Below are 72,089 nucleotides of genomic sequence, written 5' to 3'. Positions count from 1 at the left end.
TTTGAAAAGGCAAATATCTCCCGATCTGTAGGAATCTGAGAGACAAAACTTATGTCACTTTGAGGGAACGTATGTGTCAACTTCATGTCAGAATCTCGTCAATGTATGTCCAAGGGTTTGGACGATAGAGACATTTTAATTTTTCGAGATTATTCGAAAGTCAATTTTTAAAAGGCAAATATCTCCCGATCTGTAGGCATCTGAGAGACAAAACGTATGTCACTTTGAGGGAACGTATATGTCAACCTCATGTCAGAATCTCGTCAATGTATGTCCAAGAGTTTCGACGATAGAAACATTTTAATTTTTCGAGATTATTCGAAAGTCAATTATTAAAAGGCAAATATCTCCCGATCTGTAGGCATCTGAGAGACAAAACTTATGTCACATTGAGGGAACGTATATGTCAACTTCATGTCAGAGTCACGTCAGTTTATGTGGAAGGGTTTGGAGGATAGAGACATCTAAATTTTTTGAGATTATTCGAAAATCAATTTTTTAAAGGCAAATATCTCCCGATCTGTAGAAATCTGAGAGACAAAACTTATGTCACTTTGAGGGAACGTATATGTAAACTTCCTGTCAGAGTCACGTCAATGTATGTCCAAGGGTTTGGAGGATAGAGACATTTTAATTTTTCGAGATTATTCGAAAGTCAATTTTTGAAAAGGCAAATATCTTCCGATCTGTAGGAATCTGAGAGACAAAACTTATGTCACATTGAGGGAACGTATATGTCAACTTTATGTCAGAATCTCGTCAATGTATGTGAAAGGGTTTGGACGATAGAGACATTTAAATTTTTCGAGATTATTCGAATGTCAATTATTAAAAGGCAAATATCTCCCGATCTGTAGGAATATGAAAGACAAAACTTATTTCACTTTGAGGGAACGTATATGTCAACTTCCTGTCAGAGTCACGTCAATGTATGTCCAAGGGTTTGGACGATAGAGACATTTTAATTTTTCGAGATTATTCGAGTGTCAATTTTTAAAAGGCAAATATCTCCCGATCTGTAGGCACCTGAGAGACAAAACTAATGTCACATTGAGGGAACGTATATGTCAACGTCATGGCAGAATCTCGTCATCGTCATGGCAGAATCTCGTCAATGTATGTCCAAGGGTTTGGACGATAGAGACATTTTAATTTTTCGAGATTATTCGAATGTCAATTCTTAAAAGGCAAATATCTCCCGATCTGTAGGAATCTGAGAGACAAAACTTATGTCACTTTGAGGGAACGTATATGTCAACTTCCTGTCAGAGTCACGTCAATGTATGTCCAAGGGTTTCGAGGATAGAGACATTAAAATTTTTCGAGATTATTCGAAAGTCAATTTTTGAAAAGGCAAATATCTCCCGATCTGTATTAATCTGAGAGACAAAACTTATGTCACTTTAAGGGAACGTATATGTCAACTTCATGTCAGAATATCGTCAATGTATGTCCAAGGGTTTGGACGATAGAAGCATTTAAATTTTTCGAGATTTTTCGAAAGTCAATTATTAAAAGGCAAATATCTCCCGATCTGTAGGCATCTGAGAGACAAAACTTATGACACTTTGAGGGAACGTATATGTCAACTTCATGTCAGAATCTCGTCAATGTATGTCCAAGGGTTTGGACGATAGAGACATTTTAATTTTTCGAGATTATTCGAAAGTCAATTTTTGAAAAAGCAAATTTCTCCCGATCTGTAGGAATCTGAGAGACAAACCTTATGTCACATTGAGGGAACGTATATGTCAACTTCCTGTCAGAGTCACGTCAATGTATGTCCAAGGGTTTGGACGATAGAGACATTTAAATTATTCGAGATTATTCGAAAGTCAATTCTTAAAAGGCAAATATCTCCCGATCTGTAGGAATCTGATAGACAAAACTTATGTCACTTTGAGGGAACGTATATGTCAACTTCCTGTCAGAGTCACGTTAATGTATGTCCAAGGGTTTGGAGGATAGAGACATTTAAAATTTTTCGAGATTATTCGAAAGTCAATTTTTGAAAAGGCAAATATCTTCCGATCTGTAGGAATCTGAAAGACAAAACTTATGTAACTTTGAGGGAACGTATATGTCAACTTCATGTCAGAATCTCGTCAATGTATGTGAAAGGGTTTGGACGATAGAGACATTTAAATTTTTCGAGATTATTCGAAAGTCAATATTTAAAAGGCAAATATCTCCCGATCTGTAGGAATCTGAGAGACAAACATTATGTCACTTTGAGGGAACGTATATGTCAACTTGCTGTCAGAGTCACGTCAATGTATGTCCAAGGGTTTGGACGATAGAGACATTTTAATTTTTCGAGATTATTCGAGAGTCAATTCTTTAAAGGCTAATATCTCCCGATCTGTAGGCATCTGACAGACAAAACTAATGTCACTTTGAGGGAACGTATATGTCAACTTCATGTCAGAATCTCGTCAATGTATGTCCAAGGGTTTGGACGATAGAGACATTTTAATTTTTCGAGATTATTCGAATGTCAATTCTTAAAAGGCAAATATCTCCCGATCTGTAGGAATCTGAGAGACAAAACTTATGTCACTTTGAGGGAACGTATATGTCAACTTCCTGTCAGAGTCACGTCAATGTTGTCCAAGGGTTTCGAGGATAGAGACATTTTAATTTTTCGAGATTATTCGAAAGTCAATTTTTGAAAAGGCAAATATCTCCCGATCTGTAGGAATCTGAGAGACAAAACTTATGTCACTTTGAGGGAACGTATATGTCAACTTCATGTCAGAATCTCGTCAATGTATGTCCAAGGGTTTGGACGATAGAGACATTTTAATTTTTCGAGATTATTCGAAAGTCAATTTTTAAAAGGCAAATATCTCCCGATCTGTAGGCATCTGAGAGACAAAACGTATGTCACTTTGAAGGAACGTATATGTCAACCTCATGTCAGAATCTCGTCAATGTATGTCCAAGGGTTTGGACGATAGAGACATTTTAATTTTTCGAGATTATTCGAAAGTCAATTATTAAAAGGCAAATATCTCCCGATCTGTAGGCACCTGAGAGACAAAACTTATGTCACATTGAGGGAACGTATATGTCAACTTCATGTCAGAGTCACGTCAGTGTATGTGCAAGGGTTTGGAGGATAGAGACATCTTAATTTTTTGAGATTATTCGAAAATCAATTTTTTAAAGGCAAATATCTCCCGATCTGTAGGCACCTGAGAGACAAAACTAATGTCACATTGAGGGAACGTATATGTCAACGTCATGGCAGAATCTCGTCAACGTCATGGCAGAATCTCGTCAATGTATGTCCAAGGGTTTGGACGATAGAGACATTTTAATTTTTCGAGATTATTCGAATGTCAATTCTTAAAAGGCAAATATCTCCCGATCTGTAGGAATCTGAGAGACAAAACTTATGTCACTTTGAGGGAACGTATATGTCAACTTCCTGTCAGAGTCACGTCAATGTATGTCCAAGGGTTTCGAGGATAGAGACATTAAAATTTTTCGAGATTATTCGAAAGTCAATTTTTGAAAAGGCAAATATCTCCCGATCTGTAGGAATCTGAGAGACAAAACTTATGTCACTTTGAGGGAACGTATATGTCAACTTCCTGTCAGAGTCACGTCAATGTATGTCCAAGGGTTTGGAGGATAGAGACATTTTAATTTTTCGAGATTATTCGAAAGTCAATTTTTGAAAAGGCAAATATCTCCCGATCTGTAGGAATCTGAGAGACAAAACTTATGTCACTTTGAGGGAACGTATGTGTCAACTTCATGTCAGAATCTCGTCAATGTATGTCCAAGGGTTTGGACGATAGAAGCATTTTAATTTTTCGAGATTTTTCGAAAGTCAATTATTAAAAGGCAAATATCTCCCGATCTGTAGGCATCTGAGAGACAAAACTTATGCCACTTTGAGGGAACGTATATGTCAACTTCATGTCAGAATCTCGTCAATGTATGTCCAAGGGTTTGGACGATAGAGACATTTTAATTTTTCGAGATTATTCGAAAGTCAATTTTTGAAAAAGCAAATATCTCCCGATCTGTAGGAATCTGAGAGACAAACCTTATGTCACATTGAGGGAACGTATATGTCAACTTCATGTCAGAGTCACGTCAATGTATGTGCAAGGGTTTGGAGGATAGAGACATCTTAATTTTTTGAGATTATTCGAAAATCAATATTTTAAAGGCAAATATCTCCCGATCTGTAGAAATCTGAGAGACAAAACTTATGTCACTTTGAGGGAACGTATATGTAAACTTCCTGTCAGAGTCACATCAATGTATGTCCAAGGGTTTGGAGGATAGAGACATTTAAATTTTTCGAGATTATTCGATAGTCAATTTTTAAAAGGCAAATATCTCCCGATCTGTAGGAATCTGAGAGACAAAACTTATGTCACTTTGAGGGAACGTATATGTCAACTTCATGTCAGAATCTCGTCAATGTATGTCCTAGGGTTTGGACGATAGAGACATTTTAATTTTTCGAGATTATTCGAAAGTCAATTCTTAAAAGGCAAATATCTCCCGATCTGTATGCATCTGAGAGACAAATCTTATGTCACTTTGAGGGAACACATATGTCAACTACATGTCAGAATCTCGTCAATATATGTCTAAGGGTTTGGACGATAGAGACATTTAAATTTTTCGAGATTATTCGAAAGTCAATTCTTAAAAGGCAAATATCTCCCGATCTGTAGGAATCTGATAGACAAAACTTATGTCACTTTGAGGAAACGTATATGTCAACTTCCTGTCAGAGTCACGTTAATGTATGTCCAAGGGTTTGGAGGATAGAGACATTTTAATTTTTCGAGATTATTCGAAAGTCAATTTTTAAAAGGCAAATATCTTCCGATCTGTAGGAATCTGAAAGACAAAACTTATGTAACTTTGAGGGAACGTATATGTCAACTTCATGTCAGAATCTCGTCAATGTATGTGAAAGGGTTTGGACGATAGAGACATTTAAATATTTCGAGATTATTCGAAAGTCAATATTTAAAAGGCAAATATCTCCCGATCTGTAGGAATCTGAGAGACAAACATTATGTCACTTTGAGGGAACGTATATGTCAACTTGCTGTCAGAGTCACGTCAATGTATGTCCAAGGGTTTGGACGATAGAGACATTTTAATTTTTCGAGATTATTCGAGTGTCAATTTTTAAAAGGCAAATATCTCCCGATCTGTAGGCATCTGACAGACAAAACTAATGTCACTTTGAGGGAACGTATATGTCAACTTCATGTCATAATCTCGTCAATGTATGTCAAAGGGTTTGGACGATAGAGACATTTTAATTTATCGAGATTATTCGAATGTCAATTCTTAAAAGGCAAATATCTCCCGATCTGTAGGAATCTGAGAGACAAAACTTATGTCACTTTGAGGGAACGCATATGTCAACTTCCTGTCAGAGTCACGTCAATGTATGTCCAAGGGTTTCGAGGATAGAGACATTTTAATTTTTCGAGATTATTCGAAAGTCAATTTTTGAAAAGGCAAATATCTCCCGATCTGTAGGAATCTGAGAGACAATACTTATGTCACTTTGATGGAACGTATATGTCAACTTCATGTCAGAATCACGTCAATGTATGTCCAAGGGTTTTGGACGATAGAAGCATTTTAATTTTTCGAGATTATTCGAAAGTCAATTTTTGAAAAGGCAAATATCTTCCGATCTGTAGGAATCTGAGAGACAAAACTTATGTCACTTTGAGGGAACCTATATGTCAACTTCATGTCAGAATCTCGTCAATGTATGTGAAAGGGTTTGGACGATAGAGACATTTAAATTTTTCGAGATTATTCGAAAGTCAATTTTTAAAAGGCAAATATCTCCCGATCTGTAGGAATCTTGGAGACAAAACTTATGTCACTTTGAGGGAACGTATATGTCAACTTCATGTCAGAATCTCGTCAATGTATGTGAAAGGGTTTGGACGATAGAGACATTTAAATTTTTCGAGATTATTCGAAAGTCAATTTTTAAAAGGCAAATATCTCCCGATCTGTAGGAATCTGAGAGACAAAACTTATGTCACTTTGAGGGAACGTATATGTCAACTTCATGTCAGAATCTCGTCAATGTATGTCCTAGGGTTTGGACGATAGAGACATTTTAATTTTTCGAGATTATTCGAAAGTCAATTCTTAAAAGGAAACTATCTCCCGATCTGTAGGCATCTGAGAGACAAATCTTATGTCACTTTGAGGGAGCACATATGTCAACTTCATGTCAGAATCTCGTCAATATATGTCCAAGGGTTTGGACGATAGAGACATTTTAATTTTTCGAGATTATTCGAAAGTCAATTTTTAAAAGGCAAATATATCCCGATCTGTAGGCATCTGAGAGACAAAACGTATGCCACTTTGAGGGAACGTATATGTCAACCTCATGTCAGAATCTCGTCAATGTATGTCCAAGGGTTTGGTCGATAGAGACATTTTAATTTTTCGAGATTATTCGAAAGTAAATTTTTAAAAGGCAAATATCTCCCGATCTGTAGGCATCTGAGAGACAAAACTTATGTCACTTTGAGGGAACGTATATGTCAACCTCATGTCAGAATCTCGTCAATATATGTCCAAGGGTTTGGACGATAGAGACATTTTAATTTTTCGAGATTATTCGAAAGTCAATTTTAAAAGGCAAATATATCCCGATCTGTAGGCATCTGAGAGACAAAACGTATGCCACTTTGAGGGAACGTATATGTCAACCTCATGTCAGAATCTCGTCAATGTATGTCCAAGGGTTTGGACGATAGAGACATTTAAATTTTTCGAGATTATTCGAAAGTCAATTTTTAAAAGGCAAATATCTCCCGATCTGTAGGCATCTGAGAGACAAAACGTATGTCACTTTGAGGGAACGTATATGTCAAACTCATCAGAATCTCGTCAATGTATGTCCAAGAGTTTCGACGATAGAAACATTTTAATTTTTCGAGATTATTCGAAAGTCAATTATTAAAAGACAAATATCTCCCGATCTGTAGGCATCTGAGAGACAAAACTTATGCCACTTTGAGGGAACGTATATGTAAACTTCATGTCAGAATCTCGTCAATGTATGTCCAAGGGTTTGGACGATAGAGACATTTTAATTTTTCGAGATTATTCGAAAGTCAATTTTTGAAAAAGCAAATATCTCCCGATCTGCAGGAATCTGAGAGACAAACCTTATGTCACATTGAGGGAACGTATATGTAAACTTCCTGTCAGAGTCACGTCAATGTATGTCCAAGGGTTTGGACGATAGAGACATTTTAATTTTTCGAGATTATTCGAAATTCAATTTTTAAAAGGCAAATATCTCCCGATCTGTAAGCATCTGAGAGACAAAACTAATGTCACTTTGAGGGAACGTATATGTCAACTTCATGTCAGAATCTCGTCAATGTATGTCCAAGGGTTTGGACGAGAGAGACATTTTAATTTTTCGAGATTATTCGAATGTAAATTATTAAAAGGCAAATATCTCCCGATCAGTTGGAATCTGAGAGACAAAACTTATGTCACTTTGAGGGAACGTATATGTCAACTTCCTGACAGAGTCACGTCAATGTATGTCTAATCGTTTGGAGGATAGAGACATTTTAATTTTTCGAGATTATTCGAAAGTGAATTTTTGAAAAGCCAAATATCTCCCGATCTGTAGGAATCTGAGAGACAAACCTTATGTCACTTTGAGGGAACGTATATGTCAACTTCATGTCAGAATCTCGTCAATGTATGTCCAAGGGTTTGGACGATAGAGACATTTTAATTTTTCGAGATTATTCGAAAGTCAATTATTAAAAGCCAAATATCTCCCGATCTGTAGGAATTTGAGAGGCAAAACTTATGTCACTTTGAGGGAACGTATATGTCAACTTCCTGTCAGAGTCACGTCAATGTATGTCCAAGGGTTTGGAGGATAGAGACATTTTAATTTTTCGAGATTATTCGAAAGTCAATTTTTGAAAAGGCAAATATCTCCCGATCTGTAGGAATCTGAGAGACAAAACTTATGTCACTTTGAGGGAACGTTTATGTCAACTTCATACCAGAATCTCGTCAATGTATGTCCAAGGGTTTGGACGATAGAGACATTTTAATATTTCGACATTATTCGAAAGTCAATTTTTAAAAGGCAAATATCTTCCGATCTGTAGGCATCTGAGAGACAAAACGTATGTCACTTTGAGGGAACGTATATGTCAACCTCATGTCAGAATCTCGTCAATGTATGTCCAAGGGTTTGGACGATAGAGACATTTTAATTTTTCGAGATTATTCGAAAGTCAATTATTGAAAAAGCAAATATCTCCCGATCTGTAGGAATCTGAGAGACAAACCTTATGTCACATTGAGGGAACGTATATGTAAACCTCCTGTCAGAGTCACGTCAATGTATGTCCAAGGGTTTGGACGATAGAGACATTTTAATTTTTCGAGATTATTCGAAAGTCAATTTTTAAAAGGCAAATATCTCCCGATCTGTAGGCATCTGAGAGACAAAACGTATGTCTCTTTGAGGGAACGTATATGTCAACCTCATGTCAGAATCTCGTCAATGTATGTAAAAGGGTTTGGACGATAGAGACATTTTAATTTTTCGAGATTATTCGAAAGTCAATTTTTAAAAGGCAAATATCTCCCGATCTGTAGGCATCTGAGAGACAAAAAGTATGTCACTTTGAGGGAACGTATATGTCAACTTCATGTCAGAATCTCGTCAATGTATGTCCAAGAGTTTGGACGATAGAAACATTTTAATTTTTCGAGATTATTCGAAAGTCAATTATTAAAAGGCAAATATCTCCCGATCTGTAGGCATCTGAGAGACAAAACTTATGCCACTTTGAGGGAACGTATATGTCAACTTCATGTCAGAATCTCGTCAATGTATGTCCAAGGGTTTGGACGATAGAGACATTTTAATTTTTCGAGATTATTCGAAAGTCAATTTTTAAAAGGCAAATATCTGCCGATCTGTAGGCATCTGAGAGACAAAAAGTATGTCACTTTGAGGGAACGTATATGTCAACCTCATGTCAGAATCTCGTCAATGTATGTCCAAGAGTTTGGACGATAGAAACATTTTAATTTTTCGAGATTATTCGAAAGTCAATTATTAAAAGGCAAATATCTCCCGATCTGTAGGAATCTGAGAGACAAAACTTATGTCACTTTGAGGGAACGTATATGTCAACTTCCTGTCAGAGTCAAGTCAATGTATGTCCAAGGGTTTGGACGATAGAGACATTTTAATTTTTCGAGATTATTCGAAAGTCAATTAATGAAAAGGCAAATATCTCCCGATCTGTAGGAATCTGAGAGACAAAACTTATGTCACTTTGAGGGAACGTATATGTCAACTTCATGTCAGAATCTCGTCAATGTATGTCCAAGGGTTTGGACGATAGAGACATTTTAATTTTTCGAGATTATTCGAAAGTCAATTTTTAAAAGGCAAATATCTCCCGATCTGTAGGCATCTGAGAGACAAAAAGTATGTCACTTTGAGGGAACGTATATGTCAACCTCATGTCAGAATCTCGTCAATGTATGTCCAAGAGTTTGGACGATAGAAACATTTTAATTTTTCGAGATTATTCGAAAGTCAATTATTAAAAGGCAAATATCTCCCGATCTGTAGGCATCTGAGAGACAAAACTTATGCCACTTTGAGGGAACGTATATGTCAACTTCATGTCAGAATCTCGTCAATGTATGTCCAAGGGTTTGGACGATAGAGACATTTTAATTTTTCGAGATTATTCGAAAGTCAATTTTTAAAAGGCAAATATCTGCCGATCTGTAGGCATCTGAGAGACAAAAAGTATGTCACTTTGAGGGAACGTATATGTCAACCTCATGTCAGAATCTCGTCAATGTATGTCCAAGAGTTTGGACGATAGAAACATTTTAATTTTTCGAGATTATTCGAAAGTCAATTATTAAAAGGCAAATATCTCCCGATCTGTAGGAATCTGAGAGACAAAACTTATGTCACTTTGAGGGAACGTATATGTCAACTTCCTGTCAGAGTCAAGTCAATGTATGTCCAAGGGTTTGGACGATAGAGACATTTTAATTTTTCGAGATTATTCGAAAGTCAATTTTTGAAAAGGCAAATATCTTCCGATCTGTAGGAATCTGAGAGACAAAACTTATGTCACTTTGAGGGAACGTATATGTCAACTTCATGTCAGAATCACGTCAATGTATGTCCAAGGGTTTGGACGATAGAGACATTTTAATTTTTCGAGATTATTCGAAAGTCAATTTTTAAAAGGCAAATATCTCCCGATCTGTAGGCATCTGAGAGACAAAACGTATGTCACTTTGAGGGAACGTATATGTCAACCTCATGTCAGAATCTCGTCAATGTATGTCCAAGGGTTTGGACGATAGAGACATTTTAATTTTTCGAGATTATTCGAAAGTCAATTTTTGAAAAAGCAAATATCTCCCGATCTGTAGGAATCTGAGAGACAAACCTTATGTCACATTGATTGAACGTATATGTAAACTTCCTGTCCGAGTCACGTCAATGTATGTCCAAGGGTTTGGACGATAGAGACATTTTAATTTTTCGAGATTATTCGAAAGTCAATTTTTAAAAGGCAAATATCTCCCGATCTGTAGGCATCTGAGAGACAAAACTAATGTCACTTTGAGGGAACGTATATGTCAACTTCATGTCAGAATCTCGTCAATGTATGTCCAAGGGTTTGGACGAGAGAGACATTTTAATTTTTCGAGATTATTCGAAAGTCAATTTTTGAAAAAGCAAATATCTCCCGATCTGTAGGAATCTGAGAGACAAAACTTATGTCACTTTGAGGGAACGTATATGTCAACCTCATGTCAGAATCTCGTCAATGTATGTCCAAGGGTTTGGACGATACAGACATTTTAATTTTTCGAGATTATTCGAAAGTCAATTCTTAAAAGGCAAATATCTCCCGATCTGTAGGAATCTGAGAGACAAAACTTATGTCACTTTGAGGGAACGTATATGTCAACTTCCTGTCAGAGTCAAGTCAATGTATGTCCAAGGGTTTGGAGGATAGAGACATTTTAATTTTTCGAGATTATTCGAAAGTGAATTTTTGAAAAGGCAAATATCTTCCGATGTGTAGGAATCTGAGAGACAAAACTTGTGTCACTTTGAGGGAACGTATATGTCAACTTCATGTCAGAATCTCGTCAATGTATGTGAAAGGGTTTGGACGATAGAGACATTTAAATTTTGGAGATTATTCGAAAGTCAATTTTTTAAAGGCAAATATCTCCCGATCTGTAGGAATCTGAGAGACAAAAATTATGTCACTTTGAGGGAACGTATATGTCAACTTGCTGTCAGAGTCACGTCAATGTATGTCCAAGGGTTTGGACGATACAGACATTTTAATTTTTCGAGATTATTCGAAAGTCAATTTTTGAAAAAGCAAATATCTCCCGATCTGTAGGAATCTGAGAGACAAAACTCATGTTACTTTGAGGGAAGGCATATGTCAACTTCATGTCAGAGTCACGTCAATGTATGTCCAAGGGTTTGGAGGATAGAGACATTTAAATGTTTAGAGATTATTCGAAAGTCAATTTTTGAAAAGGCAAATATCTCCCGATCTGTAGGAATCTGAGAGACAAAACTTATGTCACTTTGAGGGAACGTATATGTCAACCTCATGTCAGAATCTCGTCAATGTATGTCCAAGGGTTTGGACGATAGAGACATTTAAATTTTTCGAGATTATTCGAAAGTCAATTTTAAAAGGCAAATATCTCCCGATCTGTAGGCATCTGAGAGACAAAACGTATGTCACTTTGAGGGAACGTATATGTCAACCTCATGTCAGAATCTCGTCAATGTATGTCCAAGGGTTTGGACGATAGAGACATTTTAATTTTTCGAGATTATTCGAAAGTCAATTATTAAAAGGCAAATATCTCCCGATCTGTATGCATCTGAGAGACAAAACTTATGTCACTTTGAGGGAACGTATATGTCAACTTGCTGTGAGAGTCACGTCAATGCATGTCTAAGGGTTTGGACGATAAAGACATTTTAATTTTTCGAGATTATTCGAAAGTCAATTATTAAAAGGCAAATATCTCCCGATCTGTAGGCATCTGAGAGACAAAACTTATGCCACTTTGAGGGAACGTATGTGTCAACTTCATGTCATAATCACGTCAATGTATGTCCAAGGGTTTGGACGATAGAGACATTTTAATTTTTCGAGATTATTCGAAAGTCAATTTTTAAAAGGCAAATATCTCCCGATCTGTAGGCATCTGAGAGATAAAACGTATGCCACTTTGAGGGAACGTATATGTCAACCTCATGTCAGAATCTCGTCAATGTATGTCCAAGGGTTTGGACGATAGAGACATTTTAATTTTTCGAGATTATTCGAAAGTCAATTATTAAAAGCCAAATATCTTCCGATCTGTAGGAATCTGAGAGACAAAAAGTATGTCACTTTGAGGGAACGTATATGTCAACTTCCTGTCAGAGTCACGTCAATGTATGTCCAAGGGTATGGACGATAGAGACATTTAAATTTTTCGAGATTATTCGAAAGTCAATTTTAAAAGGCAAATATCTCCCGATCTGTAGGCATCTGAGAGACAAAACTAATGTCACTTTGAGGGAACGTATATGTCAACTTCATGTCAGAATCTCGTCAATGTATGTGAAAGGGTTTGGACGATAGAGACATTTAAATATTTCGAGATTATTCGAAAGTCAATATTTAAAAGGCAAATATCTCCCGATCTGTAGGAATCTGAGAGACAAACATTATGTCACTTTGAGGGAACGTATATGTCAACTTGCTGTCAGAGTCACGTCAATGTATGTCCAAGGGTTTGGACGATAGAGACATTTTAATTTTTCGAGATTATTCGAGTGTCAATTTTTAAAAGGCAAATATCTCCCGATCTGTAGGCATCTGACAGACAAAACTAATGTCACTTTGAGGGAACGTATATGTCAACCTCATGTCATAATCTCGTCAATGTATGTCAAAGGGTTTGGACGATAGAGACATTTTAATTTTTCGAGATTATTCGAATGTCAATTCTTAAAAGGCAAATATCTCCCGATCTGTAGGAATCTGAGAGACAAAACTTATGTCACTTTGAGGGAACGCATATGTCAACTTCCTGTCAGAGTCACGTCAATGTATGTCCAAGGGTTTCGAGGATAGAGACATTTTAATTTTTCGAGATTATTCGAAAGTTAATTTTTGAAAAGGCAAATATCTCCCGATCTGTAGGAATCTGAGAGACAATACTTATGTCACTTTGATGGAACGTATATGTCAACTTCATGTCAGAATCTCGTCAATGTATGTCCAAGGGTTTTGGACGATAGAAGCATTTTAATTTTTCGAGATTATTCGAAAGTCAATTTTTGAAAAGGCAAATATCTTCCGATCTGTAGGAATCTGAGAGACAAAACTTATGTCACTTTGAGGGAACCTATATGTCAACTTCATGTCAGAATCTCGTCAATGTATGTGAAAGGGTTTGGACGATAGAGACATTTAAATTTTTCGAGATTATTCGAAAGTCAATTTTTAAAAGGCAAATATCTCCCGATCTGTAGGAATCTGAGAGACAAAACTTATGTCACTTTGAGGGAACGTATATGTCAACTTCATGTCAGAATCTCGTCAATGTATGTGAAAGGGTTTGGACGATAGAGACATTTAAATTTTTCGAGATTATTCGAAAGTCAATTTTTAAAAGGCAAATATCTCCCGATCTGTAGGAATCTGAGAGACAAAACTTATGTCACTTTGAGGGAACGTATATGTCAACTTCATGTCAGAATCTCGTCAATGTATGTCCTAGGGTTTGGACGATAGAGACATTTTAATTTTTCGAGATTATTCGAAAGTCAATTCTTAAAAGGAAACTATCTCCCGATCTGTAGGCATCTGAGAGACAAATCTTATGTCACTTTGAGGGAGCACATATGTCAACTTCATGTCAGAATCTCGTCAATATATGTCCAAGGGTTTGGACGATAGAGACATTTTAATTTTTCGAGATTATTCGAAAGTCAATTTTTAAAAGGCAAATATATCCCGATCTGTAGGCATCTGAGAGACAAAACGTATGCCACTTTGAGGGAACGTATATGTCAACCTCATGTCAGAATCTCGTCAATGTATGTCCAAGGGTTTGGTCGATAGAGACATTTTAATTTTTCGAGATTATTCGAAAGTAAATTTTTAAAAGGCAAATATCTCCCGATCTGTAGGCATCTGAGAGACAAAACTTATGTCACTTTGAGGGAACGTATATGTCAACCTCATGTCAGAATCTCGTCAATATATGTCCAAGGGTTTGGACGATAGAGACATTTTAATTTTTCGAGATTATTCAAAAGTCAATTTTTAAAAGGCAAATATATCCCGATCTGTAGGCATCTGAGAGACAAAACGTATGCCACTTTGAGGGAACGTATATGTCAACCTCATGTCAGAATCTCGTCAATGTATGTCCAAGGGTTTGGACGATAGAGACATTTTAATTTTTCGAGATTATTCGAAAGTCAATTTTTAAAAGGCAAATATCTCCCGATCTGTAGGCATCTGAGAGACAAAACGTATGTCACTTTGAGGGAACGTATATGTCAACCTCATCAGAATCTCGTCAATGTATGTCCAAGAGTTTCGACGATAGAAACATTTTAATTTTTCGAGATTATTCGAAAGTCAATTATTAAAAGCCAAATATCTCCCGATCTGTAGGCATCTGAGAGACAAAACTTATGCCACTTTGAGGGAACGTATATGTAAACTTCATGTCAGAATCTCGTCAATGTATGTCCAAGGGTTTGGACGATAGAGACATTTTAATTTTTCGAGATTATTCGAAAGTCAATTTTTGAAAAAGCAAATATCTCCCGATCTGCAGGAATCTGAGAGACAAACCTTATGTCACATTGAGGGAACGTATATGTAAACTTCCTGTCAGAGTCACGTCAATGTATGTCCAAGGGTTTGGACGATAGAGACATTTTAATTTTTCGAGATTATTCGAAATTCAATTTTTAAAAGGCAAATATCTCCCGATCTGTAAGCATCTGAGAGACAAAACTAATGTCACTTTGAGGGAACGTATATGTCAACTTCATGTCAGAATCTCGTCAATGTATGTCCAAGGGTTTGGACGAGAGAGACATTTTAATTTTTCGAGATTATTCGAATGTCAATTATTAAAAGGCAAATATCTCCCGATCTGTTGGAATCTGAGAGACAAAACTTATGTCACTTTGAGGGAACGTATATGTCAACTTCTTGACAGAGTCACGTCAATGTATGTCTAATCGTTTGGAGGATAGAGACATTTTAATTTTTCGAGATTATTCGAAAGTGAATTTTTGAAAAGCCAAATATCTCCCGATCTGTAGGAATCTGAGAGACAAACCTTATGTCACTTTGAGGGAACGTATATGTCAACTTCATGTCAGAATCTCGTCAATGTATGTCCAAGGGTTTGGACGATAGAGACATTTTAATTTTTCGAGATTATTCGAAAGTCAATTATTAAAAGCCAAATATCTCCCGATCTGTAGGAATTTGAGAGGCAAAACTTATGTCACTTTGAGGGAACGTATATGTCAACTTCCTGTCAGAGTCACGTCAATGTATGTCCAAGGGTTTGGAGGATAGAGACATTTTAATTTTTCGAGATTATTCGAAAGTCAATTTTTGAAAAGGCAAATATCTCCCGATCTGTAGGAATCTGAGAGACAAAACTTATGTCACTTTGAGGGAACGTTTATGTCAACTTCATACCAGAATCTCGTCAATGTATGTCCAAGGGTTTGGACGATAGAGACATTTTAATATTTCGACATTATTCGAAAGTCAATTTTTAAAAGGCAAATATCTCCCGATCTGTAGGCATCTGAGAGACAAAACGTATGTCACTTTGAGGGAACGTATATGTCAACCTCATGTCAGAATCTCGTCAATGTATGTCCAAGGGTTTGGACGATAGAGACATTTTAATTTTTCGAGATTATTCGAAAGTCAATTTTTGAAAAAGCAAATATCTCCCGATCTGTAGGAATCTGAGAGACAAACCTTATGTCACATTGAGGGAACGTATATGTAAACCTCCTGTCAGAGTCACGTCAATGTATGTCCAAGATTTGGACGATAGAGACATTTTAATTTTTCGAGATTATTCGAAAGTCAATTTTTAAAAGGCAAATATCTCCCGATCTGTAGGCATCTGAGAGACAAAACGTATGTCTCTTTGAGGGAACGTATATGTCAACCTCATGTCAGAATCTCGTCAATGTATGTAAAAGGGTTTGGACGATAGAGACATTTTAATTTTTCGAGATTATTCGAAAGTCAATTTTTAAAAGGCAAATATCTCCCGATCTGTAGGCATCTGAGAGACAAAAAGTATGTCACTTTGAGGGAACGTATATGTCAACTTCATGTCAGAATCTCGTCAATGTATGTCCAAGAGTTTGGACGATAGAAACATTTTAATTTTTCGAGATTATTCGAAAGTCAATTATTAAAAGGCAAATATCTCCCGATCTGTAGGCATCTGAGAGACAAAACTTATGCCACTTTGAGGGAACGTATATGTCAACTTCATGTCAGAATCTCGTCAATGTATGTCCAAGGGTTTGGACGATAGAGACATTTTAATTTTTCGAGATTATTCGAAAGTCAATTTTTAAAAGGCAAATATCTGCCGATCTGTAGGCATCTGAGAGACAAAAAGTATGTCCCTTTGAGGGAACGTATATGTCAACCTCATGTCAGAATCTCGTCAATGTATGTCCAAGAGTTTGGACGATAGAAACATTTTAATTTTTCGAGATTATTCGAAAGTCAATTATTAAAAGGCAAATATCTCCCGATCTGTAGGAATCTGAGAGACAAAACTTATGTCACTTTGAGGGAACGTATATGTCAACTTCCTGTCAGAGTCAAGTCAATGTATGTCCAAGGGTTTGGACGATAGAGACATTTTAATTTTTCGAGATTATTCGAAAGTCAATTATTGAAAAGGCAAATATCTCCCGATCTGTAGGAATCTGAGAGACAAAACTTATGTCACTTTGAGGGAACGTATATGTCAACTTCATGTCAGAATCTCGTCAATGTATGTCCAAGGGTTTGGACGATAGAGACATTTTAATTTTTCGAGATTATTCGAAAGTCAATTTTTAAAAGGCAAATATCTCCCGATCTGTAGGCATCTGAGAGACAAAAAGTATGTCACTTTGAGGGAACGTATATGTCAACCTCATGTCAGAATCTCGTCAATGTATGTCCAAGAGTTTGGACGATAGAAACATTTTAATTTTTCGAGATTATTCGAAAGTCAATTATTAAAAGGCAAATATCTCCCGATCTGTAGGCATCTGAGAGACAAAACTTATGCCACTTTGAGGGAACGTATATGTCAACTTCATGTCAGAATCTCGTCAATGTATGTCCAAGGGTTTGGACGATAGAGACATTTTAATTTTTCGAGATTATTCGAAAGTCAATTTTTAAAAGGCAAATATCTGCCGATCTGTAGGCATCTGAGAGACAAAAAGTATGTCACTTTGAGGGAACGTATATGTCAACCTCATGTCAGAATCTCGTCAATGTATGTCCAAGAGTTTGGACGATAGAAACATTTTAATTTTTCGAGATTATTCGAAAGTCAATTATTAAAAGGCAAATATCTCCCGATCTGTAGGAATCTGAGAGACAAAACTTATGTCACTTTGAGGGAACGTATATGTCAACTTCCTGTCAGAGTCAAGTCAATGTATGTCCAAGGGTTTGGACGATAGAGACATTTTAATTTTTCGAGATTATTCGAAAGTCAATTTTTGAAAAGGCAAATATCTTCCGATCTGTAGGAATCTGAGAGACAAAACTTATGTCACTTTGAGGGAACGTATATGTGAACTTCATGTCAGAATCACGTCAATGTATGTCCAAGGGTTTGGACGATAGAGACATTTTAATTTTTCGAGATTATTCGAAAGTCAATTTTTAAAAGGCAAATATCTCCCGATCTGTAGGCATCTGAGAGACGTCACTTTGAGGGAACGTATATGTCAACCTCATGTCAGAATCTCGTCAATGTATGTCCAAGGGTTTGGACGATAGAGACATTTTAATTTTTCGAGATTATTCGAAAGTCAATTTTTGAAAAAGCAAATACCTCCCGATCTGTAGGAATCTGAGAGACAAACCTTATGTCACATTGATTGAACGTATATGTAAACTTCCTGTCCGAGTCACGTCAATGTATGTCCAAGGGTTTGGACGATAGAGACATTTTAATTTTTCGAGATTATTCGAAAGTCAATTTTTAAAAGGCAAATATCTCCCGATCTGTAGGCATCTGAGAGACAAAACTAATGTCACTTTGAGGGAACGTATATGTCAACTTCATGTCAGAATCTCGTCAATGTATGTCCAAGGGTTTGGACGAGAGAGACATTTTAATTTTTCGAGATTATTCGAAAGCCAATTTTTGAAAAAGCAAATATCTCCCGATCTGTAGGAATCTGAGAGACAAAACTTATGTCACTTTGAGGGAACGTATATGTCAACCTCATGTCAGAATCTCGTCAATGTATGTCCAAGGGTTTGGACGATACAGACATTTTAATTTTTCGAAATTATTCGAAAGTCAATTCTTAAAAGGCAAATATCTCCCGATCTGTAGGAATCTGAGAGACAAAACTTATGTCACTTTGAGGGAACGTATATGTCAACTTCCTGTCAGAGTCAAGTCAATGTATGTCCAAGGGTTTGGAGGATAGAGACATTTTAATTTTTCGAGATTATTCGAAAGTCAATTTTTGAAAAGGCAAATATCTTCCGATGTGTAGGAATCTGAGAGACAAAACTTGTGTCCCTTTGAGGGAACGTATATGTCAACTTCATGTCAGAATCTCGTCAATGTATGTGAAAGGGTTTGGACGATAGAGACATTTAAATTTTGGAGATTATTCGAAAGTCAATTATTTAAAGGCAAATATCTCCCGATCTGTAGGAATCTGAGAGACAAAAATTATGTCACTTTGAGGGAACGTATATGTCAACTTGCTGTCAGAGTCACGTCAATGTATGTCCAAGGGTTTGGACGATACAGACATTTTAATTTTTCGAGATTATTCGAAAGTCAATTTTTGAAAAAGCAAATATCTCCCGATCTGTAGGAATCTGAGAGACAAAACTCATGTTACTTTGAGGGAAGGCATATGTCAACTTCATGTCAGAGTCACGTCAATGTATGTCCAAGGGTTTGGAGGATAGAGACATTTAAATGTTTAGAGATTATTCGAAAGTCAATTTTTGAAAAGGCAAATATCTCCCGATCTGTAGGAATCTGAGAGACAAGACTTATGTCACTTTGAGGGAATGTATATGTCAACCTCATGTCAGAATCTCGTCAATGTATGTCCAAGGGTTTGGACGATAGAGACATTTAAATTTTTCGAGATTATTCGAAAGTCAATTTTAAAAGGCAAATATCTCCCGATCTGTAGGCATCTGAGAGACAAAACGTATGTCACTTTGAGGGAACGTATATGTCAACCTCATGTCAGAATCTCGTCAATGTATGTCCAAGGGTTTGGACGATAGAGACATTTTAATTTTTCGAGATTATTCGAAAGTCAATTATTAAAAGGCAAATATCTCCCGATCTGTAGGCATCTGAGAGACAAAACTTATGTCACTTTGAGGGAACGTATATGTCAACTTGCTGTGAGAGTCACGTCAATGCATGTCCAAGGGTTTGGACGATAAAGACATTTTAATTTTTCGAGATTATTCGAAAGTCAATTATTAAAAGGCAAATATCTCCCGATCTGTAGGCATCTGAGAGACAAAACTTATGCCACTTTGAGGGAACGTATATGTCAACTTCATGTCATAATCACGTCAATGTATGTCCAAGGGTTTGGACGATAGAGACATTTTAATTTTTCGAGATTATTCGAAAGTCAATTTTTAAAAGGCAAATATCTCCCGATCTGTAGGCATCTGAGAGACAAAACGTATGCCACTTTGAGGGAACGTATATGTCAACCTCATGTCAGAATCTCGTCAATGTATGTCCAAGGGTTTGGACGATAGATACATTTTAATTTTTCGAGATTATTCGAAAGTCAATTATTAAAAGCCAAATATCTTCCGATCTGTAGGAATCTGAGAGACAAAAAGTATGTCACTTTGAGGGAACGTATATGTCAACTTCCTGTCAGAGTCACGTCAATGTATGTCCAAGAGTTTGGACGATAGAAACATTTTAATTTTTCGAGATTATTCGAAAGTCAATTATTAAAAGGCAAATATCTCCCGATCTGTAGGAATCTGAGAGACAAAACTTATGTCACTTTGAGGGAACGTATATGTCAACTTCCTGTCAGAGTCAAGTCAATGTATATCCAAGGGTTTGGACGATAGAGACATTTTAATTTTTCGAGATTATTCGAAAGTCAATTATTGAAAAGGCAAATATCTCCCGATCTGTAGGAATCTGAGAGACAAAACTTATGTCACTTTGAGGGAACGTATATGTCAACTTCATGTCAGAATCTCGTCAATGTATGTCCAAGGGTTTGGACGATAGAGACATTTTAATTTTTCGAGATTATTCGAAAGTCAATTTTTAAAAGGCAAATATCTCCCGATCTGTAGGCATCTGAGAGACAAAAAGTATGTCACTTTGAGGGAACGTATATGTCAACCTCATGTCAGAATCTCGTCAATGTATGTCCAAGAGTTTGGACGATAGAAACATTTTAATTTTTCGAGATTATTCGAAAGTCAATTATTAAAAGGCAAATATCTCCCGATCTGTAGGCATCTGAGAGACAAAACTTATGCCACTTTGAGGGAACGTATATGTCAACTTCATGTCAGAATCTCGTCAATGTATGTCCAAGGGTTTGGACGATAGAGACATTTTAATTTTTCGAGATTATTCGAAAGTCAATTTTTAAAAGAGCAAATATCTGCCGATCTGTAGGCATCTGAGAGACAAAAAGTATGTCACTTTGAGGGAACGTATATGTCAACCTCATGTCAGAATCTCGTCAATGTATGTCCAAGAGTTTGGACGATAGAAACATTTTAATTTTTCGAGATTATTCGAAAGTCAATTATTAAAAGGCAAATATCTCCCGATCTGTAGGAATCTGAGAGACAAAACTTATGTCACTTTGAGGGAACGTATATGTCAACTTCCTGTCAGAGTCAAGTCAATGTATGTCCAAGGGTTTGGACGATAGAGACATTTTAATTTTTCGAGATTATTCGAAAGTCAATTTTTGAAAAGGCAAATATCTTCCGATCTGTAGGAATCTGAGAGACAAAACTTATGTCACTTTGAGGGAACGTATATGTGAACTTCATGTCAGAATCACGTCAATGTATGTCCAAGGGTTTGGACGATAGAGACATTTTAATTTTTCGAGATTATTCGAAAGTCAATTTTTAAAAGGCAAATATCTCCCGATCTGTAGGCATCTGTGAGACAAAACGTATGTCACTTTGAGGGAACGTATATGTCAACCTCATGTCAGAATCTCGTCAATGTATGTCCAAGGGTTTGGACGATAGAGACATTTTAATTTTTCGAGATTATTCGAAAGTCAATTCTTGAAAAAGCAAATATCTCCCGATCTGTAGGAATCTGAGAGACAAACCTTATGTCACATTGATTGAACGTATATGTAAACTTCCTGTCCGAGTCACGTCAATGTATGTCCAAGGGTTTGGACGATAGAGACATTTTAATTTTTCGAGATTATTCGAAAGTCAATTTTTAAAAGGCAAATATCTCCCGATCTGTAGGCATCTGAGAGACAAAACTAATGTCACTTTGAGGGAACGTATATGTCAACTTCATGTCAGAATCTCGTCAATGTATGTCCAAGGGTTTGGACGAGAGAGACATTTTAATTTTTCGAGATTATTCGAAAGCCAATTTTTGAAAAAGCAAATATCTCCCGATCTGTAGGAATCTGAGAGACAAAACTTATGTCACTTTGAGGTAACGTATATGTCAACCTCATGTCAGAATCTCGTCAATGTATGTCCAAGGGTTTGGACGATACAGACATTTTAATTTTTCGAGATTATTCGAAAGTCAATTCTTAAAAGGCAAATATCTCCCGATCTGTAGGAATCTGAGAGACAAAACTTATGTCACTTTGAGGGAACGTATATGTCAACTTCCTGTCAGAGTCAAGTCAATGTATGTCCAAGGGTTTGGAGGATAGAGACATTTTAATTTTTCGAGATTATTCGAAAGTCAATTTTTGAAAAGGCAAATATCTTCCGATGTGTAGGAATCTGAGAGACAAAACTTGTGTCCCTTTGAGGGAACGTATATGTCAACTTCATGTCAGAATCTCGTCAATGTATGTGAAAGGGTTTGGACGATAGAGACATTTAAATTTTGGAGATTATTCGAAAGTCAATTTTTTAAAGGCAAATATCTCCCGATCTGTAGGAATCTGAGAGACAAAAATTATGTCACTTTGAGGGAACGTATATGTCAACATGCTGTCAGAGTCACGTCAATGTATGTCCAAGGGTTTGGACGATACAGACATTTTAATTTTTCGAGATTATTCGAAAGTCAATTTTTGAAAAAGCAAATATCTCCCGATCTGTAGGAATCTGAGAGACAAAACTCATGTTACTTTGAGGGAAGGCATATGTCAACTTCATGTCAGAGTCACGTCAATGTATGTCCAAGGGTTTGGAGGATAGAGACATTTAAATGTTTAGAGATTATTCGAAAGTCAATTTTTGAAAAGGCAAATATCTCCCGATCTGTAGGAATCTGAGAGACAAGACTTATGTCACTTTGAGGGAACGTATATGTCAACCTCATGTCAGAATCTCGTCAATGTATGTCCAAGGGTTTGGACGATAGAGACATTTAAATTTTTCGAGATTATTCGAAAGTCAATTTTAAAAGGCAAATATCTCCCGATCTGTAGGCATCTGAGAGACAAAACGTATGTCACTTTGAGGGAACGTATATGTCAACCTCATGTCAGAATCTCGTCAATGTATGTCCAAGGGTTTGGACGATAGAGACATTTTAATTTTTCGAGATTATTCGAAAGTCAATTATTAAAAGGCAAATATCTCCCGATCTGTAGGCATCTGAGAGACAAAACTTATGTCACTTTGAGGGAACGTATATGTCAACTTGCTGTGAGAGTCACGTCAATGCATGTCCAAGGGTTTGGACGATAAAGACATTTTAATTTTTCGAGATTATTCGAAAGTCAATTATTAAAAGGCAAATATCTCCCGATCTGTAGGCATCTGAGAGACAAAACTTATGCCACTTTGAGGGAACGTATATGTCAACTTCATGTCATAATCACGTCAATGTATGTCCAAGGGTTTGCACGATAGAGACATTTTAATTTTTCGAGATTATTCGAAAGTCAATTTTTAAAAGGCAAATATCTCCCGATCTGTAGGCATCTGAGAGACAAAACGTATGCCACTTTGAGGGAACGTATATGTCAACCTCATGTCAGAATCTCGTCAATGTATGTCCAAGGGTTTGGACGATAGATACATTTTAATTTTTCGAGATTATTCGAAAGTCAATTATTAAAAGCCAAATATCTTCCGATCTGTAGGAATCTGAGAGACAAAAAGTATGTCACTTTGAGGGAACGTATATGTCAACTTCCTGTCAGAGTCACGTCAATGTATGTCCAAGGGTATGGACGATAGAGACATTTAAAGTTTTCGAGATTATTCGAAAGTCAATTTTAAAAGGCAAATATCTCCCGATCTGTAGGAATCTGAGAGACAAACCTTATGTCGCATTGAGGGAACGTATATGTAAACTTCCTGTCCGAGTCACGTCAATGTATGTCCAAGGGTTTGGACGATAGAGACATTTTAATTTTTCGAGATTATTCGAAAGTCAATTTTTAAAAGGCAAATATTTCCCGATCTGTAGGCATCTGAGAGACAAAACTAATGTCACTTTGAGGGAACGTATATGTCAACTTCATGTCAGAATCTCGTCAATGTATGTCCAAGGGTTTGGACGAGAGAGACATTTTAATTTTTCGAGATTATTCGAATGTCAATTCTTAAAAGGCAAATATCTCCCGATCTGTAGGAATCTGAGAGACAAAACTTATGTCACTTTGAGGGAACGTATATGTCAACTTCCTGACAGAGTCACGTCAATGTATGTCTAATCGTTTGGACGATAGAGACATTTGAATTTTTCGAGATTATTCGAAAGTCAATTTTTGAAAAAGCAAATATCTCCCGATCTGTAGGAATCTGAGAGACAAAACTTATGTCACTTTGAGGGAACGTATATGTCAACCTCATGTCAGAATCTCGTCAATGTATGTCCAAGGGTTTGGACGATACAGACATTTTAATTTTTCGAGATTATTCGAAAGTCAATTCTTAAAAGGCAAATATCTCCCGATCTGTAGGAATCTGAGAAACAAAACTTATGTCACTTTGAGGGAACGTATATGTCAACTTCCTGTCAGAGTCAAGTCAATGTATGTAAAAGGGTTTGGAGGATAGAGACATTTTAATTTTTCGAAATTATTCGAAAGTCAATTTTTGAAAAAACAAATATCTTCCGATCTGTAGGAATCTGAGAGACAAAACTTATGTCACTTTGAGGGAATGTATATGTCAACTTCATGTCAGAATCTCGTCAATGTATGTGAAAGGGTTTGGACGATAGAGACATTTAAATTTTTCGAGATTATTCGAAAGTCAATTTTTAAATTTCAAATATCTCCCGATCTGTAGGAATCTGAGAGACAAAAATTATGTCACTTTGAGGGAACGTATATGTCAACTTGCTGTCAGAGTCACGTCAATGTATGTTCAAGGGTTTGGACGATAGAGACATTTTAATTTTTCGAGATTATTCGAAAGTCAATTTATGAAAAGGCAAATATCTCCCGATCTGTAGGAATCTGAGAGACAAAACTTATGACACTTTGAGGGAACGTATATGTCAACTTCCTGTCAGAGTCACGTCAATGTATGTCCAAGGGTATGGACGATAGAGACATTTAAAGTTTTCGAGATTATTCGAAAGTCAATTTTAAAAGGCAAATATCTCCCGATCTGTAGGCATCTGAGAGACAAAACGTATGTCACTTTGAGGGAACGTATATGTCAACCTCATGTCAGAATCTCGTCAATGTATGTCCAAGGGTTTGGACGATAGAGACATTTGAATTTTTCGAGATTATTCGAAAGTCAATTATTAAAAGGCAAATATCTCCCGATCTGTAGGCATCTGAGAGACAAAACTTATGCCACTTTGAGGGAACGTATAAGTCAACTTCATGTCAGAATCACGTCAATGTATGTCCAAGGGTTTGGACGATAGAGACATTTTAATTTTTCGAGATTATTCGAAAGTCAATTTTTGAAAAAGCAAATATCTCCCGATCTGTAGGAATCTGAGAGACAAACCTTATGTCACATTGAGGGAACGTATATGTCAACTTCATGTCAGAGTCACGTCAATGTATGTGCAAGGGTTTGGAGGATAGAGACATCTTAATTTTTTGAGATTATTCGAAAATCAATTTTTTAAAGGCAAATATCTCCCGATCTGTAGGAATCTGAGAGACAAAACTTATGTCACTTTGAGGGAACGTATATGTAAACTTCCTGTCAGAGTCACGTCAATGTATGTCCAAGGGTTTGGAGGATAGAGACATTTTAATTTTTCGAGATTATTCGAAAGTCAATTTTTGAAAAGGCAAATATCTTCCAATCTGTAGGAATCTGAGAGACAAAACTTATGTCACTTTGAGGGAACGTATATGTCAACTTCATGTCAGAATCTCGTCAATGTATGTCCAAGGGTTTGGACGATAGAGACATTTTAATTTATCGAGATTATTCGAAAGTCAATTTTTGAAAAAGCAAATATCTCCCGATCTGTAGGAATCTGAGAGACAAACCTTATGTCACATTGAGGGAAGGTATATGTAAACTTCCTGTCCGAGTCACGTCAATGTATGTCCAAGGGTTTGGAGGATAGAGACATTTTAATTTTTCGAGATTATTCGAAAGTCAATTTTTAAAGGCAAATATCTCCCGATCTGTACGAATCTGAGAGACAAAACTTATGTCACTTTGAGGGAACGTATATGTCAACTTCATGTCAGAATCTCGTCAATGTATGTGAAAGGGTTTGGACGATAGAGACATTTAAATTTTTCGAGATTATTCGAAAGTCAATTTTTAAAAGGCAAATATCTCCCGATCTGTAGGAATCTGAGAGACAAAAATTATGTCACTTTGAGGGAACGTATATGTCAACTTGCTGTGAGAGTCACGTCAATGCATGTCCTAGGGTTTGGACGATAGAGACATTTTAATTTTTCGAGATTATTCGAAAGTCAATTTTTAAAAGGCAAATATCTCCCGATCTGTAGGCATCTGAGAGACAAAACGTATGTCACTTTGAGGGAACGTATATGTCAACCTCATGTCAGAATCTCGTCAATGTATGTCCAAGGGTTTGGACGATAGAGACATTTTAATTTTTCGAGATTATTCGAAAGTCAATTATTAAAAGGCAAATATCTCCCGATCTGTAGGAATCTGAGAGACAAAACTTATGCCACTTTGAGGGAACGTATATGTTAACTTCATGTCAGAATCACGTCAATGTATGTCCAAGGGTTTGGACGTTAGAGACATTTTAATTTTTCGAGATTATTCGAAAGTCAATTTTTAAAAGGCAAATATCTCCCGATCTGTAGGCATCTGAGAGACAAAACGTATGTCACTTTGAGGGAACGTATATGTCAACCTCATGTCAGAATCTCGTCAATGTATGTCCAAGGGTTTGGACGATAGAGACATTTTAATTTTTCGAGATTATTCGAAAGTCAATTATTAAAAGCCAAATATCTTCCGATCTGTAGGAATCTGAGAGACAACACTTATGTCACTTTGAGGGAACGTATATGTTAACTTCCTGTCAGAGTCACGTCAATGTATGTCCAAGTGTTTGGAAGATAGAGACATTTTAATTTTTCGAGATTATTCGAAAGTCAATTATTGAAAAGGCAAATATCTCCCGATCTGTAGGAATCTGAGAGACAAAACTTATGTCACTTTGAGGGAACGTATATGTCAACTTCATGTCAGAATCTCGTCAATGTATGTCCAAGGGTTTGGACGATAGAGACATTTTAATTTTTCGAGATTATTCGAAAGTCAATTTTTAAAAGGCAAATATCTCCCGATCTGTAGGCATCTGAGAGACAAAACGTATGTCACTTTGAGGGAACGTATATGTCAACCTCATGTCAGAATCTCGTCAATGTATGTCCAAGAGTTTGGACGATAGAAACATTTAAATTTTTCGAGATTATTCGAAAGTCAATTATTAAAAGGCAAATATCTCCCGATCTGTAGGCATCTGAGAGACAAAACTTATGCCACTTTGAGGGAACGTATATGTCAACTTCATGTCAGAATCTCGTCAATGTATGTCCAAGGGTTTGAACGATAGAGACATTTTAATTTTTCGAGATTATTCGAAAGTCAATTTTTGAAAAAGCAAATATCTCCCGATCTCTAGGAATCTGAGAGACAAACCTTATGTCACATTGAGGGAACGTATATGTAAACTTCCCGTCCGAGTCACGTCAATGTATGTCCAAGGGTTTGGAGGATAGAGACATTTTAATTTTTCGAGATTATTCGAAAGTCAATTTTTAAAAGGCAAATATCTCCCGATCTGTAGGAATCTGAGAGACAAAACTTATGTCACTTTGAGGGAACGTATATGTCAACTTCATGTGAGAATCTCGTCAATGTATGTGAAAGGGTTTGGACGATAGAGACATTTAAATTTTTCGAGATTATTCGAAAGTCAATTTTTAAAAGGCAAATATCTCCCGATCTGTAGGAATCTGAGAGACAAAAATTATGTCACTTTGAGGGAACGTATATGTCAACTTGCTGTGAGAGTCACGTCAATGTATGTCCAAGGGTTTGGACGATAGAGACATTTTAATTTTTCGAGATTTTCGAAAGTCAATTTTTAAAAGGCAAATATCTCCCGATCTGTAGGCATCTGAGAGACAAAACGTATGTCACTTTGAGGGAACGTATATGTCAAACTCATGTCAGAATCTCGTCAATGTATGTCCAAGGGTTTGGACGATAGAGACATTTTAATTTTTCGAGATTATTCGAAAGTCAATTATTAAAAGCCAAATATCTTCCGATCTGTAGGAATCTGAGAGACAACACTTATGTCACTTTGAGGGAACGTATATGTCAACTTCCTGTCAGAGTCACGTCAATGTATGTCCAAGGGTTTGGAAGATAGAGACATTTTAATTTTTCGAGATTATTCGAAAGTCAATTATTGAAAAGGCAAATATCTCCCGATCTGTAGGAATCTGAGAGACAAAACTTATGTCACTTTGAGGGAACGTATATGTCAACTTCATGTCAGAATCTCGTCAATGTATGTCCAAGGGTTTGGACGATAGAGACATTTTAATTTTTTGAGATTATTCGAAAGTCAATATTTAAAAGGCAAATATCTCCCGATCTGTAGGCATCTGAGAGACAAAACGTATGTCAATTTGAGGGAACGTATATGTCAACCTCATGTCAGAATCTCGTCAATGTATGTCCAAGAGTTTGGACGATAGAAACATTTTAATTTTTCGAGATTATTCGAAAGTCAATTATTAAAAGGCAAATATCTCCCGATCTGTAGGCATCTGAGAGACAAACCTTATGTTACATTGAGGGAACGTATATGTAAACTTCCTGTCCGAGTCACGTCAATGTATGTCCAAGGGTTTGGACGATAGAGACATTTTAATTTTTCGAGATTATTCGAAAGTCAATTTTTAAAAGCCAAATATTTCCCGATCTGTAGGCATCTGAGAGACAAAACTAATGTCACTTTGAGGGAACGTATATGTCAACTTCATGTCAGAATCTCGTCAATGTATGTCCAAGGGTTTGGACGAGAGAGACATTTTAATTTTTCGAGATTATTCGATTGTCAATTTTTGAAAAAGCAAATATCTCCCGATTTGTAGGAATCTGAGAGACAAAACTTATGTCACTTTGAGGGAACGTATATGTCAACTTCCTGACAGAGTCACGTCAATGTATGTCTAATCGTTTGGACGATAGAGACATTTTAATTTTTCGAGATTATTCGAAAGTCAATTTTTGAAAAAGCAAATATCTCCCGATCTGTAGGAATCTGAGAGACAAAACTTATGTCACTTTGAGGGAACGTATATGTCAACTTCATGTCAGAATCTCGTCAATGTATGTCCAAGGGTTTGGACGATAGAGACATTTTAATTTTTCGAGATTATTCGAAAGTCAATTTTTGAAAAAGCAAATATCTCCCGATCTGTAGGAATCTGAGAGACAAACCTTATGTCACATTGAGGGAACGTATATGTAAACTTCCTGTCCGAGTCACGTCAATGTATGTCCAAGGGTTTGGAGGATAGAGACATTTTAATTTTTCGAGATTATTCGAAAGTCAATTTTTAAAAGGCAAATATCTCCCGATCTGTAGGAATCTGAGAGACAAAACTTATGTCACTTTGAGGGAACGTATATGTCAACCTCATGTCAGAATCTCGTCAATGTATGTGAAAGGGTTTGGACGATAGAGACATTTAAATTTTTCGAGATTATTCGAAAGTCAATTTTTAAAAGGCAAATATCTCCCGATCTGTAGGAATCTGAGAGACAAAAATTATGTCACTTTGAGGGAACGTATATGTCAACTTGCTGTGAGAGTCACGTCAATGTATGTCCAAGGGGTTGGACGATAGAGACATTTTAATTTTTCGAGATTATTCGAAAGTCAATTTTTAAAAGGCAAATATCTCCCGATCTGTAGGCATCTGAGAGACAAAACGTATGTCACTTTAAGGGAACGTATATGTCAACCTCATGTCAGAATCTCGTCAATGTATGTCCAAGAGTTTGGACGATAGAAACATTTTAATTTTTCGAGATTATTCGAAAGTCAATTATTAAAAGGCAAATATCTCCCGATCTGTAGGCATCTGAGAGACAAAACTTATGCCACTTTGAGGGAACGTATATGTCAACTTCATGTCAGAATCTTGTCAATGTATGTCCAAGGGTTTGGACGATAGAGACATTTTAATTTTTCGAGATTATTCGAAAGTCAATTTTTGAAAAAGCAAATATCTCCCGATCTGTAGGAATCTGAGAGACAAAACTTATGCCACTTTGAGGGAACGTATATGTTAACTTCATGTCAGAATCACGTCAATGTATGTCCAAGGGTTTGGACGATAGAGACATTTTAATTTTTCGAGATTATTCGAAAGTCAATTTTTAAAAGGCAAATATCTCCCGATCTGTAGGCATCTGAGAGACAAAACGTATGTCACTTTGAGGGAACGTATATGTCAAACTCATGTCAGAATCTCGTCAATGTATGTCCAAGGGTTTGGACGATAGAGACATTTTAATTTTTCGAGATTATTCGAAAGTCAATTATTAAAAGCCAAATATCTTCCGATCTGTAGGAATCTGAGAGGCAACACTTATGTCACTTTGAGGGAACGTATATGTCAACTTCCTGTCAGAGTCACGTCAATGTATGTCCAAGGGTTTGGAAGATAGAGACATTTTAATTTTTCGAGATTATTCGAAAGTCAATTATTGAAAAGGCAAATATCTCCCGATCTGTAGGAATCTGAGAGACAAAACTTATGTCACTTTGAGGGAACGTATATGTCAACTTCATGTCAGAATCTCGTCAATGTATGTCCAAGGGTTTGGACGATAGAGACATTTTAATTTTTCGAGATTATTCGAAAGTCAATTTTTAAAAGGCAAATATCTCCCGATCTGTAGGCATTTGAGAGACAAAACGTATGTCACTTTGAGGGAACGTATATGTCAACCTCATGTCAGAATCTCGTCAATGTATGTCCAAGAGTTTGGACGATAGAAACATTTTAATTTTTCGAGATTATTCGAAAGTCAATTATTAAAAGGCAAATATCTCCCGATCTGTAGGCATCTGAGAGACAGAACTTATGCCACTTTGAGGGAACGTATGTGTCAACTTCATGTCAGAATCTCGTCAATGTATGTCCAAGGGTTTGGACGATAGAGACATTTAAATTTTTCGAGATTATTCGAAAGTCAATTTTTGAAAAAGCAAATATCTCCCGATCTGTAGGAATCTGAGAGACAAACCTTATGTCACATTGAGGGAACGTATATGTAAACTTCCTGTCCGAGTCACGTCAATGTATGTCCAAGGGTTTGGACGATAGAGACATTTTAATTTTTCGAGTTTATTCGAAAGTCAATTTTTAAAAGGCAAATATTTCCCGATCTGTAGGCATCTGAGAGACAAAACTAATGTCACTTTGAGGGAACGTATATGTCAACTTCATGTCAGAATCTCGTCAATGTATGTCCAAGGGTTTGGACGAGAGAGACATTTTAATTTTTCGAGATTATTCGAATGTCAATTTTTGAAAAAGCAAATATCTCCCGATTTGTAGGAATCTGAGAGACAAAACTTATGTCACTTTGAGGGAACGTATATGTCAACTTCCTGACAGAGTCACGTCAATGTATGTCTAATCGTTTGGACGATAGAGACATTTTAATTTTTCGAGATTATTCGAAAGTCAATTTTTGAAAAAGCAAATATCTCCCGATCTGTAGGAATCTGAGAGACAAAACTTATGTCACTTTGAGGGAACGTATATGTCAACCTCATGTCAGAATCTCGTCAATGTATGTACAAGGGTTTGGACGATAGAGACATTTTAATTTTTCGAGATTATTCGAAAGTCAATTATTAAAAGGCAAATATCTCCCGATCTGTAGGAATCTGAGAGACAAAACTTATGCCACTTTGAGGGAATGTACATGTCAACTTCATGTCAGAATCACGTCAATGTATGTCCAAGGGTTTGGACGATAGAGACATTTTAATTTTTCGAGATTATTCGAAAGTCAATTTTTAAAAGGCAAATATCTCCCGATCTGTAGGCATCTGAGAGACAAAACGTATGTCACTTTGAGGGAACGTATATGTCAACCTCATGTCAGAATCTCGTCAATGTATGTCCAAGGGTTTGGACGATAGAGACATTTTAATTTTTCGAGATTATTCGAAAGTCAATTATTAAAAGCCAAATATCTTCCGATCTGTAGGAATCTGAGAGACAACACTTATGTCACTTTGAGGGAACGTATATGTCAACTTCCTGTCAGAGTCACGTCAATGTATGTCCAAGGGTTTGGAGGATAGAGACATTTTAATTTTTCGAGATTATTCGAAAGTCAATTATTGAAAAGGCAAATATCTCCCGATCTGTAGGAATCTGAGAGACAAAACTTATGTCACTTTGAGGGAACGTATATGTCAACTTCATGTCAGAATCTCGTCAATGTATGTCCAAGGGTTTGGACGATAGAGACATTTTAATTTTTCGAGATTATTCGAAAGTCAATTTTTAAAAGGCAAATATCTCCCGATCTGTAGGCATCTGAGAGACAAAACGTATGTCACTTTGAGGGAACGTATATGTCAACCTCATGTCAGAATCTCGTCAATGTATGTCCAAGAGTTTGGACGATAGAAACATTTTAATTTTTCGAGATTATTCGAAAGTCAATTATTCAAAGGCAAATATCTCCCGATCTGTAGGCATCTGAGAGACAAAACTTATGCCACTTTGAGGGAACGTATATGTCAACTTCATGTCAGAATCTCGTCAATGTATGTCCAAGGGTTTGGACGATAGAGAAATTTTAATTTTTCGAGATTATTCGAAAGTCAATTTTTGAAAAAGCAAATATCTCCCGATCTGTAGGAATCTGAGAGACAGAACTTATGCCACTTTGAGGGAACGTATATGTCAACTTCATGTCAGAATCTCGTCAATGTATGTCCAAGGGTTTGGACGATAGAGACATTTTAATTTTTCGAGATTATTCGAAAGTCAATTTTTGAAAAAGCAAATATCTCCCGATCTGTAGGAATCTGAGAGACAAACCTTATGTCACATTGAGGGAACGTATATGTAAACTTCCTGTCCGAGTCACGTCAATGTATGTCCAAGGGTTTGGACGATAGAGACATTTTAATTTTTCGAGATTATTCGAAAGTCAATTTTTAAAAGGCAAATATTTCCCGATCTGTAGGCATCTGAGAGACAAAACTAATGTCACTTTGAGGGAACGTATATGTCAACTTCATGTCAGAATCTCGTCAATGTATGTCCAAGGGTTTGGACGAGAGAGACATTTTAATTTTTCGAGATTATTCGAATGTCAATTTTTGAAAAAGCAAATATCTCCCGATTTGTAGGAATCTGAGAGACAAAACTTATGTCACTTTGAGGGAACGTATATGTCAACTTCCTGACAGAGTCACGTCAATGTATGTCTAATCGTTTGGACGATAGAGACATTTTAATTTTTCGAGATTATTCGAAAGTCAATTTTTGAAAAAGCAAATATCTCCCGATCTGTAGGAATCTGAGAGACAAAACTTATGTCACTTTGAGGGAACGTATATGTCAACCTCATGTCAGAATCTCGTCAATGTATGTACAAGGGTTTGGACGATAGAGACATTTTAATTTTTCGAGATTATTCGAAAGTCAATTATTAAAAGGCAAATATCTCCCGATCTGTAGGAATCTGAGAGACAAAACTTATGCCACTTTGAGGGAATGTACATGTCAACTTCATGTCAGAATCACGTCAATGTATGTCCAAGGGTTTGGACGATAGAGACATTTTAATTTTTCGAGATTATTCGAAAGTCAATTTTTAAAAGGCAAATATCTCCCGATCTGTAGGCATCTGAGAGACAAAACGTATGTCACTTTGAGGGAACGTATATGTCAACCTCATGTCAGAATCTCGTCAATGTATGTCCAAGGGTTTGGACGATAGAGACATTTTAATTTTTCGAGATTATTCGAAAGTCAATTATTAAAAGCCAAATATCTTCCGATCTGTAGGAATCTGAGAGACAACACTTATGTCACTTTGAGGGAACGTATATGTCAACTTCCTGTCAGAGTCACGTCAATGTATGTCCAAGGGTTTGGAGGATAGAGACATTTTAATTTTTCGAGATTATTCGAAAGTCAATTATTGAAAAGGCAAATATCTCCCGATCTGTAGGAATCTGAGAGACAAAACTTATGTCACTTTGAGGGAACGTATATGTCAACTTCATGTCAGAATCTCGTCAATGTATGTCCAAGGGTTTGGACGATAGAGACATTTTAATTTTTCGAGATTATTCGAAAGTCAATTTTTAAAAGGCAAATATCTCCCGATCTGTAGGCATCTGAGAGACAAAACGTATGTCACTTTGAGGGAACGTATATGTCAACCTCATGTCAGAATCTCGTCAATGTATGTCCAAGAGTTTGGACGATAGAAACATTTTAATTTTTCGAGATTATTCGAAAGTCAATTATTCAAAGGCAAATATCTCCCGATCTGTAGGCATCTGAGAGACAAAACTTATGCCACTTTGAGGGAACGTATATGTCAACTTCATGTCAGAATCTCGTCAATGTATGTCCAAGGGTTTGGACGATAGAGAAATTTTAATTTTTCGAGATTATTCGAAAGTCAATTTTTGAAAAAGCAAATATCTCCCGATCTGTAGGAATCTGAGAGACAAACCTTATGTCACATTGAGGGAACGTATATGTAAACTTCCTGTCCGAGTCACGTCAATGTATGTCCAAGGGTTTGGACGATAGAGACATTTTAATTTTTCGAGATTATTCGAAAGTCCATTTTTAAAAGGCAAATATTTCCCGATCTGTAGGCATCTGAGAGACAAAACTAATGTCACTTTGAGGGAACGTATATGTAAACTTCCTGTCCGAGTCACGTCAATGTATGTCCAAGGGTTTGGACGATAGAGACATTTTAATTTTTCGAGATTATTCGAAAGTCAATTTTTAAAAGGCAAATATTTCCCGATCTGTAGGCATCTGAGAGACAAAACTAATGTCACTTTGAGGGAACGTATATGTCAACTTCATGTCAGAATCTCGTCAATGTATGTCCAAGGGTTTGGACGAGAGAGACATTTTAATTTTTCGAGATTATTCGAATGTCTTTTTTTTGAAAAAGCAAATATCTCCCGATCTGTAGGAATCTGAGAGACAAAACTTATGTCACTTTGAGGGAACGTATATGTCAACTTCCTGACAGAGTCACGTCAATGTATGTCTAATCGTTTGGACGATAGAGACATTTTAATTTTTCGAGATTATTCGAAAGTCAATTTTTGAAAAAGCAAATATCTCCCGATCTGTAGGAATCTGAGAGACAAAACTTATGTCACTTTGAGGGAACGTATATGTCAACCTCATGTCAGAATCTCGTCAATGTATGTCCAAGGGTTTGGACGATACAGACATTTTAATTTTTCGAGATTATTCGAAAGTCAATTCTTAAAAGGCAAATATCTCCCGATCTGTAGGAATCTGAGAGACAAAACTTATGTCACTTTGAGGGAACGTATATGTCAACTTCCTGTCAGAGTCAAGTCAATGTATGTCCAAGGGTTTGGAGGATAGAGACATTTTAATTTTTCGAGATTATTCGAAAGTCAATTTTTGAAAAGGCAAATATCTTCCGATCTGTAGGAATCTGAGAGACAAAACTTATGTCACTTTGAGGGAACGTATATGTCAACTTCATGTCAGAATCTCGTCAATGTATGTCCAAGGGTTTGGACGATAGAGACATTTAAATTTTTCGATATTATTCGAAAGTCAATTTTTAAAAAGCAAATATCTCCCGATCTGTAGGAATATGAAAGACAAAACTTATGTCACTTTGAGGGAACGTATATGTCAACTTGCTGTCAGAGTCACGTCAATATATGTCCAAGGGTTTGGACGATAGAGACATTTTAATTTTTCGAGATTATTCGAAAGTCAATTTATGAAAAGGCAAATATCTCCCGATCTGTAGGAATCTGAGATACAAAACTTATGGCACTTTGAGGGAACGTATATGTCAACTTCATGTCAGAATCTCGTCAATGTATGTACAAGGGTTTGGACGATAAAGACATTTTAATTTTTCGAGATTATTCGAAAGTCAATTTTTAAAAGGCAAATATCTCCCGATCTGTAGGCATCTGAGAGACAAAACGTATGTCACTTTGAGGGATCGTATATGTCAACATCATGTCAGAATCTCGTCAATGTATGTCCAAGGGTTTGGACGATAGAGACATTTCAATTTTTCGAGATTATTCGAAAGTCAATTTTTAGAAGGCAAATATCTCCCGATCTGTAGGCATCTGAGAGACAAAACGTATGTCACTTTGAGGGAACGTATATGTAAACTTCCTATCAGAGTCACGTCAATGTATGTCCAAGGGTTTGGAGGATAGAGACATTTTAATTTTTCGAGATTTTTCGAGAGTCAATTTTTGAAAAGGCAAATATCTTCCGATCTGTAGGAATCTGAGAGACAAAACTTATGTCACTTTGAGGGAACGTATATGTCAACTTCATGTCAGAATCTCGTCAATGTATGTGAAAGGGTTTGGACGATAGAGACATTTAAATTTTTCGAGATTATTCGAAAGTCAATTATTAGAAGGCAAATATCTCCCGATCTGTAGGAATCTGAGAGACAAAACTTATGTCACTTTGAGGGAACGTATATGTCAACTTGCTGTGAGAGTCACGTCAATGTATGTCCAAGTTTTTGGACGATAGAGACATTTTAATTTTTCGAGATTATTCTAAAGTCAATTTTTGAAAAGGCAAATATCTTCCGATCTGTAGGAATCTGAGAGACAAAACTTATGTCACTTTGAGGGAACGTATATGTCAACTTCATGTCATAATCTCGTCAATGTGTGTGAAAGGGTTTGGACGATAGAGACATTTAAATTTTTAGAGATTATTCGAAAGTCAATTATTAAAAGGCAAATATCTACCGATCTGTAGGCATCTGAGAGACAAAACTTACGTCACTTTGAGGGAACGCATATGTCAACTTCCAGTCAGAGTCACGTCAATGTATGTCCAAGGGTTTGGACGATAGAGACATTTTAATTTTTCGAGATTATTCGAAAGTCAATTATTAAAAGGCAAATATCTCCCGATCTGTAGGCATCTGAGTGACAAAACTTATGCCACTTTGAGGGAACGTATATGTCAACTTCATGTTAGAATCTCGTCAATGTATGTCTAAGGGTTTGGACGATAGAGACATTTCAATTTTTCGAGATTATTCGAAAGTCAATTCTTAAAAGGTAAATATCTCCCGATCTGTAGGAATCTGACAGACAAAACTTATGTCACTTTGAGGGAACGTATATGTCAACTTCCTGTCAGAGTCACGTCAATGTATGTCCAAGGGTTTTTAGGATAGAGACATTTTAATTTTTCGAGATTATTCGAAAGTCAATTTTTGAAAAAGCAAATATCTCCCGATCTGTAGGTATCTGAGAGACAAAACTTATGTCACTTTGAGGGAACGTACATGTCAACTTCATGTCAGAATCTCGTCAATGTATGTCCAAGGGTTTGGACGATAGAGACATTTTAATTTTTCGAGATTATTCGAAAGTCAATTTTTAAAAGGCAAATATCTCCCGATCTGTTGGCATCTGAGAGACAAAGCGTATGTCACTTAGAGGGAACGTATATGTCAACCTCATGTCTGAATCTCGTCAATGTATGTCCAAGGGGTTGGACGATAGAGACATTTTAATTTTTCGAGATTATTCGAAAGTCAATTATTAAAAGGCAAATATCTCCCGATCTGTAGGCATCTGAGAGACAAAACTTATGTCACTTTGAGGGAACGTATATGTCAACTTCATGTCAGAATCTCGTCAATGTATGTCCAAGGGTTTGGACGATAGAGACATTTTAATTGTTCGAGATTATTCGAAAGTCAATTTTTAAAAGGCAAATATTTCCCGATCTGTAGGAATCTGAGAGACAAACCTTATGTCACTTTGAGGGAAAGTATATGTCAACTTCCTGTCAGAGTCACGTCAATGTATGTCCAAGGGTTTGGAGGATAGAGACATTTTAATTATTCGAGATTATTCGAAAGTCAATTTTTGAAAAGGCAAATATCTCCCGATCTGTAGGAATCTGAGAGAAAAAACTTATGTCACTTTGAGGGAACGTATATGTCAACTTCATGTCATAATCTCGTCAATGTATGTCCAAGGGTTTGGACGATAGAGACATTTTAATTTTTCGAGATTATTCGAAAGTCAATTTTTAAAAGGCAAATATCTCCCGATCTGTAAGCATCTGAGAGACAAAACTAATGTCACTTTGAGGGAACGTATATGTCAACTTCATGTCAGAATATCGTCAATGTATGTCCAAGGGTTTGGACGATAGAGACATTTTAATTTTTCGAGATTATTCGAATGTCAATTTTTAAAAGGCAAATATCTCCCGATCTGTAGGAATCTGAGAGACAAAACTTATTTCACTTTGAGGGAACGTATATGTCAACTTCCTGTCAGAGTCACGTCAATGTATGTCCAAGGGTTTGGACGATAGAGACATTTTAATTTTTCGAGATTATTCGAAAGTCAATTTTTAAAAGGCAAATATCTCCCGATCTGTAGGCATCTGAGAGACAAAACGTATGTCACTTTGAGGGAAAGTATATGTCAACCTCATGTCAGAATCTCGTCATTGTATGTCCAAGGGTTTGGACGATAGAGACATTTTAATTTTTCGAGATTATTCGAAAATCAATTATTAAAAGGCAAATATCTCCCGATCTGTAGGCATCTGAGAGACAAAACTTATGCCACTTTGAGGGAACGTATATGTCAACTTCATGTCAGAATCTCGTCAATGTATGTGAAAGGGTTTGGACGATAGAGACATTTAAATTTTTCGAGATTATTCGAAAGTCAATTTTTAAAAGGCAAATATCTCCCGATCTGTAGGAATCTGAGAGAAAAAACTTATGTCACTTTGAGGGAACGTATATGCCAACTTGCTGTCAGAGTCACGTCAATGTATGTCCAAGGGTTTGAACGATAGAGACATTTTAATTTTTCGAGATTATTCGAAAGACAATTTTTAAAAGGCAAATATCTCCCGATCTGTAGGCATCTGAGAGACAAAACGTATGTCACTTTGAGGGAACGTATATGTCAACCTCATGTCAGAATCTCGTCAATGTATGTCCAAGGGTTTGGACGATAGAGACATTTTAATTTTTCGAGATTATTCGAAAGTCAATTATTAAAAGGCAAATATCTCCCGATCTGTAGGTATCTGAGAGACAATACTTATGTCACTTTGAGGGAACGTATATGTCAACTTCATGTCAGAATCTCGTCAATGTATGTCCAAGGGTTTGGACGATAGAGACATTTTAATTGTTCGAGATTATTCGAAAGTCAATTATTAAAAGGCAAATTTCTCCCGATCTGTAGGAATCTGAGAGACAAAACTCATGTCACTTTGAGGGAAGGCATATGTCAACTTCATGTCAGAGTCACGTCAATGTATGTCCAAGGGTTTGGAGGATAGAGACATTTAAATTTTTCGAGATTATTCGAAAGTCAATTTTTGAAAAGGCAAATATCTCCCGATCTGTAGGAATCTGAAAGACAAACTTATGTCACTTTGAGGGAACGTATATGTCAACCTCATGTCAGAATCTCGTCAATGTATGTCCAAGGGTTTGGACGATACAGACATTTTAATTTTTCGAGATTATTCGAAAGTCAATTTTTAAAAGGCAAATATCTCCCGATCTGTAGGAATCTGAGAGACAAAACTTATGTCACTTTGAGGGAACGTATATGTCAACTTCCTGTCAAAGTCACGTCAATGTATGTCCAAGGGTTTGGAGGATAGAGACATTTTAATTTTTCGAGATTATTCGAAAGTCAATTTTTGAAAAGGCAAATATCTCCCGATCTGTAGGAATCTCAGAGACAAAACTTATGTCACTTTGAGGGAACGTATATGTCAACCTCATATCAGAATCTCGTCAATGTATGTCCAAGGGTTTGGACGATACAGACATTTTAATTTTTCGAGATTATTCGAAAGTCAATTTTTAGAAGGCAAATATCTCCCGATCTGTAGGTATCTGAGAGACAAAACTTATGCCACTTTGAGGGAACGTATATGTCAACTTCATGTCAGAATCGCGTCAATGTATGTCCAAGGGTTTGGAGGATAGAGACATTTTAATTTTTCGAGATTATTCGAATGTCAATTCTTAAAAGGCAAATATCTCCCGATCTGTAAGAATCTGAGAGACAAAACTTATGTCACTTTGAGGGAACATATATGTCAACCTCATATCAGAATCTTGTCAATGTATGTCCAAGGGTTTGGACGATACAGACATTTTAATTTTTCGAGATTATTCGAAAGTCAATTTTTAGAAGGCAAATATCTCCCGATCTGTAGGCATCTGAGAGACAAAACGTATGTCACTTTGAGGGAACGTATATGTCAACCTCATGTCAGAATCTCGTCAATGTATGTCCAAGAGTTTGGACGATAGAAACATTTTAATTTTTCGAGATTATTCGAAAGTCAATTATTCAAAGGCAAATATCTCCCGATCTGTAGGCATCTGAGAGACAAAACTTATGCCACTTTGAGGGAACGTATATGTCAACTTCATGTCAGAATCTCGTCAATGTATGTCCAAGGGTTTGGACGATAGAGACATTTTAATTTTTCGAGATTATTCGAAAGTCAATTTTTGAAAAAGCAAATATCTCCCGATCTGTAGGAATCTGAGAGACAAACCTTATGTCACATTGAGGGAACGTATATGTAAACTTCCTGTCCGAGTCACGTCAATGTATGTCCAAGGGTTTGGACGATAGAGACATTTTAATTTTTCGAGATTATTCGAAAGTCCATTTTTAAAAGGCAAATATTTCCCGATCTGTAGGCATCTGAGAGACAAAACTAATGTCACTTTGAGGGAACGTATATGTAAACTTCCTGTCCGAGTCACGTCAATGTATGTCCAAGGGTTTGGACGATAGAGACATTTTAATTTTTCGAGATTATTCGAAAGTCAATTTTTAAAAGGTAAATATTTCCCGATCTGTAGGCATCTGAGAGACAAAACTAATGTCACTTTGAGGGAACGTATATGTCAACTTCATGTCAGAATCTCGTCAATGTATGTCCAAGGGTTTGGACGAGAGAGACATTTTAATTTTTCGAGATTATTCGAATGTCTTTTTTTTGAAAAAGCAAATATCTCCCGATCTGTAGGAATCTGAGAGACAAAACTTATGTCACTTTGAGGGAACGTATATGTCAACTTCCTGACAGAGTCACGTCAATGTATGTCTAATCGTTTGGACGATAGAGACATTTTAATTTTTCGAGATTATTCGAAAGTCAATTTTTGAAAAAGCAAATATCTCCCGATCTGTAGGAATCTGAGAGACAAAACTTATGTCACTTTGAGGGAACGTATATGTCAACCTCATGTCAGAATCTCGTCAATGTATGTCCAAGGGTTTGGACGATACAGACATTTTAATTTTTCGAGATTATTCGAAAGTCAATTCTTAAAAGGCAAATATCTCCCGATCTGTAGGAATCTGAGAGACAAAACTTATGTCACTTTGAGGGAACGTATATGTCAACTTCCTGTCAGAGTCAAGTCAATGTATGTCCAAGGGTTTGGAGGATAGAGACATTTTAATTTTTCGAGATTATTCGAAAGTCAATTTTTGAAAAGGCAAATATCTTCCGATCTGTAGGAATCTGAGAGACAAAACTTATGTCACTTTGAGGGAACGTATATGTCAACTTCATGTCAGAATCTCGTCAATGTATGTCCAAGGGTTTGGACGATAGAGACATTTTAATTTTTCGAGATTATTCGAAAGTCAATTTGTAAAAGGCAAATATCTCCCGATCTGTAGGCATCTGAGAGACAAAACGTATGTCACTTTGAGGGACCGTATATGTAAACCTCATGTCAGAATCTCGTCAATGTATGTCCAAGGGTTTGGACGATAGAGACATTTTAATTTTTCGAGATTATTCGAAAGTCAATTTTTGAAAAAGCAAATATCTCCCGATCTGTAGGAATCTGAGAGACAAACCTTATATCACATTGAGGGAACGTATATGTAAACTTCCTGTCAGAGTCACGTCAATGTATGTCCAAGGGTTTGGACGATAGAGACATTTTAATTTTTCGAGATTATTCGAAAGTCAATTTTTGAAAAAGCAAATATCTCCCGATCTGTAGGAATCTGAGAGACAAAACTCATGTCACTTTGAGGGAAGGCATATGTCAACTTCATGTCAGAGTCACGTCAATGTATGTCAAAGGGTTTGGAGGATAGAGACATTTAAATTTTTAGAGATTATTCGAAAGTCAATTTTTGAAAAGGCAAATATCTCCCGATCTGTAGGAATCTGAGAGACAAAACTTATGTCACTTTGAGGGAACGTATATGTCAACCTCATGTCAGAATCTCGTCAATGTATGTCCAAGGGTTTGGACGATACAGACATTTTAATTTTTCGAGATTATTCGAAAGTCAATTTTTAGAAGGCAAATATCTCCCGATCTGTTGGTATCTGAGAGACAAAACTTATGTCACTTTGAGGGACCGTATATGTGAACCTCATGTCAGAATCTCGTCAATGTTTGTCCAAGGGTTTGGACGATAGAGACATTTTAATTTTTCGAGATTATTCGAAAGTCCATTCTTAAAAGGCAAATACCTCCCGATCTGTAGGAATCTGAGAGACAGAACTTATGTCACTTTGAGGGAACGTATATGTCAACTTCATGTCAGAATCTCGTCAATGTATGTCCAAGGGTTTGGACGATAGAGACATTTTAAGTTTTCGAGATTATTCGAAAGTCAATTTTTAAAAGGGAAATATCTCCCGATCTGTAGGCATCTGAGGGACAAAACTAATGTCACTTTGAGGGAATGTGTATGTCAACCTCATGTCAGAATCCTGTCAATGTATGTCAAAGGGTTTGGACGATAGAGACATTTTAATTTTTCGAGATTATTCGAAAGTCAATTATTAAAAGGCAAATATCTCCCGATCTGTAGGCATCTGAGAGACAACACTTATGTCACTTTGAGGGAACGTATATGGCAACTTCATGTCAGAATCTCGTCAATGTATGTCCAAGGGTTTGTACGATAGAGACATTTAAATTTTTCGAGATTATTCGAAAGTCAATTTTTGAAAAAGCAAATGTCTCCCGATCTGTAGGAATCTGAGAGACAAACCTTATGTCACATTGAGGGAACGTATATGTAAACTTCCTGTCAGAGTCACGTCAATGTATGTCCAAGGGTTTGGACGATAGAGACATTTTAATTTTTCGAGATTATTCGAAAGTCAATTTTTGAAAAGGCAAATATCTTCCGATCTGTAGGAATCTGAGAGACAAAACTTATGTCACTTTGAGGGAACGTATATGTCAACTTCATTTCAGAATCTCGTCAATGTATGTGAAAGGGGTTGGACGATAGAGACATTAAAATTTTTCGAAATTATTCGAAAGTCAATTTTTAAAAGGCAAATATCTCCCGATCTGTAGGAATCTGAGAGACAAAACTTATGTCACTTTGAGGGAACGTATATGTCAACTTGCTGTCAGAGTCACGTCAATGTATGTCCAAGGGTTTGGACGATAGAGACATTTAAATTTTTCGAGATTATTCGAAAGTCAATTTTAAAAGGCAAATATCTCCCGATCTGTAGGCATCTGAGAGACAAAACTTATGTCACTTTGAGGGAACGTATATGTCAACTTTATGTCAGAATCTCGTCAATGTATGTGAAAGGGTTTGGACGATAGAGACATTTAAATTTTTCGATATTATTCGAAAGTCAATTTTTAAAAAGCAAATATCTCCCGATCTGTAGGAATATGAAAGACAAAACTTATGTCACTTTGAGGGAACGTATATGTCAACTTGCTGTCAGAGTCACGTCAATAAATGTCCAAGGGTTTGGACGATAGAGACATTTTAATTTTTCGAGATTATTCGAAAGTCAATTTATGAAAAGGCAAATATCTCCCGATCTGTAGGAATCTGAGATACAAAACTTATGGCACTTTGAGGGAACGTATATGTCAACTTCATGTGAGAATCTCGTCAATGTATGTACAAGGGTTTGGACGATAAAGACATTTTAATTTTTCGAGATTATTCGAAAGTCAATTTTTAAAAGGCAAATATCTCCCGATCTGTAGGCATCTGAGATACAAAACGTATGTCACTTTGAGGGATCGTATATGTCAACATCATGTCAGAATCTCGTCAATGTATGTCCAAGGGTTTGGACGATAGAGACATTTCAATTTTTCGAGATTATTCGAAAGTCAATTTTTAGAAGGCAAATATCTCCCGATCTGTAGGCATCTGAGAGACAAAACGTATGTCACTTTGAGGGAACGTATATGTAAACTTCCTGTCAGAGTCACGTCAATGTATGTCCAAGGGTTTGGAGGATAGAGACATTTTAATTTTTCGAGATTTTTCGAGAGTCAATTTTTGAAAAGGCAAATATCTTCCGATCTGTAGGAATCTGAGAGACAAAACTTATGTCACTTTGAGGGAACGTATATGTCAACTTCATGTCAGAATCTCGTCAATGTATGTGAAAGGGTTTGGACGATAGAGACATTTAAATTTTTCGAGATTATTCTAAAGTCAATTTTTGAAAAGGCAAATATCTTCCGATCTGTAGGAATCTGAGAGACAAAACTTATGTCACTTTGAGGGAACGTATATGTCAACTTCATGTCAGAATCTCGTCAATGTGTGTGAAAGGGTTTGGACGATAGAGACATTTAAATTTTTCGAGATTATTCGAAAGTCAATTCTAAAAGGCAAATATCTCCCGATCTGTAGGAATCTGAGAGACAAAACTTATGTCACTTTGAGGGAACGCATATGTCAACTTGCTGTGAGAGTCACGTCAATATATGTCCAAGGTTTGGACGATAGAGACATTTTAATTTTTCGAGATTATTCGAAAGTCAATTTTTGAAAAAGCAAATATCTCCCGATCTGTAGGAATCTGAGAGACAAAACTTATGTCACTTTGAGGGAACGTATATGTCAACTTCATGTCAGAATCTCGTCAATGTATGTGAAAGGGGTTGGACGATAGAGACATTTAAATTTTTCGAGGTTATTCGAAAGTCAATTTTTAAAAGGCAAATATCTCCCGATCTGTAGGAATCTGAGAGACAAAACTTATGTCACTTTGAGGGAACGTATATGTCAACTTGCTGTGAGGGTCACGTCAATGTATGTCCAAGGGTTTGGACGATAGAGACATTTTAATTTTTCGAGATTATTCGAAAGTCAATTTTTGAAAAAGCAAATATCTCCCGATCTGTAGGAATCTGAGAGACAAAACTCATGTCACTTTGAGGGAAGGCATATGTCAACTTCATGTCAGAGTCACGTCAATGTATGTCAAAGGGTTTGGAGGATAGAGACATTTAAATTTTTAGAGATTATTCGAAAGTCAATTTTTGAAAAGGCAAATATCTCCCGATCTGTAGGAATCTGAGAGACAAAACTTATGTCACTTTGAGGGAACGTATATGTCAACCTCATGTCAGAATCTCGTCAATGTATGTCCAAGGGTTTGGACGATACAGACATTTTAATTTTTCGAGATTATTCGAAAGTCAATTTTTAAAAGGCAAATATCTGCCGATCTGTAGGCATCTGAGAGACAAAAAGTATGTCACTTTGAGGGAACGTATATGTCAACCTCATGTCAGAATCTCGTCAATGTATGTCCAAGAGTTTGGACGATAGAAACATTTTAATTTTTCGAGATTATTCGAAAGTCAATTATTAAAAGGCAAATATCTCCCGATCTGTAGGAATCTGAGAGACAAAACTTATGTCACTTTGAGGGAACGTATATGTCAACTTCCTGTCAGAGTCAAGTCAATGTATGTCCAAGGGTTTGGACGATAGAGACATTTTAATTTTTCGAGATTATTCGAAAGTCAATTTTTGAAAAGGCAAATATCTTCCGATCTGTAGGAATCTGAGAGACAAAACTTATGTCACTTTGAGGGAACGTATATGTGAACTTCATGTCAGAATCACGTCAATGTATGTCCAAGGGTTTGGACGATAGAGACATTTTAATTTTTCGAGATTATTCGAAAGTCAATTTTTAAAAGGCAAATATCTCCCGATCTGTAGGCATCTGAGAGACAAAACGTATGTCACTTTGAGGGAACGTATATGTCAACCTCATGTCAGAATCTCGTCAATGTATGTCCAAGGGTTTGGACGATAGAGACATTTTAATTTTTCGAGATTATTCGAAAGTCAATTTTTGAAAAAGCAAATATCTCCCGATCTGTAGGAATCTGAGAGACAAACCTTATGTCACATTGATTGAACGTATATGTAAACTTCCTGTCCGAGTCACGTCAATGTATGTCCAAGGGTTTGGACGATAGAGACATTTTAATTTTTCGAGATTATTCGAAAGTCAATTTTTAAAAGGCAAATATCTCCCGATCTGTAGGCATCTGAGAGACAAAACTAATGTCACTTTGAGGGAACGTATATGTCAACTTCATGTCAGAATCTCGTCAATGTATGTCCAAGGGTTTGGACGAGAGAGACATTTTAATTTTTCGAGATTATTCGAAAGCCAATTTTTGAAAAAGCAAATATCTCCCGATCTGTTGGTATCTGAGAGACAAAACTTATGTCACTTTGAGGGACCGTATATGTGAACCTCATGTCAGAATCTCGTCAATGTATGTCCAAGGGTTTGGACGATAGAGACATTTTAATTTTTCGAGATTATTCGAAAGTCCATTCTTAAAAGGCAAATACCTCCCGATCTGTAGGAATCTGAGAGACAGAACTTATGTCACTTTGAGGGAACGTATATGTCAACTTCATGTCAGAATCTCGTCAATGTATGTCCAAGGGTTTGGACGATAGAGACATTTTAAGTTTTCGAGATTATTCGAAAGTCAATTTTTAAAAGGGAAATATCTCCCGATCTGTAGGCATCTGAGGGACAAAACTAATGTCACTTTGAGGGAACGTGTATGTCAACCTCATGTCAGAATCCTGTCAATGTATGTCCAAGGGTTTGGACGATAGAGACATTTTAATTTTTCGAGATTATTCGAAAGTCAATTATTAAAAGGCAAATATCTCCCGATCTGTAGGCATCTGAGAGACAACACTTATGTCACTTTGAGGGAACGTATATGGCAACTTCATGTCAGAATCTCGTCAATGTATGTCCAAGGGTTTGTACGATAGAGACATTTAAATTTTTCGAGATTATTCGAAAGTCAATTTTTGAAAAAGCAAATGTCTCCCGATCTGTAGGAATCTGAGAGACAAACCTTATGTCACATTGAGGGAACGTATATGTAAACTTCCTGTCAGAGTCACGTCAATGTATGTCCAAGGGTTTGGACGATAGAGACATTTTAATTTTTCGAGATTATTCGAAAGTCAATTTTTGAAAAGGCAAATATCTTCCGATCTGTAGGAATCTGAGAGACAAAACTTATGTCACTTTGAGGGAACGTATATGTCAACTTCATTTCAGAATCTCGTCAATGTATGTGAAAGGGGTTGGACGATAGAGACATTAAAATTTTTCGAAATTATTCGAAAGTCAATTTTTAAAAGGCAAATATCTCCCGATCTGTAGGAATCTGAGAGACAAAACTTATGTCACTTTGAGGGAACGTATATGTCAACTTGCTGTCAGAGTCACGTCAATGTATGTCCAAGGGTTTGGACGATAGAGACATTTAAATTTTTCGAGATTATTCGAAAGTCAATTTTAAAAGGCAAATATCTCCCGATCTGTAGGCATCTGAGAGACAAAACTTATGTCACTTTGAGGGAACGTATATGTCAACTTTATGTCAGAATCTCGTCAATGTATGTGAAAGGGTTTGGACGATAGAGACATTTAAATTTTTCGATATTATTCGAAAGTCAATTTTTAAAAAGCAAATATCTCCCGATCTGTAGGAATATGAAAGACAAAACTTATGTCACTTTGAGGGAACGTATATGTCAACTTGCTGTCAGAGTCACGTCAATAAATGTCCAAGGGTTTGGACGATAGAGACATTTTAATTTTTCGAGATTATTCGAAAGTCAATTTATGAAAAGGCAAATATCTCCCGATCTGTAGGAATCTGAGATACAAAACTTATGGCACTTTGAGGGAACGTATATGTCAACTTCATGTCAGAATCTCGTCAATGTATGTACAAGGGTTTGGACGATAAAGACATTTTAATTTTTCGAGATTATTCGAAAGTCAATTTTTAAAAGGCAAATATCTCCCGATCTGTAGGCATCTGAGAGACAAAACGTATGTCACTTTGAGGGATCGTATATGTCAACATCATGTCAGAATCTCGTCAATGTATGTGCAAGGGTTTGGACGATAGAGACATTTCAATTTTTCGAGATTATTCGAAAGTCAATTTTTAGAAGGCAAATATCTCCCGATCTGTAGGCATCTGAGAGACAAAACGTATGTCACTTTGAGGGAACGTATATGTAAACTTCCTGTCAGAGTCACGTCAATGTATGTCCAAGGGTTTGGAGGATAGAGACATTTTAATTTTTCGAGATTTTTCGAGAGTCAATTTTTGAAAAGGCAAATATCTTCCGATCTGTAGGAATCTGAGAGACAAAACTTATGTCACTTTGAGGGAACGTATATGTCAACTTCATGTCAGAATCTCGTCAATGTATGTGAAAGGGTTTGGACGATAGAGACATTTAAATTTTTCGAGATTATTCGAAAGTCAATTATTAGAAGGCAAATATCTCCCGATCTGTAGGAATCTGAGAGACAAAACTTATGTCACTTTGAGGGAACGTATATGTCAACTTGCTGTGAGAGTCACTTCAATGTATGTCCAAGTTTTTGGACGATAGAGACATTTTAATTTTTCGAGATTTTTCTAAAGTCAATTTTTGAAAAGGCAAATATCTTCCGATCTGTAGGAATCTGAGAGACAAAACTTATGTCACTTTGAGGGAACGTATATGTCAACTTCATGTCAGAATCTCGTCAATGTGTGTGAAAGGGTTTGGACGATAGAGACATTTAAATTTTTCGAGATTATTCGAAAGTCAATTCTAAAAGGCAAATATCTCCCGATCTGTAGGAATCTGAGAGACAAAACTTATGTCACTTTGAGGGAACGCATATGTCAACTTGCTGTGAGAGTCACGTCAATATATGTCCAAGGTTTGGACGATAGAGACATTTTAATTTTTCGAGATTATTCGAAAGTCAATTTTTGAAAAAGCAAATATCTCCCGATCAGTAGAAATCTGAGAGACAAAACTCATGTCACTTTGAGGGAAGGCGTATGTCAACTTCATGTCAGAGTCACGTCAATGTATGTCCAAGGGTTTGGAGGATAGAGACATTTAAATTTTTAGAGATTATTCGAAAGTCAATTATTAAAAGGCAAATATCTACCGATCTGTAGGCATCTGAGAGACAAAACTTACGTCACTTTGAGGGAACGCATATGTCAACTTCCAGTCAGAGTCACGTCAATGTATGTCCAAGGGTTTGGACGATAGAGACATTTTAATTTTTCGAGATTATTCGAAAGTCAATTATTAAAAGGCAAATATCTCCCGATCTGTAGGAATCTGACAGACAAAACTTATGTCACTTTGAGGGAACGTATATGTCAACTTCCTGTCAGAGTCACGTCAATGTATGTCCAAGGGTTTTTAGGATAGAGACATTTTAATTTTTCGAGATTATTCGAAAGTCAATTTTTGAAAAAGCAAATATCTCCCGATCTGTAGGTATCTGAGAGACAAAACTTATGTCACTTTGAGGGAACGTACATGTCAACTTCATGTCAGAATCTCGTCAATGTATGTCCAAGGGTTTGGACGATAGAGACATTTTAATTTTTCGAGATTATTCGAAAGTCAATTTTTAAAAGGCAAATATCTCCCGATCTGTTGGCATCTGAGAGACAAAGCGTATGTCACTTAGAGGGAACGTATATGTCAACCTCATGTCTGAATCTCGTCAATGTATGTCCAAGGGGTTGGACGATAGAGACATTTTAATTTTTCGAGATTATTCGAAAGTCAATTATTAAAAGGCAAATATCTCCCGATCTGTAGGCATCTGAGAGACAAAACTTATGTCACTTTGAGGGAACGTATATGTCAACTTCATGTCAGAATCTCGTCAATGTATGTCCAAGGGTTTGGACGATAGAGACATTTTAATTGTTCGAGATTATTCGAAAGTCAATTTTTAAAAGGCAAATATTTCCCGATCTGTAGGAATCTGAGAGACAAAACTTATGTCACTTTGAGGGAAAGTATATGTCAACTTCCTGTCAGAGTCACGTCAATGTATGTCCAAGGGTTTGGAGGATAGAGACATTTTAATTATTCGAGATTATTCGAAAGTCAATTTTTGAAAAGGCAAATATCTCCCGATCTGTAGGAATCTGAGAGAAAAAACTTATGTCACTTTGAGGGAACGTATATGTCAACTTCATGTCATAATCTCGTCAATGTTTGTCCAAGGGTTTGGACGATAGAGACATTTTAATTTTTCGAGATTATTCGAAAGTCAATTTTTAAAAGGCAAATATCTCCCGATCTGTAAGCATCTGAGAGACAAAACTAATGTCACTTTGAGGGAACGTATATGTCAACTTCATGTCAGAATATCGTCAATGTATGTCGAAGGGTTTGGACGATAGAGACATTTTAATTTTTCGAGATTATTCGAATGTCAATTTTTAAAAGGCAAATATCTCCCGATCTGTAGGAATCTGAGAGACAAAACTTATTTCTCTTTGAGGGAACGTATATGTCAACTTCCTGTCAGAGTCACGTCAATGTATGTCCAAGGGTTTGGACGATAGAGACATTTTAATTTTTCGAGATTATTCGAAAGTCAATTTTTAAAAGGCAAATATCTCCCGATCTGTAGGCATCTGAGAGACAAAACGTATGTCACTTTGAGGGAAAGTATATGTCAACCTCATGTCAGAATCTCGTCATTGTATGTCCAAGGGTTTGGACGATAGAGACATTTTAATTTTTCGAGATTATTCGAAAATCAATTATTAAAAGGCAAATATCTCCCGATCTGTAGGCATCTGAGAGACAAAACTTATGCCACTTTGAGGGAACGTATATGTCAACTTCATGTCAGAATCTCGTCAATGTATGTGAAAGGGTTTGGACGATAGAGACATTTAAATTTTTCGAGATTATTCGAAAGTCAATTTTTAAAAGGCAAATATCTCCCGATCTGTAGGAATCTGAGAGACAAAACTTATGTCACTTTGAGGGAACGTATATGCCAACTTGCTGTCAGAGTCACGTCAATGTATGTCCAAGGGTTTGAACGATAGAGACATTTTAATTTTTCGAGATTATTCGAAAGACAATTTTTAAAAGGCAAATATCTCCCGATCTGTAGGCATCTGAGAGACAAAACGTATGTCACTTTGAGGGAACGTATATGTCAACCTCATGTCAGAATCTCGTCAATGTATGTCCAAGGGTTTGGACGATAGAGACATTTTAATTTTTCGAGATTATTCGAAAGTCAATTATTAAAAGGCAAATATCTCCCGATCTGTAGGTATCTGAGAGACAATACTTATGTCACTTTGAGGGAACGTATATGTCAACTTCATGTCAGAATCTCGTCAATGTATGTCCAAGGGTTTGGACGATAGAGACATTTTAATTGTTCGAGATTATTCGAAAGTCAATTATTAAAAGGCAAATTTCTCCCGATCTGTAGGAATCTGAGAGACAAAACTCATGTCACTTTGAGGGAAGGCATATGTCAACTTCATGTCAGAGTCACGTCAATGTATGTCCAAGGGTTTGGAGGATAGAGACATTTAAATTTTTCGAGATTATTCGAAAGTCAATTTTTGAAAATTCAAATATCTCCCGATCTGTAGGAATCTGAGAGACAAACTTATGTCACTTTGAGGGAACGTATATGTCAACCTCATGTCAGAATCTCGTCAATGTATGTCCAAGGGTTTGGACGATACAGACATTTTAATTTTTCGAGATTATTCGAAAGTCAATTTTTAAAAGGCAAATATCTCCCGATCTGTAGGAATCTGAGAGACAAAACTTATGTCACTTTGAGGGAACGTATATGTCAACTTCCTGTCAAAGTCACGTCAATGTATGTCCAAGGGTTTGGAGGATAGAGACATTTTAATTTTTCGAGATTATTCGAAAGTCAATTTTTGAAAAGGCAAATATCTCCCGATCTGTAGGAATCTCAGAGACAAAACTTATGTCACTTTGAGGGAACGTATATGTCAACCTCATATCAGTATCTCGTCAATGTATGTCCAAGGGTTTGGACGATACAGACATTTTAATTTTTCGAGATTATTCGAAAGTCAATTTTTAGAAGGCAAATATCTCCCGATCTGTAGGTATCTGAGAGACAAAACTTATGCCACTTTGAGGGAACGTATATGTCAACTTCATGTCAGAATCTCGTCAATGTATGTCCAAGGGTTTGGACGATAGAGACATTTTAATTATTCGAGATTATTCGAAAGTCAATTTTTAAAAGGCAAATATCTCCCGATCTGTAGGCATCTGAGAGACAAACCTTATGTCACTTTGAGGGACCGTATATGTCAACCTCATGTCAGAATCTCGTCAATGTATGTCTAAGGGTTTGGACGATAGAGACATTTTAATTTTTCGAGATTATTCGAAAGTCAATTTTTAAAAGGCAAATATCTCCCGATCTGTAGGAATCTGAGATACAAAACTTATGTCTCTTTGAGGGAACTTATATGTCAACTTCATGTCAGAATCTCGTCAATGTATGTCCAAGGGTTTGGACGATAGAGACATTTTAATTTTTCGAGATTATTCGAAAGTCAATTTTTAAAAGGCAAATATCTCCCGATCTGTAGGCATCTGTGAAACAAATCGTAAGTCACTTTGAGGGAACGTATATCTCAACCTCATGTCAGAATCTCGTCAATGTATGTCCAAGAGTTTGGACGATAGAAACATTTTAATTTTTCGAGATTATTCGAAAGTCAATTATTAAAAGGCAAATATCTCCCGATCTGTAGGCATCTGAGAGACAAAACTTATGCCACTTTGAGGGAACGTATATGTCAACTTCATGTCAGAATCTCGTCAATGTATGTCCAAGGGTTTGGACGATAGAGACATTTTAATTTTTCGAGATTATTCGAAAGTCAATTTTTGAAAAAGCAAATATCTCCCAATCTGTAGGAATCTGAGAGACAAACCTTATGTCACATTGAGGGAACGTATATGTAAACTTCCTGTCAGAGTCACGTCAATGTATGTCCAAGGGTTTGGACGATAGAGACATTTTAATTTTTCGAGATTATTCGAAAGTCAATTTTTGAAAAGGCAAATATCTTCCGATCTGTAGGAATCTGAGAGACAAAACTTATGTCACTTTGAGGGAACGTATATGTCAACTTCATGTCAGAATCTCGTCAATGTATGTGAAAGGGGTTGGACGATAAAGACATTTAAATTTTTCGAGATTATTCGAAAATCAATTTTTGAAAAAGCAAATATCTCCCGATCTGTAGGAATCTGAGAGACTAAACTCATGTCACTTTGAGGGAAGGCATATGTCAACTTCATGTCAGAGTCAAGTCAATGTATGTCCAAGGGTTTGGAGGATAGAGACATTTAAATTTTTAGAGATTATTCGAAAGTCAATTTTTGAAAAGGCAAATATCTCCCGATCTGTGGGAATCTGAGAGACAAAACTAATGTCACTTTGAGGGAACGTATATGTCAACCTCATGTCAGAATCTCGTCAATGTATGTCCAAGGGTTTGGACGATACAGACATTTTAATTTTTCGAGATTATTCGAAAGTCAATTTTTAGAAGGCAAATATCTCGCGATCTGTAGGTATCTGAGAGACAAAACTTATGTCACTTTGAGGGACCGTTTATGTCAACCTCATGTCAGAATCTCGTCAATGTATGTCCAAGGGTTTGGACGATAGAGACATTTTAATTTTTCGAGATTATTCGAAAGTCAATTATTAAAAGGCAAATATCTCCCGATCTGTAGCAATCTGAGAGACAGAACTTATGTCACTTTGAGGGAACGTATATGTCAACTTCATGTCAGAATCTCGTCAATGTATGTCCAAGGGTTTGGACGATAGAGACATTTTAATTTTTCGAGATTATTCGAAAGTCAATTATTGAAAGGCAAATATCTCCCGATCTATAGGCATCTGAGAGACAAACCTTATGTTACTTTGAGGGAACGTATATGTCAACCTCATGTCAGAATCTCGTCAATGAATGTCCAAGGGTTTGGACGATAGAGACATTTTAATTTTTCGAGATTATTCTAAAGTCAATTATTAAAAGACAAATATCTCCCGATCTGTAGGCATCTGAGAGACAACACTTATGTCACTTTGAGGGAACGTATATGTCAACTTCATGTCAGAATCTCGTCAATGTATGTCCAAGGGTTTGGACGATAGAGACATTTTAATTTTTCGAGATTATTCGAAAGTCAATTATTTAAAGCCAAATATCTCCCGATCTGTAGGAATCTGAGAGACAAAACTTATGTCACTTTGAGGGAACGTATATGTCAACTTCCTGTCAGAGTCACGTCAATGTATGTCCAAGGGTTTGGAGGATAGAGACATTTTAATTTTTCGAGATTATTCGAAAGTCAATTTTTTAAAGGCAAATATCTCCCGATCTATAGGAATCTGAGAGACAAAACTTATGTCACTTTGAGGGAACGTTTATGTCAACTTGCTGTGAGAGTCACGTCAATGTATGTCCAAGGGTTTGGACGATAGAGACATTTTAATTTTTCGAGATTATTCGAAAGTCAATTTTTGAAAAAGCAAATATCTCCCGATCTGTAGGAATCTGAGAGACAAAACTCATGTCACTTTGAGGGAAGGCATATGTCAACTTCATGTCAGAATCACGTCAATGTATGTCCAAGGGTTTGGAGGATAGAGACATTTAAATTTTTAGAGATTATTCGAAAGTCAATTTTTGAAAAGGCAAATATCTCCCGATCTGTAGGAATCTGAGAGACAAAACTTATGTCACTTTGAGGGAACGTATATGTCAACCTCATGTCAGAATCTCGTCAATGTATGTCCAAGGGTTTGGACGATACAGACATTTTAATTTTTCGCGATTATTCGAAAGTCAATTCTTAAAAGGCAAATATCTCTCGATCTGTAGGAATCTGAGAGACAAAACTTATGTCATTTTGAGGGAACGTATATGTCAACTTCCTGTCAGTGTTACGTCAATGTATGTCCAAGGGTTTGGAGGATAGAGACATTTAAATTTTTCGAGATTATTCGAAAGTCAATTTTTGAAAAGGCAAATATCTCCCGATCTGTAGACATCTGAGAGACAAAACTTATGTCACTTTGAGGGAACGTATATGTCAACTTCATGTCAGAATCTCGTCAAAGTATGTCCAAGGGTTTGGACGATAGAGACATTTTAATTTTTCGAGATTATTCGAAAGTCAATTTTTAAAGGCAAATATCTCCCGATCTGTAGGCATATGAGAGACAAAACTAATGTCACTTTGAGGGAACGTATATGTCAACCTCATGTCAGAATCTCGTCAATGTATGTCCAAGGGTTTGGACGATAGAGACATTTTAATTTTTCGAGATTATTCGAAAGACAATTATTAAAAGGCAAATATCTCCCGATCTGTAGGAATCTGAGAGACAAAACTTATGTCACTTTGAGGGAACGTATATGTCAACCTCATGTCAGAATCTCGTCAATGTATGTCCAAGGGTTTGGACGATAGAGACATTTTAATTTTTCGAGATTATTCGAAAGTCAATTTTTGAAGAAGCAAATATCTCCCGATCTGTAGGAATCTGAGAGACAAACCTTATGTCACATTGAGGGAACGTATATGTAAACTTCCTGTCAGAGTCACGTCAATGTATGTTCAAGGGTTTGGAGGATAGAGACATTTTAATTTTTCGAGATTATTCGAAAGTCAATTTTTGAAAAGGCAAATATCGTCCGATCTGTAGGAATCTGAGAGACAAACCTTATGTCACTTTGAGGGAACGTATATGTCAACTTCATGTCAGAATCTCGTCAATGTATGTGAAAGGGTTTGGACGATAGAGATATTTAAATTTTTCGAGATTATTCGAAAGTCAATATTTAAAAGGCAAATATCTCCCGATCTGTAGGAATCTGAGAGACAAAACTTATGTCACTTTGAGGGAACGTATATGTCAACTTCATGTCAGAATCTCGTCAATGTATGTCCAAGGGTTTGGACGATAGAGACATTTTAATTTTTCGAGATTATTCGAAAGTCAATTTTTAGAAGGCAAATATTTCCCGATCTGTAGGCATCTGAGAGACAAAACGTATGTCACTTTGAGGGAACGTATATGTCAACCTCATGTAAGAATCCCGTCAATGTATGTCTAAGGGTTTGGACGATAGAGACATTTTAATTTTCGAGATTATTCGAAAGTCAATTATTTAAAGGCAAATATCTCCCGATCTGTAGGCATCTGAGAGACAAAACTTATGCCACTTTGAGGGAACGTATATGTCAACTTGCTGTGAGAGTCACGTCAATGTATGTCCAAGGGTTTGGACGATAGAGACATTTTAATTTTTCGAGATTATTCGAAAGTCAATTTTTGTAAAAGCAAATATCTCCCGATCTGTAGGAATCTGAGAGACAAAACTCATGTCACTTTGAGGGAAGGCATATGTCAACTTCATGTCAGAGTCACGTCAATGTATGTCCACGGGTTTGGAGGATAGAGACATTTAAATTTTTCGAGATTATTCGAAAGTCAATTTTTGAAAAGGCAAATATCTCCCGATCTGTAGGAATCTGAGAGACAAACTTATGTCACTTTGAGGGAACGTATATGTCAACCTCATGTCAGAATCTCGTCAATGTATGTCCAAGGGTTTGGACGATACAACCATTTTAATTTTTCGAGATTATTCGAAAGTCAATTTTTAAAAGGCAAATATCTCCCGATCTGTAGGAATCTGAGAGACAAAACTTATGTCACTTTGAGGGAACGTATATGTCAACTTCCTGTCAAAGTCACGTCAATGTATGTCCAAGGGTTTGGAGGATAGAGACATTTTAATTTTTCGAGATTATTCGAAAGTCAATTTTTGAATAGGCAAATATCTCCCGATCTGTAGGAATCTGAGAGACAAACTTATGTCACTTTGAGGGAACGTATATGTCAACCTCATGTCAGAATCTCGTCAATGTATGTCCAAGGGTTTGGACGATAGAGACATTTTAATTTTTCGAGATTATTCGAAAGTCAATTTTTGAAGAAGCAAATATCTCCCGATCTGTAGGAATCTGAGAGACAAACCTTATGTCACATTGAGGGAACGTATATGTAAACTTCCTGTCAGAGTCACGTCAATGTATGTTCAAGGGTTTGGAGGATAGAGACATTTTAATTTTTCGAGATTATTCGAAAGTCAATTTTTGAAAAGGCAAATATCGTCCGATCTGTAGGAATCTGAGAGACAAACCTTATGTCACTTTGAGGGAACGTATATGTCAACTTCATGTCAGAATCTCGTCAATGTATGTGAAAGGGTTTGGACGATAGAGATATTTAAATTTTTCGAGATTATTCGAAAGTCAATATTTAAAAGGCAAATATCTCCCGATCTGTAGGAATCTGAGAGACAAAACTTATGTCACTTTGAGGGAACGTATATGTCAACTTCATGTCAGAATCTCGTCAATGTATGTCCAAGGGTTTGGACGATAGAGACATTTTAATTTTTCGAGATTATTCGAAAGTCAATTTTTAGAAGGCAAATATTTCCCGATCTGTAGGCATCTGAGAGACAAAACGTATGTCACTTTGAGGGAACGTATATGTCAACCTCATGTAAGAATCCCGTCAATGTATGTCTAAGGGTTTGGACGATAGAGACATTTTAATTTTCGAGATTATTCGAAAGTCAATTATTTAAAGGCAAATATCTCCCGATCTGTAGGCATCTGAGAGACAAAACTTATGCCACTTTGAGGGAACGTATATGTCAACTTGCTGTGAGAGTCACGTCAATGTATGTCCAAGGGTTTGGACGATAGAGACATTTTAATTTTTCGAGATTATTCGAAAGTCAATTTTTGTAAAAGCAAATATCTCCCGATCTGTAGGAATCTGAGAGACAAAACTCATGTCACTTTGAGGGAAGGCATATGTCAACTTCATGTCAGAGTCACGTCAATGTATGTCCACGGGTTTGGAGGATAGAGACATTTAAATTTTTCGAGATTATTCGAAAGTCAATTTTTGAAAAGGCAAATATCTCCCGATCTGTAGGAATCTGAGAGACAAACTTATGTCACTTTGAGGGAACGTATATGTCAACCTCATGTCAGAATCTCGTCAATGTATGTCCAAGGGTTTGGACGATACAGACATTTTAATTTTTCGAGATTATTCGAAAGTCAATTTTTAAAAGGCAAATATCTCCCGATCTGTAGGAATCTGAGAGACAAAACTTATGTCACTTTGAGGGAACGTATATGTCAACTTCCTGTCAAAGTCACGTCAATGTATGTCCAAGGGTTTGGAGGATAGAGACATTTTAATTTTTCGAGATTATTCGAAAGTCAATTTTTGAATAGGCAAATATCTCCCGATCTGTAGGAATCTGAGAGACAAACTTATGTCACTTTGAGGGAACGTATATGTCAACCTCATGTCAGAATCTCGTCAATGTATGTCCAAGGGTTTGGACGATAGAGACATTTTAATTTTTCGAGATTATTCGAAAGTCAATTCTTAAAAGGCAAATATCTCCCGATCTGTAGGAATCTGAGAAACAAAACTTATGTCACTTTGAGGGAACGTATATGTCAACTTCCTGTCAGTGTCACGTCAATGTATGTCCAAGGGTTTGGAGGATAGAGATATTTTAATTTTTCGAGATTATTCGAAAGTCAATTTTTGATAAAGCAAATATCTCCCAATCTGTAGGAATCTGAAAGACAAACCTTATGTCACATTGAGGGAACGTATATGTAAACTTCCTGTCAGAGTCACGTCAATGTATGTCCAAGGGTTTGGACGATAGAAACATTTTAATTTTTCGAGATTATTCGAAAGTCAATTTTTGAAAAGGCAAATATCTTCCGATCTGTAGGAATCTGAGAGACAAAACTTATGTCACTTTGAGGGAACGTATATGTCAACTTCATGTCAGAATCTCGTCAATGTATGTGAAAGGGGTTGGACGATAAAGACATTTAAATTTTTCGAGATTATTCGAAAATCAATTTTTAAAAGGCAAATATCTCCCGATCTGTAAGAATCTGAGAGACAAACTTATGTTACTTTGAGGGAACGTATATGTCAACTTGCTGTGAGAGTCACGTCAATGTATGTCCAAGGGTTTGGACGTTAGAGACATTTTAATTTTTCGAGATTATTCGAAAGTCAATTTTTGAAAAAGCAAATATCTCCCGATCTGTAGGAATCTGAGAGACAAAACTCATGTCACTTTGAGGGAAGGCATATGTCAACTTCATGTCAGAGTCAAGTCAATGTATGTCCAAGGGTTTGGAGGATAGAGACATTTAAATTTTTAGAGATTATTCGAAAGTCAATTTTTGAAAAGGCAAATATCTCCCGATCTGTAGGAATCTGAGAGACAAAACTAATGTCACTTTGAGGGAACGTATATGTCAACCTCATGTCAGAATCTCGTCAATGTATGTCCAAGGGTTTGGACGATACAGACATTTTAATTTTTCGAGATTATTCGAAAGTCAATTTTTAGAAGGCAAATATCTCGCGATCTGTAGGTATCTGAGAGACAAAACTTATGTCACTTTGAGGGACCGTATATGTCAACCTCATGTCAGAATCTCGTCAATGTATGTCCAAGGGTTTGGACGATAGAAACATTTTAATTTTTCGAGATTATTCGAAAGTCAATTATTAAAAGGCAAATATCTCCCGATCTGTAGCAATCTGAGAGACAGAACTTATGTCACTTTGAGGGAACGTATGTGTCAACTTCATGTCAGAATCTCGTCAATGTATGTCCAAGGGTTTGAACGATAGAGACATTTTAATTTTTCGAGATTATTCGAAAGTCAATTATAGAAAGGCAAATATCTCCCGATATATAGGCATCTGAGAGACAAACCTTATGTTACTTTGGGGGAACGTATATGTCAACCTCATGTCAGAATCTCGTCAATGAATGTCCAAGGGTTTGGACGATAGAGACATTTTAATTTTTCGAGATTATTTGAAAGTCAATTATTAAAAGGCAAATATCTCCCGATCTGTAGGCATCTGAGAGACAACACTTATGTCACTTTGAGGGAACGTATATGTCAACTCCATGTCAGAATCTCGTCAATGTATGTAAAAGGGTTTGGACGATAGAGACATTTTAATTTTTCGAGATTATTCGAAAGTCAATTATTTAAAGCCAAATATCTCCCGATCTGTAGGAATCTGAGAGACAAAACTTATGTCACTTTGAGGGAACGTATATGTCAACTTCCTGTCAGAGTCACGTCAATGTATGTCCAAGGGTTTGGAGGATAGAGACATTTAAATTTTTCGAGATTATTCGAAAGTCAATTTTTTAAAGGCAAATATCTCCCGATCTATAGGAATCTGAGAGACAAAACTTATGTCACTTTGAGGGAACGTTTATGTCAACTTGCTGTGAGAGTCACGTCAATGTATGTCCAAGGGTTTGGACGATAGAGACATTTTAATTTTTCGAGATTATTCGAAAGTCAATTTTTGAAAAAGCAAATATCTCCCGATCTGTAGGAATCTGAGAGACAAAACTCATATCACTTTGAGGGAAGGCATATGTCAACTTCATGTCAGAATCACGTCAATGTATGTCCAAGGGTTTGGAGGATAGAGACATTTAAATTTTTAGAGATTATTCGAAAGTCAATTTTTGAAAAGGCAAATATCTCCCGATCTGTAGGAATCTGAGAGACAAAACTTATGTTACTTTGAGGGAACGTATATGTCAACCTCATGTCAGAATCTCGTCAATGAATGTCCAAGGGTTTGGACGATAGAGACATTTTAATTTTTCGAGATTATTCGAAAGTCAATTATTAAAAGGCAAATATCTCCCGATCTGTAGGCATCTGAGAGACAACACTTATGTCACTTTGAGGGAACGTATATGTCAACTTCATGTCAGAATCTCGTCAATGTATGTAAAAGGGTTTGGACGATAGAGACATTTTAATTTTTCGAGATTATTCGGAAGTCAATTTTTAAAAAACAATACTCCCGATCTGTAGGCATCTGAGTGACAAAACTTATGTCACTTTGAGGGACCGTATATGTCAACCTCATGTCAGAATATCGTCAATGTATGTCCAAGGGTTTGGACGATAGAGACATTTTAATTTTTCGAGATTATTCGAAAGTCAATTCTTAAAAGGCAAATATCTCCCGATCTGTAGGAATCTGAGAAACAAAACTTATGTCACTTTGAGGGAACGTATATGTCAACTTCCTGTCAGTGTCACGTCAATGTATGTCCTAGGGTTTGGAGGATAGAGACATTTTAATTTTTCGAGATTATTCGAAAGTCAATTTTTGAAAAAGCAAATATCTCCCAATCTGTAGGAATCTGAGAGACAAACCTTATGTCACATTGAGGGAACGTATATGTAAACTTCCTGTCAGAGTCACGTCAATGTATGTCCAAGGGTTTGGACGATAGAGACATTTTAATTTTTCGAGATTATTCGAAAGTCAATTTTTGAAAAGGCAAATATCTTCCGATCTGTAGGAATCTGAGAGACAAAACTTATGTCACTTTGAGGGAACGTATATGTCAACTTCATGTCAGAATCTCGTCAATGTATGTGAAAGGGGTTGGACGATAAAGACATTTAAATTTTTCGAGATTATTCGAAAATCAATTTTTAAAAGGCAAATATCTCCCGATCTGTAAGAATCTGAGAGACAAAACTTATGTTACTTTGAGGGAACGTATATGTCAACTTGCTGTGAGAGTCACGTCAATGTATGTCCAAGGGTTTGGACGTTAGAGACATTTTAATTTTTCGAGATTATTCGAAAGTCAATTTTTGAAAAAGCAAATATCTCCCGATCTGTAGGAATCTGAGAGACTAAACTCATGTCACTTTGAGGGAAGGCATATGTCAACTTCATGTCAGAGTCAAGTCAATGTATGTCCAAGGGTTTGGACGATAGAGACATTTAAATTTTTAGAGATTATTCGAAAGTCAATTTTTGAAAAGGCAAATATCTCCCGATCTGTAGGAATCTGAGAGACAAAACTAATGTCACTTTGAGGGAACGTATATGTCAACCTCATGTCAGAATCTCGTCAATGTATGTCCAAGGGTTTGGACGATACAGACATTTAAATTTTTCGAGATTATTCGAAAGTCACTTTTTAGAAGGCAAATATCTCGCGATCTGTAGGTATCTGAGAGACAAAACTTATGTCACTTTGAGGGACCGTATATGTCAACCTCATGTCAGAATCTCGTCAATGTATGTCCAAGGGTTTGGACGATAGAGACATTTTAATTTTTCGAGATTATTCGAAAGTCAATTATTAAAAGGCAAATATCTCCCGATCTGTAACAATCTGAGAGACAGAACTTATGTCACTTTGAGGGAACGTATATGTCAACTTCATGTCAGAATCTCGTCAATGTATGTCCAAGGGTTTGGACGATAGAGACATTTTAATTTTTCGAGATTATTCGAAAGTCAATTATTGAAAGGCAAATATCTCCCGATCTATAGGCATCTGAGAGACAAACCTTATGTTACTTTGAGGGAACGTATATGTCAACCTCATGTCAGAATCTCGTCAATGAATGTCCAAGGGTTTGGACGATAGAGACATTTTAATTTTTCGAGATTATTCGAAAGTCAATTATTAAAAGGCAAATATCTCCCGATCTGTAGGCATCTGAGAGACAACACTTATGTCACTTTGAGGGAACGTATATGTCAACTTCATGTCAGAATCTCGTCAATGTATGTAAAAGGGTTTGGACGATAGAGACATTTTAATTTTTCGAGATTATTCGAAAGTCAATTATTTAAAGCCAAATATCTCCCGATCTGTAGGAATCTGAGAGACAAAACTTATGTTACTTTGAGGGAACGTATATGTCAACTTCCTGTCAGAGTCACGTCAATGTATGTCCAAGGGTTTGGAGGATAGAGACATTTTAATTTTTCGAGATTATTCGAAAGTCAATTTTTTAAAGGCAAATATCTCCCGATCTATAGGAATCTGAGAGACAAAACTTATGTCACTTTGAGGGAACGTTTATGTCAACTTGCTGTGAGAGTCACGTCAATGTATGTCCAAGGGTTTAGACGATAGAGACATTTTAATTTTTCGAGATTATTCGGAAGTCAATTTTTAAAAGACAATACTCCCGATCTGTAGGCATCTGAGTGACAAAACTTATGTCTCTTTGAGGGACCGTATATGTCAACCTCATGTCAGAATATCGTCAATGTATGTCCAAGGGTTTGGACGATAGAGACATTTTAATTTTTCGAGATTATTCGAAAGTCAATTCTTAAAAGGCAAATATCTCCCGATCTGTAGGAATCTGAGAAACAAAACTTATGTCACTTTGAGGGAACGTATATGTCAACTTCCTGTCAGTGTCACGTCAATGTATGTCCAAGGGTTTGGAGGATAGAGACATTTTAATTTTTCGAGATTATTCGAAAGTCAATTATTGAAAAAGCAAATATCTCCCAATCTGTAGGAATCTGAGAGACAAACCTTATGTCACATTGAGGGAACGTATATGTAAACTTCCTGTCAGAGTCACGTCAATGTATGTCCAAGGGTTTGGACGATAGAGACATTTTAATTTTTCGAGATTATTCGAAAGACAATTTTTGAAAAGGCAAATATCTTCCGATCTGTAGGAATCTGAGAGACAAAACTTATGTCACTTTGAGGGAACGTATATGTCAACTTCATGTCAGAATCTCGTCAATGTATGTGAAAGGGGTTGGACGATAAAGACATTTAAATTTTTCGAGATTATTCGAAAATCAATTTTTAAAAGGCAAATATCTCCCGATCTGTAAGAATCTGAGAGACAAAACTTATGTTACTTTGAGGGAACGTATATGTCAACTTGCTGTGAGAGTCACGTCAATGTATGTCCAAGGGTTTGGACGTTAGAGACATTTTAATTTTTCGAGATTATTCGAAAGTCAATTTTTGAAAAAGCAAATATCTCCCGATCTGTAGGAATCTGAGAGACTAAACTCATGTCACTTTGAGGGAAGGCATATGTCAACTTCATGTCAGAGTCAAGTCAATGTATGTCCAAGGGTTTGGAGGATAGAGACATTTAAATTTTTAGAGATTATTCGAAAGTCAATTTTTGAAAAGGCAAATATCTCCCGATCTGTAGGAATCTGAGAGACAAAACTAATGTCACTTTGAGGGAACGTATATGTCAACCTCATGTCAGAATCTCGTCAATGTATGTCCAAGGGTTTGGACGATACAGACATTTTAATTTTTCGAGATTATTCGAAAGTCAATTATTGAAAGGCAAATATCTCCCGATCTATAGGCATCTGAGAGACAAACCTTATGTTACTTTGAGGGAACGTATATGTCAACCTCATGTCAGAATCTCGTCAATGAATGTCCAAGGGTTTGGACGATAGAGACATTTTAATTTTTCGAGATTATTCGAAAGTCAATTATTAAAAGGCAAATATCTCCCGATCTGTAGCAATCTGAGAGACAGAACTTATGTCACTTTGAGGGAACGTATATGTCAACTTCATGTCAGAATCTCGTCAATGTATGTCCAAGGGTTTGGACGATAGAGACATTTTAATTTTTCGAGATTATTCGAAAGTCAATTATTGAAAGGCAAATATCTCCCGATCTATAGGCATCTGAGAGACAAACCTTATGTTACTTTGAGGGAACGTATATGTCAACCTCATGTCAGAATCTCGTCAATGAATGTCCAAGGGTTTGGACGATAGAGACATTTTAATTTTTCGAGATTATTCGAAAGTCAATTATTAAAAGGCAAATATCTCCCGATCTGTAGGCATCTGAGAGACAACACTTATTTCACTTTGAGGGAACGTATATGTCAACTTCATGTCAGAATCTCGTCAATGTATGTAAAAGGGTTTGGACGATAGAGACATTTTAATTTTTCGAGATTATTCGAAAGTCAATTATTTAAAGCCAAATATCTCCCGATCTGTAGGAATCTGAGAGACAAAACTTATGTCACTTTGAGGGAACGTATATGTCAACTTCCTGTCAGAGTCACGTCAATGTATGTCCAAGGGTTTGGAGGATAGAGACATTTTAATTTTTCGAGATTATTCGAAAGTCAATTTTTTAAAGGCAAATATCTCCCGATCTATAGGAATCTGAGAGACAAAACTTATGTCACTTTGAGGGAACGTTTATGTCAACTTGCTGTGATAGTCACGTCAATGTATGTCCAAGGGTTTGGACGATAGAGACATTTTAATTTTTCGAGATTATTCGAAAGTCAATTTTTGAAAAAGCAAATATCTCCCGATCTGTAGGAATCTGAGAGACAAAACTCATGTCACTTTGAGGGAAGGCATATGTCAACTTCATGTCAGAATCACGTCAATGTATGTCCAAGGGTTTGGGGGATAGAGACATTTAAATTTTTAGAGATTATTCGAAAGTCAATTTTTGAAAAGGCAAATATCTCCCGATCTGTAGGAATCTGAGAGACAAAACTTATGTCACTTTGAGGGAACGTATATGTCAACCTCATGTCAGAATCTCGTCAATGTATGTCCAAGGGTTTGGACGATACAGACATTTTAATTTTTCGCGATTATTCGAAAGTCAATTCTTAAAAGGCAAATATCTCTCGATCTGTAGGAATCTGAGAGACAAAACTTATGTCATTTTGAGGGAACGTATATGTCAACTTCCTGTCAGTGTTACGTCAATGTATGTCCAAGGGTTTGGAGGATAGAGACATTTTAATTTTTCGAGATTATTCGAAAGTCAATTTTTGAAAAGGCAAATATCTCCCGATCTGTAGGAATCTGAGAGACAAACCTTATATCACTTTGAGGGAACGTATATGTCAACTTCATGTCAGAATCTCGTCAATGTATGTCCAAGGGTTTGGACGATAGAGACATTTTAATTTTTCGAGATTATTCGGAAGTCAATTTTTAAAAGACAAATATCTCCCGATCTGTAGGCATCTGAGTGACAAAACTTATGTCACTTTGAGGGACCGTATATGTCAACCTCATGTCAGAATCTCGTCAATGTATGTCCAAGGGTTTGGACGATAGAGACATTTTAATTTTTCGAGATTATTCGAAAGTCAATTCTTAAAAGGCAAATATCTCCCGATCTGTAGGAATCTGAGAAACAAAACTTATGTCACTTTGAGGGAACGTATATGTCAACTTCCTGTCAGTGTCACGTCAATGTATGTCCAAGGGTTTGGAGGATAGAGACATTTTAATTTTTCGAGATTATTCGAAAGTCAATTTTTGAAAAAGCAAATATCTCCCGATCTGTAGGCATCTGAGAGACAAAACTTATGCCACTTTGAGGGAACGTATATGTCAACTTGCTGTGAGAGTCACGTCAATGTATGTCCAAGGGTTTGGACGATAGAGACATTTTAATTTTTCGAGATTATTCGAAAGTCAATTTTTGAAAAAGCAAATATCTCCCGATCTGTAGGAATCTGAAGACAAAACTCATGTCACCTTGAGGGAAGGCATATGTCAACTTCATGTCAGAGTCACGTCAATGTATGTCCAAGGGTTTGGAGGATAGAGACATTTAAATTTTTGGAGATTATTCGAAAGTCAATTTTTGAAAAGGCAAATATCTCCCGATCTGTAGGAATTTGAGAGACAAAACTTATGTCACTTTGAGGGAACGTATATGTCAACCTCATGTCAGAATCTCGTCAATGTATGTCCAAGGGTTTGGACGATACAGACATTTTAATTTTTCGAGATTATTCGAAAGTCAATTATTTAAAGCCAAATATCTCCCGATCTGTAGGAATCTGAGAGACAAAACTTATGTTACTTTGAGGGAACGTATATGTCAACTTCCTGTCAGAGTCACGTCAATGTATGTCCAAGGGTTTGGAGGATAGAGACATTTTAATTTTTCGAGATTATTCGAAAGTCAATTTTTTAAAGGCAAATATCTCCCGATCTATAGGAATCTGAGAGACAAAACTCATGTCACTTTGAGGGAACGTTTATGTCAACTTGCTGTGAGAGTCACGTCAATGTATGTCCAAGGGTTTGGACGATAGAGACATTTTAATTTTTCGAGATTATTCGGAAGTCAATTTTTAAAAGACAATACTCCCGATCTGTAGGCATCTGAGTGACAAAACTTATGTCTCTTTGAGGGACCGTATATGTCAACCTCATGTCAGAATATCGTCAATGTATGTCCAAGGGTTTGGACGATAGAGACATTTTAATTTTTCGAGATTATTCGAAAGTCAATTCTTAAAAGGCAAATATCTCCCGATCTGTAGGAATCTGAGAAACAAAACTTATGTCACTTTGAGGGAACGTATATGTCAACTTCCTGTCAGTGTCACGTCAATGTATGTCCAAGGGTTTGGAGGATAGAGACATTTTAATTTTTCGAGATTATTCGAAAGTCAATTATTGAAAAAGCAAATATCTCCCAATCTGTAGGAATCTGAGAGACAAACCTTATGTCACATTGAGGGAACGTATATGTAAACTTCCTGTCAGAGTCACGTCAATGTATGTCCAAGGGTTTGGACGATAGAGACATTTTAATTTTTCGAGATTATTCGAAAGTCAATTTTTGAAAAGGCAAATATCTTCCGATCTGTAGGAATCTGAGAGACAAAACTTATGTCACTTTGAGGGAACGTATATGTCAACTTCATGTCAGAATCTCGTCAATGTATGTGAAAGGGGTTGGACGATAAAGACATTTAAATTTTTCGAGATTATTCGAAAATCAATTTTTAAAAGGCAAATATCTCCCGATCTGTAAGAATCTGAGAGACAAAACTTATGTTACTTTGAGGGAACGTATATGTCAACTTCATGTCAGAGTCAAGTCAATGTATGTCCAAGGGTTTGGAGGATAGAGACATTTAAATTTTTAGAGATTATTCGAAAGTCAATTTTTGAAAAGGCAAATATCTCCCGATCTGTAGGAATCTGAGAGACAAAACTAATGTCACTTTGAGGGAACGTATATGTCAACCTCATGTCAGAATCTCGTCAATGTATGTCCAAGGGTTTGGACGATACAGACATTTTAATTTTTCGAGATTATTCGAAAGTCAATTATTGAAAGGCAAATATCTCCCGATCTATAGGCATCTGAGAGACAAACCTTATGTTACTTTGAGGGAACGTATATGTCAACCTCATGTCAGAATCTCGTCAATGAATGTCCAAGGGTTTGGACGATAGAGACATTTTAATTTTTCGAGATTATTCGAATGTCAATTATTAAAAGGCAAATATCTCCCGATCTGTAGCAATCTGAGAGACAGAACTTATGTCACTTTGAGGGAACGTATATGTCAACTTCATGTCAGAATCTCGTCAATGTATGTCCAAGGGTTTGGACGATAGAGACATTTTAATTTTTCGAGATTATTCGAAAGTCAATTATTGAAAGGCAAATATCTCCCGATCTATAGGCATCTGAGAGACAAACCTTATGTTACTTTGAGGGAACGTATATGTCAACCTCATGTCAGAATCTCGTCAATGAATGTCCAAGGGTTTGGACGATAGAGACATTTTAATTTTTCGAGATTATTCGAAAGTCAATTATTAAAAGGCAAATATCTCCCGATCTGTAGGCATCTGAGAGACAACACTTATGTCACTTTGAGGGAACGTATATGTCAACTTCATGTCAGAATCTCGTCAATGTATGTAAAAGGGTTTGGACGATAGAGACATTTTAATTTTTCGAGATTATTCGAAAGTCAATTATTTAAAGCCAAATATCTCCCGATCTGTAGGAATCTGAGAGACAAAACTTATGTCACTTTGAGGGAACGTATATGTCAACTTCCTGTCAGAGTCACGTCAATGTATGTCCAAGGGTTCGGACGATACAGACATTTTAATTTTTCGAGATTATTCGAAAGTCAATTTTTTAAAGGCAAATATCTCCCGATCTATAGGAATCTGAGAGACAAAACTTATGTCACTTTGAGGGAACGTTTATGTCAACTTGCTGTGAGAGTCACGTCAATGTATGTCCAAGGGTTTGGACGATAGAGACATTTTAATTTTTCGAGATTATTCGAAAGTCAATTTTTGAAAAAGCAAATATCTCCCGATCTGTAGGAATCTGAGAGACAAAACTCATATCACTTTGAGGGAAGGCATATGTCAACTTCATGTCAGAATCACGTCAATGTATGTCCAAGGGTTTGGAGGATAGAGACATTTAAATTTTTAGAGATTATTCGAAAGTCAATTTTTGAAAAGGCAAATATCTCCCGATCTGTAGGAATCTGAGAGACAAAACTTATGTTACTTTGAGGGAACGTATATGTCAACCTCATGTCAGAATCTCGTCAATGAATGTCCAGGGGTTTGGACGATAGAGACATTTTAATTTTTCGAGATTATTCGAAAGTCAATTATTAAAAGGCAAATATCTCCCGATCTGTAGGCATCTGAGAGACAACACTTATGTCACTTTGAGGGAACGTATATGTCAACTTCATGTCAGAATCTCGTCAATGTATGTAAAAGGGTTTGGACGATAGAGACATTTTAATTTTTCGAGATTATTCGAAAGTCAATTATTTAAAGCCAAATATCTCCCGATCTGTAGGAATCTGAGAGACAAAACTTATGTCACTTTGAGGGAACGTATATGTCAACTTCCTGTCAGAGTCACGTCAATGTATGTCCAAGGGTTTGGACGATACAGACATTTTAATTTTTCGAGATTATTCGAAAGTCAATTTTTTAAAGGCAAATATCTCCCGATCTATAGGAATCTGAGAGACAAAACTTATGTCACTTTGAGGGAACGTTTATGTCAACTTGCTGTGAGAGTCACGTCAATGTATGTCCAAGGGTTTGGACGATAGAGACATTTTAATTTTTCGAGATTATTCGAAAGTCAATTTTTGAAAAAGCAAATATCTCCCGATCTGTAGGAATCTGAGAGACAAAACTCATGTCACTTTGAGGGAAGGCATATGTCAACTTCATGTCAGAATCACGTCAATGTATGTCCAAGGGTTTGGAGGATAGAGACATTTAAATTTTTAGAGATTATTCGAAAGTCAATTTTTGAAAAGGCAAATATCTCCCGATCTGTAGGAATCTGAGAGAAAAAACTTATGTCACTTTGAGGGAACGTATATGTCAACCTCATGTCAGAATCTCGTCAATGTATGTCCAAGGGTTTGGACGATACAGACATTTTAATTTTTCGCGATTATTCGAAAGTCAATTCTTAAAAGCCAAATATCTCCCGATCTGTAGGAATCTGAGAAACAAAACTTATGTCACTTTGAGGGAACGTATATGTCAACTTCCTGTCAGTGTCACGTCAATGTATGTCCAAGGGTTTGGAGGATAGAGACATTTTAATTTTTCGAGATTATTCGAAAGTCAATTTTTGAAAAAGCAAATATCTCCCGATCTGTAGGCATCTGAGAGACAAAACTTATGCCACTTTGAGGGAACGTATATGTCAACTTGCTGTGAGAGTCACGTCAATGTATGTCCAAGGGTTTGGACGATAGGGACATTTTAATTTTTCGAGATTATTCGAAAGTCAATTTTTGAAAAAGCAAATATCTCCCGATCTGTAGGAATCTGAAGACAAAACTCATGTCACCTTGAGGGAAGGCATATGTCAACTTCATGTCAGAGTCACGTCAATGTATGTCCAAGGGTTTGGAGGATAGAGACATTTAAATTTTTGGAGATTATTCGAAAGTCAATTTTTGAAAAGGCAAATATCTCCCGATCTGTAGGAATTTGAGAGACAAAACTTATGTCACTTTGAGGGAACGTATATGTCAACCTCATGTCAGAATCTCGTCAATGTATGTCCAAGGGTTTGGACGATACAGACATTTTAATTTTTCGAGATTATTCGAAAGTCAAATTTTAAAAGGCAAATATATCCCGATCTGTAGGAATCTGAGAGACAAAACTTATGTCACTTTGAGGGAACGTATATGTAAACTTCCTGTCAAAGTCACGTCAATGTATGTCCAAGGGTTTGGAGGATAGAGACATTTTAATTTTTCGAGATTATTCGAAAGTCAATTTTTGAAAAGGCAAATATCTCCCGATCTGTAGGAATCTGAGAGACAGAACTTATGTCACTTTGAGTGAACGTATATGTCAACTTCATGTCAGAATCTCGTCAATGTATGTCCAATGGTTTGGACGATAGAGACATTTTAATTTTTCGAGATTATTCGGAAGTCAATTTTTAAAAGACAAATATCTCCCGATATGTAGGCATCTGAGACACAAAACTTATGTCACTTTGAGGGACCGTATATGTCAACCTCATGTCAGGATCTCGTCAATGTATGTCCAAGGGTTTGGACGATAGAGACATTTTAATTTTTCGAGATTATTCGAAAGTCAATTCTTAAAAGGCAAATATCTCCCGATCTGTAGGAATCTGAGAGACAAAACTTATGTCACTTTGAGGGAACGTATATGTCAACTTCCTGTCAGAGTCACGTCAATGTATGTCCAAGGGTTTGGAGGATAGAGACATTTAAATTTTTCGAGATTATTCGAAAGTCAA

The sequence above is a fragment of the Zootermopsis nevadensis genome, unplaced genomic scaffold, assembly GCF_977971745.1.
Source record: "Zootermopsis nevadensis isolate Lab colony 2312 unplaced genomic scaffold, Znev_1.0 Znev_ptg000046l, whole genome shotgun sequence".
In the NCBI taxonomy this organism is placed as follows: Eukaryota; Metazoa; Arthropoda; class Insecta; order Blattodea; family Termopsidae; genus Zootermopsis; species Zootermopsis nevadensis.
The sequence above is the reverse complement of the archived record's forward strand: the minus strand, read 5'-3'. Positions refer to the sequence as shown.